This window comes from Rhinolophus sinicus, chromosome 2 (genome assembly GCF_057876585.1).
Source record: "Rhinolophus sinicus isolate RSI-liver-muscle chromosome 2, RSI-T2T, whole genome shotgun sequence".
In the NCBI taxonomy this organism is placed as follows: domain Eukaryota; kingdom Metazoa; phylum Chordata; class Mammalia; order Chiroptera; family Rhinolophidae; genus Rhinolophus; species Rhinolophus sinicus.
The window spans coordinates 127,938,546-128,010,634 of record NC_142502.1 but is presented as its reverse complement, the minus strand read 5'-3'; the positions used below and the strand labels follow the sequence as shown (position 1 = coordinate 128,010,634).

At 43.3% G+C, this 72,089-nt stretch overlaps 1 protein-coding gene and 1 pseudogene across 4 annotated transcripts; one reads left to right on the top strand and one right to left on the bottom strand.

Annotated features, from left to right (window-relative positions):
• Nucleotides 1–27,330: 27,330 nt before the first annotated feature.
• Nucleotides 27,331–70,922, bottom strand: ST3GAL5 (ST3 beta-galactoside alpha-2,3-sialyltransferase 5). Of its 4 annotated transcripts, XM_019749212.3 has the most exons (8): nucleotides 70,690–70,906; nucleotides 70,146–70,258; nucleotides 49,610–49,733; nucleotides 47,564–47,675; nucleotides 36,016–36,359; nucleotides 32,292–32,478; nucleotides 30,885–31,043; nucleotides 27,331–28,577 (listed from the first exon to the last, which is right to left on the bottom strand). In XM_019749212.3, the coding sequence occupies exons 3-8, from the start codon at nucleotides 49,729–49,731 to the stop codon at nucleotides 28,329–28,331; spliced, it is 1,173 nt and encodes a 390-aa protein (XP_019604771.1). In that variant the 5' UTR covers nucleotides 49,732–49,733; nucleotides 70,146–70,258; nucleotides 70,690–70,906; the 3' UTR covers nucleotides 27,331–28,328. The 4 variants fall into 4 exon arrangements, with proteins under 4 accessions (XP_019604771.1, XP_019604769.1, XP_074188380.1 ...); XM_019749210.3 differs by lacking the exon at nucleotides 70,146–70,258 and having other exon boundaries at nucleotides 70,690–70,922; XM_074332279.2 differs by lacking the exons at nucleotides 47,564–47,675; nucleotides 49,610–49,733; nucleotides 70,146–70,258; nucleotides 70,690–70,906 and adding an exon at nucleotides 39,854–40,003.
• Nucleotides 44,157–47,557, top strand: LOC148758911 (3-hydroxyisobutyrate dehydrogenase, mitochondrial pseudogene; annotated as a pseudogene).
• Nucleotides 70,923–72,089: the final 1,167 nt, after the last annotated feature.

Sequence of the window (72,089 nt, the reverse complement as noted above, 5' to 3'; positions counted from 1 at the left end):
TGCCAAATTTCTGCAGGCTTTTCCTGAGCCGAGCAGGAGGCCTGGGGACAGCTGCAGCTTGGAGTCTGGGGTTCTAGTATCAGAGAGGACTCACATGAAGCCATCTAAATGCCGCTGCTTGTCCCCTCTTCTGGCAAGTGATAGTGAGCCCTGAGGACTCTTGAGAACAGATGGGAAGATCCTGTGACAGTGCCGAGCATAGTGCACGGATCCTGGAGTGAGAGGACCTAGATTCTTCCAAAGTCCAGCTTGGTGATTGTATCAGTCAGGATAGGCTGGGACATGCTATGGTAACAAATGGCCTTATAAGTGTTAATAGCTTAAACACAGGTTTATTTCTTGTTCGTTCTAAATGTCCATCATGAGTCCACTTCTCCCCACTCTGGACCCAGGCTGATGGAGCGACTACCAGTTTGAACTTGCTGGTTGCCACAACAGAGTGAGAGAAGAGATCTGGAGCATCTTGCAACAGCATTTAAGTGCTCTGAGTTGGGAGAGACTTGTATAATTTCTGCTCACAACTCACTGGTGAAGACCCGTCACATGGTCCTGCCCAACCACCAGGGAGCCCAGAGGTGTGACCCTTCCACGTACCTGGCAGACAAGAGAGCAGGAAATGTTTATTGAGCAGCACTCATGATGACCACATCCACCTTGGGAAAGTCATGTCGTTTCTCCCGGCCTTCTTTACTTCATCTAAGAGTGGTGCTCCCAAAGCAAAAACGGGATATGGTCAAATGGCTCGTACAATCCCTTCAACCACTTGATATCCACAGGCAAAAAAAAACCTTGACGTAACCTCACACCTTACACAAAAATTAACTAAAATGGATTATGGATTTAAATGGACTTAAACACGAAATTATGAAACTTGAAAAAGCATCGTATGAGATCTTTGGGACCTAGGCCTAGATACGACCCACAAAAGGAAAAACTGATAAATTGAACCTCATTAAAATGAAAAACTTGGGGCCAGCCGGTGGCTCAGGCAGTTAGAGCTCCATGCTCCTAACTCCAAAGGCTGCCGGTTCAATTCCCACATGGGCCAGTGGGCTCTCAACCACAGGGTTGCCAGTTCAATTCCTCGAGTCCCGCAAGGGATGGTGGGCAGCGCCCCCTGCAACTAAAATTGAACACGGCACCTTGAGCTGAGCTGCCTCCCAGATGGCTCAGTTGGTTGGAGCGCGTCCTCTCAACCACAAGGTTGCCGGTTCGTCTCCCGCAAGGGATGGTGGGCTGAGCCCCCTGCAACTAGAAAAATGGCAACTGAGCTGGAGCTGAGCTGCGCCCCCCACAACTAAGACTGAAAGGACAACAACTTGAAGCTGAATGGCACCCTCCACAACTAAGATTGAAAGGACAACAACTTGACTTGGAAAAAAAGGCCTGGAAGTACACAGTGTTCCCCAATAAAGTCCTGTTCCCCTTCCCCAATTAAAAAAAAAAAAGAAAAACTTTTGCTCTAGGTAGAAGCCCCTGTTAAGAGCATCAAAGACAAATTTTATACAAGCTATAAATATGATAAAATGCAAAGAGATGCACAACACAAATAAGTGCATATATATCTGGTAAAATCTGAGTACATTCTAAAAATTGTACAGATGTCGGTTTCCTGGTTTTGATATTGCACTATGGAAATGAAAGATGTTGACATTGGGGGAGGCTGTGTGAAGACTGCATGGGACCTCCATGTTCATTTCTTTGCACCTTCCTGTGAATATATAATTATTTCAAAATGAAAACCTAAAAAAGAAAAATCTCTTCAATCACCCTGTAGGGGCCATATTGTCCGTTAGCATCCATTTATTTATTTATTAAAAGAATCTTTCAATAACAGCTGACATTCAATATTATATTAGTTTCAAGTGTACAGAGTAATGGTTAGACATTTATGTAACTTACAAAGTAATCCCCTAATAAGCCTAATGCCCACCTGACACCATACATGGTTATTAAAATATTATTGACTGTATTTCCTATGTTGTATTCCCGTGACTATGTTGTAACTGCCAATTTATACTTCTTAATCCATTCACCATTTTCATCTTGCCCTCAACCCTCCTCCTCCTACCTGGCAGTTTGTTCTTTGTATCCATGAGTTTGTTTCTGGTTGGTTGGTTGGTTTGTTTGTTTGTTTGTTTGTTTCTTTCTTTCTTTCTTTCTTTCTTTCTTTCTTTCTTTCTTTCTTTCTTTCTTTCTTTCTTTATTTTTACATTCAATGTAAGTGAAATAATATGGTATTTGTCTTTCACTTAACATGACACCCTTTAGGTCCATCCATGTTGTCACAAATGGCAAGATTTCGTTCTTTTTTATGGCTGAGTAATATTCCACTGGATATACGTGCCACTTCTTTTTTGTCCATTTGTCTGTCTACAGACACTTAGGTTGCTGCCATATCTTGGCTATTGTAAATGATACTGCAATGAACATAGGGGTGCTTATATCTTTTTGAATTAGTGCTTTGGATTTCTTTGGTTAAATACCCAGAAGTAGGATTGCTAGGTCATTATAGTAGTTCTATTTTTAATATTTTGAGGAACCTCCATATTGGTTTCCATAGTGGCTGTACCAAATTGCAATCCCACCAATAGTGCACGAGGGTTCCCTTTTCTCTACATCCTCACTAACACTTGTTTGTTGTTTTATTGATGACAGCCATTCTGACAGGTGTGAGGTGGTATCTCATTGTGGTTTTAATTTGTATTTCTCTGATGATTAGTGATGTTGAGCATCTTTTCATATGTCTATTGACCTTCCGTATGTTTTCTTTTGAGAAATGTCTATTCAGGTCTTCTGTCCATATTTTAATTTATTGGATTGCTTGTCTTTTTAGTGTTAAGTTGTATGAGTTCATTATGTATTTTGGGTATTAACTCCTTATGGAATGTATCATTGGCTAATATCTTCTCCCATTCAGTAGATTGTCTTTTCATTTTGTTGATGGTTTCCTTTGCTGTACAAAAACCTTTTAGTCTGATGTAATCCCATATGTTTATTTTTTCTTTTGTTTCCCTTGCCTGAGGAGACATATCAAATAAAATATTACTAAGAGCAACGTCAGAGAGTTTATTGCCTATGTTTTCTTCTAAGAGTTTTATGGGCCTTACATTTAATTCTTTAATCCATTTTGAGTTTATTCTTGTATATGGTGTCAGAAAGTGGTCTAGTTTCAATTTTTTTTTTGCATGTATCTGTCCAGTTTTCCCAACACCATTCATTGAAGAGACTGTCTTTATCCCATTGTATTTTCTTGCCTCTTTTGTCATAGATTAATTGTCCATATAGGCATGGGTTTATTTCTGGGCTTTCCATTCTGTTCCATTGATCTATGTGCCTATTTTTATACTAGCACCATGCTGTTTTGAGTGCTATAGCCTTGTAGTATAGTTCGTTATCAGGTAGTGTGATACTTCCAACTCTGTTCTTTCTGAAGATTGGTTTGGCTATTCAGGGTCTTTTGTGGTTCCATACAAATTTTAGGGTTATTTGTTCTAGTTCTGCCATTGGTGTTTTGATAGAGATTGCATCGAATATGTGGACTGTTTTGGGTAGTATGGAAGTTTTAGTGATGTTAATTCTTCCTGTCTATGAACAATGTATTATGCTCCCATTCATTTATATCTTCTTTAATTTCTCTCCTCAATATCTTACAATTTTTTGAGTATAGGGCTTTTACCTCCTTGGTTAAATTTATCCCTAGGTATTTTTTTTTATGCAATTGTAATTGGGATTATTTTCTTAATTTCTTTTTCTGATAATTCGTTATTGATATATAAAAAGGCAGCTAATTTCTGAATATTAATTTTGTATCCTGCTACTTTACTGAATTCATTTGTCAGTTCTAATAGTTTTTTGGTGGAATTTTAGGGTTTTCTGGATATAGTATCATGTCATCTGCAAATAATGACAGTTTTACTTCTTCCTTTCCAATTTGAATGCCTTTTATTTCTTTCTTTCTTTTCTTTTTTTTGTCTGATTACTGTGGTTAGGACTTCCTAGGTATCCATATATTTAAACACCAAAGTCACTCTTGCATCTACAAGATGCTCCCAATATGTTGGCCTCCAGGAACTGAGATAGGTGTGTCACAGTGTGGAATGTATCATAGGACCGCTTGAATCATTGCCACTGCCATTTCTCTCTGTTTTGTGATTTTCACTGATCCACAGTTTTTTTAATCTGAAACTCTTGGGGCCCAGAAATCTTTAAATTTTGTTTGTTTGTTTTTTAGGGGAGTTAGAAAAGTAATGTAATGCTATGGCGTTTATGATGTAGTGCCCTCCCCACAGTAGGGTGGCAGCAGTCTCCTGTAATCAAACACATTCATATTAATATCCATCAATGCAATGTATGAGTAGTCCCAGTAAATGGGATAAACAGACTAAGATTAAATGTCTGTTCAAGTCACCAAATGAGTTCTGTTCAGGTCAGATTTAGCCACAAACAAGACACACCTGCATGGGCACACACGTTTGGTCTTCAGGGATTTTGGAATTGCTGAGCAGCAATAGTGAAGCGCAGGTGGAATGTGGCTCCCAGGGCTTCACTGGGTGAGGCCCAGGCCCTGTGTGACCTGAGCTATGTCCACAGAGGCAGCTGTGCTCAGGGTGTGAATGACCCCTGGAAGGCCCTGACCAGCCCCCCAGAGTGAGGTTACCTTGGGTCTCTCTTACTGGCTCTGAAACACAGCCCTCCCCATTACTGACTGCTAATACAGGTTACAGCCCTTGGAGGAGATCCTGGCCTCCCTCCCTCAGAGAAAACCTTGCCTGCAGCCCAGGCTGCTCACAGCCTCCTCAGATAGTAGAGCTGGAGCTCAGGCTGAAGCCAGCAGGGGCTGAGATGGAGCCCCACCAGCCCCTTTGTACAGATGAGGAAACTGGGACCTAAAGAGGGTGAGTTGTGTAGACTCACACAGCTAGTCAAGGAACAGAGAGTGGGTGATTTCAGACAGGAGCGGAGGTGCTGGGGCATGTTTAAAAGCCGGGACTAGAAAAGCCTCCCTTCCCCGGGGGTCCAGGACTCGGAAAAGGCGTCTGGACCAGCCCGGCAGCCACGGGGAGCGCCCCACCCCACCGGATGAAGTGTGAGAGGTTTCCAGCCCACCCTGTCTTCCTCGGGGCCCAGGGGGAGGACCGGGGTCACGCAATCTCACCCACCCCCACCGTGAGCCTGGCCATAGAATGGGGGCGCCCCTGCCCTTAGCTTCCCTGCGGCGCCCGGCCCTGTGTGGGCTGCTCTGACTGCGCCGGAGCCGAGCTCAGGCAAACCACGTCTCACTGGACGCCATTCAAGCTTTTACAGGCCCTCAAATTGGGGCTGGAGCCGGAGAGGAAACACTAAAATCCTGTGTACACAACTTCTGTCTGTGCGCGGGGCGCCCGCCAGAGTCGGGAGAGGCGAGGGACACGTTTGTACTGTTACTGGCTCCACTCCTTTCACCCAGCTCTGTTTTTAACAGGCAGCATTGATGTGTCGCCTAAAACCAAGTCTCCTGGGTGTGGGTGCGGGGAGGAGAGTGAGGAAGGAGCCCAGCCCCACCCCCTCCCACCCAGTCCCAGGCACACAAAGCTGGGTCAGGGTCCCCATGCTCCGTGAAGCACACACTCTGCAGGCCCTGGTCCCTCCCCTCTCCCCCTCCCCCTCCCGCAAAAAGATGAAGCGAAGAGCCTGGATGGCTTAGAGGTCAGCAGAGCCAGGCTTTCCAAGTCAGGGGACTGGTGGGACCCGGCTCACTGTTTTGCAGTTCTGTGACTACGAGCATCTGTAAAATGGGTGTGATATTGGTAAGCCACCTTTGAGGTTCCTGTGAACATTAAAGAGATGATGTAGGCAGGGAAAATCCGAGTCTGGCATGCTGTCGGCGCTCACTAAATGGTAGATGTTATTATTTATATGAAGTATAGTAATAGCCCCATTTGAGCCAGGTATATGTTGCTGAGTGCTGCATACAGTTTAATTCATTTAATCCTTACAGTACTTTAATGACATTTTATGGGTGGAAAACTAAAATACCAAGGAACTGACTGACTTACCCAAGGTCAAACAGCTAGTGATTGGCTGGGACGGGATTTGAACCCAGGCAGTCTGTTTCAGGGTCTAGATGGTTTGATTTGCTGACAGCTGGTCCGCTGTATATGCCCATGGTGACCTCAGTCTGCCACAAAGCTCCTATACCTAGGCGCCAGCCCACCCTCTCAGTTTCATTCCTGTCAAGTGCTCCCAAGCGCCTCCCACTGGAACCCACAAGGCATCTCCCTACTTAGTTCTGTAGTTCTGCACCCATGCTCTCCCCTCCCACCTCCTGGCCTTGCTCAGTCTCTTCCCCTAGTGCAAAGCTCTGTCTGCTGACTATAAGGTTCACTCCCTCTCTGAGCTGCCCTTCCCCTTTGCCCCATCCATTTGAACTTGGGCCACCCTGGTCTGTGGATGTTTGTCTTCCTCATTTTGGTCTCTTGTCAAGACCCGTGAAGGTCTAGCCCAGTCTCCTGTGCAGAGCAGGGTCCCCCATTTGGGGGAAACGAATTTTCACTGATGGCAAATCTAGGGTGATGGGTGACATCCCTGTGAGGGAAGAAGAAGAGGGGCCCAGGCCAGCTTGCTTTAAAGAGGTGGGGACGAGGTGGGCATTAGCCACATGTTCCTGACACCTGCTGCCAGCACAGGAGACAGCATGACAGCAAAATGTGGTCTCTGCTCCCCTACTCACAGGTTTTTGTGAGGGCCTGCCACCCCTTTGCCTCCATCTCCCCCTTAATGGTCTTGTCATCAGGACCTCCCAGGAGCCCTGCTCAGTCTCACGGAAGGACAGACACCTCAAAGGGGTCTGAACTGTTTCTGGCGGAGCTGCCTCAAATCAGCAGCCTGCAAAGGGCATGTGTTCTCCAGGCTTGTCCATGCCTACATGGCACCATCCTCAGCTTCAGACATGCCAGCCTGTACCCACGTAGTGAATCTTCCAAGCCTCTGCTGGGCAGCTAGCAAGCCTATCCTGCTTCCTGCAAACAGCCAGAACCCCCAGTGCCCATACCCAAGAGATTTGACAGTGTTGTAGGAATCATATCGCCTTTGGGTGGGAGGTCTGGGTTTGAGTCTTCGCACTGCAGTTCCGTGAGGTCTTGGGCAAGTTACTTAACCTCTCCCGAACCTGTTTCCCCATGGTGGTGGTGCGGTCTGTTTCGTTTTCTCGAGATGAAGTGACATGAGAGGCCCTGGAACACTATCAGAGCTGAAACGTTGGTTTGTTTAGTGGGAGTCATACACTTGGGGTGACCTGGACCCTCAAAGTCATCTGGGAGCTGGCCTGAGGGGTGACACAGTGACCTGGCTCCAGCTGTGAGAAGGGAGGAATTGAGGATAGGAAGGCGGTGTCTCTGGTCTGGCCCCTGCAGGACTCACAGCTGAGTTCTCATTCCTCTCACAGAGAGCTGGGAGGGTGTTTTCTACCCTGATGGCTTCTCAGCTTTGACCCCTGGGGGAGGAGAAGCTGCTGTGAGTCTGGCTGCCACAGACACCATGCATAACACCCCAGATGCCTGGCAGAGCTGCAGTGGTGCTTTGTAGGAGAAGATAGGTTTGTCACCACATGGAAGCCCCCAGGGGGCTTCCAAATAGGACATAATGTTGAGGGGCCCAAGATCTGTGAGTGGGAGCCTCAGGGCCAGCGAACCTGGAGACATGTCACCTTATGCCTACAGGTTGGTGAGACCTGAGGGTCTAGGCGTCTGGACTGCTCCACTGAAAGGGGGATGAATGCTGGACCCCACATCCTGCTCCATACAGCCCTGAGATGTGGTGGCTTTGAATGGCCCATCCGGCAGGTTAAGCAGAAACAGTCTGCACGATGTGGTCGCGCCCTCTGCTGGCCAGCCTTGGCCAGCACAGGCTGCTGCTTGGAGGGTGACTCTAACCACCTCAACCGGGAGCACCTCCACGGCCCTCCACTCAGGCAGGTGAGCCACGCCCCGGTCTGGGAGGGACCCTGGTAGATGGAAAGCCAATTTCTTTTTTACAAATGAGAAAACTGAGAGCTGGAGAAATGAAGTAAATTGCTTGGGGTCCCGCAGTTATCGAATGGCTAAGCCGGACCCATCCAGCAATGCTCTTCCTCCTACTCCAGAAAGAATGATTTTATGCGAATATAACAGAACTCAGACATGCTGCACTCTTCTTTATTTCATTTAAATCAAATCAGATCTGATCGCACCTTTGCCAGGGCTGTAGAAAAATTCACTCGTGCTTGCTTTTGGCGGTGGGAGTGGGCTCTTCTTCCCTGGGCCTGTGCAAGAGCCCAGGAGTCTAACGTGACGTTAGAAAATGAGGGGGTGAAATCTTCAGTGTGCCATGTCCAAGCCTCGGGGTCTCTGCTGCTATCTTACCAAGATTGGCAGGCTTGGGCCTTGTCCACTCCCTCCCCTGGTGCCCACAGAGCCCAGCCCTGCCACCTGAGGTCCTGCCCCCTCCCTGGCGGGTACTGCTACTCCTGGCCACTGAGTTTGCCTCCAAACCACCTCTTTCTCCTCTTCCCAACACCCGCCCCCCACCCCCAGCCTAATCCCCTTAAATTGCTCAAGATCTTGAAAATAAAAGCAGGAAAGGTAGGTTGAATAAGGGGAGGAAAATCACGAACAAACAAATGATTATTTCCAGAAAAGTTCCTGGTCCTCTGCACCCTGTGCTGGGCAGCAACATGTGCCTGGGGTTTCGCTGCCCTTCCTGATGCGGCTGGAGCCAGCAAGACATACTTTAGACAGTGAGTAGGTTGGCTGAATCCGATTGAAGAATTCTGGGGGAAGGGGCTAGGCATGGGGGTGGGCATGCTAGCTCCCCAGCTAAACCAATCAATAAAAGTTGAAAAAGAAGTTATAGAAAGTTGGGTAAGGGGCCAAATGCCCCCAAGAGCCTGGGTTGCAAAGCCAGTCCTACCTGAAAGGAATGGACTTGGGGTTCACTGTTGTCATCCCAAGGATAAAAAGGATGGACCGGAGGGTTCAATTGCAGCCTTGTGGGTTTGGCAGCTCCTCCATCCGCAATCCTCAGTCTCGAAGCCCCAACCAAAAGATCACCTCGTTGGCCATGAACTCCCAGCAGTTCCCTGAGGGTGGCGTCCTCGGCCTACTAGACATGGTGCATCTGCTTCTTCAAGGGCCCTTTCCTAACCTGGGAAAGTTTAGGTTTAAACATAAAAGATGACAAAACAAATTGTGCCCTAAGGATCAAACTTTCATAAGTGTAGGGGTAACCTGAATATATTTGTATCTTTAAACTATTGTAATAGTCAAGAGACTCCAACATGTTAAAGACTACAGATTAGCCTGATGCTTCCAGTTTTGAACTATGTACTAGAATTTAGACGTGTGATTTTAAGTTAGAAGAAGAAAACCAATTTGAGTCCACTTTTGTGAATATTAATGGGATTTTAAAGAAAACCAGTGCTTTACTATGGCAATACATTTTATTCCTTAGGCTAATAAGAATTTATTACTTGGAGATATTGTTGTATCTTGTTAAAGTCATATGTTTGCTTTGTTAGGCAACTGAAGTGCTTACAAAGGAAATGTAATATATTAAATTTATAAACACAGTTCAAAGTGCTTAGGGGAATTTAATTAATTGAATTTACAAATCATTCTTAAAGGGATTTAGGGTCTTTAAGTGGAGTTAATAGAACATTAATCAAAGAAAACTGAAGGTCACTGTTCTCATTTTGCCATATTTATAAACAGACTAACAAGATTTGTAAACTGAACATAACAGCTTAAGGATAACTAGGTTATTTCTATTTTAATGAATGGAACATTAATTTAAGACCTAAGTAACTGTAAGTGGTCCTTTCTGGACTGTCCTCAGACATAAAAAAAATAATTCACAGTGACAGCTATTAATACTAATAGCTTACATTTATGGAGTGCCTTACACTGATTATCTCATTTACTCTTCTGCTACAGATGAGAGACACTGGGATAGGAGGTCAGGAACTTGCTCAAGTCCAAACCTCTAAGAAGTAGTACAAGTTGGACTTGAGTTGGCTTGTTAACTTCAGGGGCTACACTATTAATCACAGTGTTTGATGATCTTTGGGGCTCCGGTTTCTAGGGTCTGCACTTAGGCCCCTGGAGAATGGACTCACTTCCCTAATTTATACCAGTGAATGCTATCTTGTCAGCACCACCACCTGCCCAACAACTTTGGTTCTCAACAGAAATGATGGTGGGGGTGGGGGGCTCCTGAGTGCCTGGATCTAAACCCCAAAGTACCATTTGTACAACTGCCACACACGACTTTTGATATCAGCCAAGGCCTTGTGGCCAGTTACAGGTACGTATGTTTTCTTCCTTGTTGCATACATCAATCGTTTTCCCTCCTGTCTTTAATCATTTGCCTAAGAAATGTTGATGGGGTATAACACAACAACATAGTTTCTAGGTAACAGAAAATTCAGGTGGGTTTGGTGACTGAACTAGAAGAGGAATTAACATGTCCCAGAGACGGGGGCAGTGACCAGTTGGATTTATGTCTAATATTTTGTGGAGAGGGTGAGTGTATCCTCGTTTGTACGCGTGACGATGGCTTCCTGCTAGGCAGAAGCATGGGGCATAGTGATTGTTACCGTTTGGAAGTTTAAATATGGGTGGTAGAGGCTGAGGAGGTAAAGGGGTGGGCTGTGCTGGCTCATGTCTGTGTCTCCCTGTTGCCTGTCTATACCATCCTCTAGACTGTGGGGGTTCTACATCTGAAAACTATATTCGTTTCTTGCCTTTCTTCCTGTTAGGGTCTGCGAATGAGAGGAAATGGTGGGAGATTGGAAGGGGGAGATAGGAGAAATTTTGGGGTAGGTATCTGGAAGCAACTCTCCCCGTAGCAAAGGTAACAATGGTGGTAGCAGTGACAACAGCAGCAACAGCTGGTGAGGATGGGCTCTTGGTTACACTGCTTCCTTTGTGCTTCCTGCAGGTACAACACTGTAGGTAGCCTTACCTTCTGCTTTAGTTCCTACGGCAATTCCAACTCCTTTATCACTAATGCTCTGTGTTACATTCCCTCTGTTGAAATTGTTTATGGTGGTTTCCATTTGGCTGATGGGACACTGACTGACGCAGATCTCATTTTCTCGTTTGCTTTTTGTGCTCAGCTCTTTGATTGGAAGAGAGATCAATCTTGTAGCAGCTACACCAGGTTTGTCCCTTCTAACCACTGTATCGTACGTCAGGGGTGTGCAACAACCACATTGCACCTGTTGCCTCCCCCCAGGGTTGACAGCCAGACGTTGCTGCCCAACATGCTGTGATGAGTATTCTCATACACGGCCCCTTTTTAAACCTGTGTGAGGATTTCTCTGCAATAAAAATACATACTCAGGAGTGAAATTGCTTTGCCGTAGATCATATGTATGTCCACACTACATTTGACTAAGTACTGTAAGACTGTGTCCCTGAAAGCTGCATCTGCCCACATGTAATACTACATATACTATTTTGTAACTGGATTTCTCCCACTTTATGGAAGACAAAAACAGTTCCAACAGTTTAAAAATTAAGGTACCAACTGTAATCTACTCCCACTGACACAACTGAAGCAGTGTTCCGGACAACAGCTTCTAGAAGGAGACTGCAAAACCCAGCTCTACCACACACTAGCTGTGCGACCTTGGGGCAATTGATTTGCCTCCTCTTTTTACCCATTTTAAAATGGAGATAATAATAGTACCTACCTCATTAGGATGTTGTGAGAATTAAATGAGATAATGCATATAAAGTAGTCAGAATATTGCCTGGCATTTAGCAAGAACCCAAGGAACGTTGCCTATTATTATTGGACATTTAGGTAATTTCCAGTTTTTTTGCTATTTTTCAACAATGCCGCAATGAAGTTCAAGATTCTCTCATTATTATTATTATTATTAAAAAAAACCCATAACATTAAATTTGCTATCAAAGTTCGGGATTCTTCATAGACTGCCTGACTACTGGAGCTCTGACAGCACATGCCAGCCTGGGTCTAACAACCTTTTGGCTGGGGACACCTGGATCTCCATAGCAGTAGCAGGATCTCTCCAGACTGTCTGCCCCATTGCTGTGTGATCAATGCTTGTGTCTGGGAAAGCCCTTCCTGTGGTTTCCTGATTCCTGCAGAGCCATGGTCCTTCCCGGGGCCTGCCTGAGCCCCTGGGGTTGGTGAGACTCAGAGCTCCAACCTTGGGTCGGGCAGAGAGATGACCATCTGTGCAAGGTTTTAACATTGATTCAAATCCCAAGGCTTTGCCATCTGTGTGGTCTGCCAGTGAAGCCACCTCTCTGAGCCCCTGAGGCCTCACCTGTGAAGTGAATCCCGGCCTGCAGACTCATTGGCAGTATAGCTTGAGGGAGTCACCTTTCCCTCTTGGGGACTTAGCTTTCTTACCTGTGAAGGGAGGGGTACCATGCGCCTTTATAGGTTTATCGTAAGATTAGCGACAACATTTGCAAAGTGCTTGGCACAGTGCCTGGTAGAGATTTTTATGGCTGGTAGGCAGTTTCAGCGCTGAGTATTCTGTCTGCCTGAGCCTATAAAACCACTGGAGGGCCTTGTGAATTCTGACTGGTTGGCATCCAACCTGCATACTGAACATAAGGCCCCAGAACTCTTCACACTTACGCTCCAGGGTCTCTCTGAGTTTGTAAATCCTCTTTCTGAATGCCCTGTGGGAACCCCAGGCTGCCCTCTGTCCTTGGTACTGAGGCCATAGACTCAAGAGCCCCTTAGAAACTTCTTTCTCCTTCTCTGTCCCTATTTCCATCCCATCTTTATTTGCTACACTCCAAAGTCCACCCTTTCCCTCTCCAACATACATGGATGCAGACTTGCACCCTCCAAGGCACTGGGAGGGGCTGTCTACACTTCCCCACCTCCTATTTGTAACTCCCTCTGGTTCAAAAAAAAAAAAAAAAAAAAAAAAAAGCAAAGCAGAGGATTTCAGCTCAACAAGTAAAGAGCTTAGAAGTTGTGGGTCCCATGCTGACAACAAGAAAAAGCTGAGCAAACCGACAGATCCCGAGGGCAGAAAATGAGTAATTACAGAGCTGAACTGAACAGCACCAGTGATGGTCTGGATCTAATTGACATCTATGGACTATTTCATCCATCAAGGCAGAACACACATTCTACTCAAACTCACACAGAACACCAAGTGTCTGTGTTCCCCCAAAATTCCTATGTGGAAACCCTAACCCTCAGTGTGGCTGTATTAAGATATGGGGTCTCTAAGGAAGTAACTAGAGTTGGATGAGGTCCTAATGGTAGAGCCCGGATCTGATACAAGTAGTGTCCTTATAAGACGCGACAGCATGTGAGCACACAATGAAGAGAGAGCCATTTGCAGGCCCAGGGGAGAGCCCACGCAGACACCTATCCTGCTGGCATTTTGATCTTGGACTTTCAGTCTCCAGAACTGTGAGAAAATAAATTTCTGTTGTTTAAGCTGTTGGTAAGTCTATGGTGCTTTGGTGGCCAGACTGACACCAAGAGAGACCACATTCTGGGCAATAAAACACACCTTAACAAATTAAAAGAAAATAGGAATCGTGCAAAGTATAGTTTCAGACTACAGCGGAATTGGAAAGAGCCAGTAAAAGTGAGGGCCTGGAGCTTAAGCTCCACTGACTTCAGGTAAATCTGTTTGTGCTGGAGACCCCGCTTCAGGCCAGAATGGTTGACCTCTCTGTGCATGTCTATCCTTCGCTAACAAGCCTCTCTCTCTCTCTCTCTCCCTTCCCCACCCTCCATTGGGACTGGGTCATGTGGAGGAAATTCTGTAGCTATGGAGATCCAGTGAGGCAGATGACCCAGCCTCCAGGGCCCAGCCAAGGCTATGGCCTGGTAACAGAGATTTCTGTAGCCAGGAATGAGGGGAAATGGAAATGTGCATCCTGGGTAGTCCTGGGAAGACATCAGAGTCTTTCCTCTGGCTTTGGGGGCCCCATGCAGGCAGGTACATGGAGTCATTTCTTGGGTTATGGAGATGATGTAAACTCCACTGACCTTTAGGGCTTCTTTGAGCCTGCAGGTGAGTGTCCTCTCAGCCTGAGTGAACGACAATATCAGACCAGGTTGGAGGACATTCCCAGTGTCTCCCATTGGCAGCTGTACTGTGGCAGCAGCAGGATTAGCTGTAGGCAATCTTTGAGGTTCCAGGATACTTTTTAGAAGTAGAGTCTGGTCCAGGGAGCAGAAAGGACAACTGGATCCATCCTTGAGATGAGGTGGGGTGCGAGGCTGGGAGGTTGGCTACAGCTGGATGCAAAGGGGGCTGAGTATCATGATGTTTGACCTGCAGCATCTAGATGGCCACGGAGGGATGTCCTGGGTTCCGAGGAGGCTACTGAGCCAACAGCTTTAGTGTCTTCAAAAGGATGAAGAAAACTTGAACAATATTTTTCAACAGCTTTGTTGATATATAATTCACATATTATATACTTCATCCATTTGGAGTGTACAATTCCATGGTTTTTAGTGTGTTCATAAAGTCGTGCGTCACAGTTAACTATAGATGTTTTCATTACTTAAAAACAAAACAAAACTCAGCACCCTTTAGCTATCACTCCCAACACCCCCATAATCTCCAGCCCTAGGCTAGCATTAATCTACTGTCTCTAGATTTGCCCATTCTAGACAGGTCGCTTAAATTGAATCATACAAAATATGGTCCTATTTGACTGGTTTCTTTTATTTAGCATAATGTTTTCAAGGCTTAGCTAATGTTGTACTAGTACTTCATTCCTTTTTATAGCTATATAATATCCCACTGTATGGATAGACCACATTTTATTTATCTGTTCATCGGTTGATAGAATTTGAGTTGTTTTCATGTTCTAGCTATTATGAGTAATGCTTCTATGACAATTCATGTACAAGTTTTTGTGTGGGCATATGTTTTCATTTATCTTGGATTGATCTGGAATTACTGGGTCATATGGTAACTTGCTGTTTAACCATTTGAGGACCTGCCAGACTGTTTTCTAAAGCAGTTACACCATTTTATATTCCCACCAGCAAAGTATGAGGGTGCCAATTTCTCCACATCCTTGCCAACACTTTTTATTATCTATTATCTATTATTATTATTATCATTACCATCCTTGTGGGTGTGAAGTGGTATCTCATTATGGTTTGGATTCACATTTCTTTGATAGCTAATGATATTTCTTCATGTGCTTATTGGCCATTTGCATATGTTCTTTAGAGAACTGTCTATTCAGATCCTTTGCCCATTGTTAAATTGAGCTATTTGTCTTTTCATTTTTGAGTTGCAATAGTTCTTTATATATTCTAGATACAAGTCTATTATCAAGTATATGATTTGCAAAAATTTTCTCCCATCCTGTGGGTTGTCTTCTCACTTTCTTGACGGTGTTCTTTGAAGCACAAAAGTTTTAAATTATGATGACATCTAGTTTATCCATTCTCTTGTTTTTGTTGTTTCTCCTGCTTTTGCTGTCATATCTAAGAAGCCAATGCCAAATCCAAGATCATGAAGATTTACCTTTATGCTTTCTTCTAAGAATTTTGTATAGTTTTAACTCTTATATTTAGGTCATTGATCCATTTTGAGTTAATTTTTGTATATAGTGTTAGGGATCCGGCTTTATTTATTTAGGGATCCGACTTTTGCATGTGGAAATCTAGTTGTCCCAGCACCATTTATTGAAAAGACTCTTCTTTCCCCATTGGATGGACTTGGAACAGTTGTTGAAAATCAGTTTGCCATGGATGTATGATTTTATTTCTGGACTTTCAGTTTTCTCCCATTGGTCTATATACCTATCCTCATGCCAGTACCACTGTTTTGATTACTGTCACTTTGTAATTCGTTTTGAAATTGGGAATTGGGAATCCTCCAACTTTGTTTAACTTTTTCAAAATTACTTTTTGGGTTTTCTTGCCCTTCCATATGAAGGTTAGGATCAGCTTACCCACTACTGCAAAACAGGCAGTTGAAATTTCGATAGGATTGCATTGAATCTGTAGATCAATTTGGGGGAGTATTGTCATCTCGATGATATTTTTAAAATCTATGAATGTCTTACCATTTATTTAGGGTTTCTTTATTTTTTTCAACAATGTTTTGTAGTGTTCAGAGTATGAGTTTTGCACTTCTTTTGTTAAAAGGACAGTTTTGTACTCATATTATTCTTTTTGATGCTATTGTAAATTGAATTGTTTTCTTAATTTTATTTTTGGTGTGCTCATAGCTACTATGTAGAAGTACCATTGATTTTTGTACATTGATCTTGTATCCTGCACACTTGCTGAACTCATTTATTAGTTTAATCATTTATAGTGGATTCCTCAGGATTTTTTTACATATAAGACCATGCAATTTGCAAATAGAAATTGTTGTGCTTGTTCCTTTCCAATCTGGATGATTTTTATTTCATTTTCTTGCCTAGCTGCCCTGGATAGAATCTCCAGTACACTGTTGAATGGAAATTGTGAGAGCAGAGATACTTGTCTTGTTCTTCATCTTTGGGGGAAAGCATTTAGTCTTTCACTATTAAGTGAAAATCCATTAGCTGGGATAAACCCCAGGTCATGGTGTATAATTCTTTTTATACATTGCAGGGTTCAATTTGATAGTATTTTTGATGATCTTTGCATCTATATTCATAAGAGATATTATTCAATAGTTTTCTTTTCTTGTGGTCTCTTTCCTGGTTTTGGTATCAGGGTAATACTGGCCTCATAGAATGAGTTGGGAAGTAGTCTCTTCTGTTTTGGAAGAGTTTGTGAGGACTTGGTATTAATTCTTTAAAGTTTTGGTAAAATAAAACCATCTGGTCCTGAACTATTCTTTGTGGAAAGTTTATTGAGTACTAATTCAATCTCTTTACTTGTTATAATTCTATTTATATTTTTAATTTTTCTTGAGATAGTTTGTATCCTTCTAAGGATACATACAGTTGGCATACAGTTGTTTATAGTAGCCCCTTATGATTCTTTTTTTATTTCTGTAAGGTCAGTAGTAATATCCCCTCTTTGATTTTTGAATTTAGTAATAGGAGTATTATTTTTTCTGATCAATGTAGCTAAAGATTTATTAGTTTTGTTGATCTTTTCAAAGAAATAACTTTTGGGTTTGTTGATTCTATTATTTTTCTATTCTCTGTTTTATTAATTTCTACTCTAATTCTTATAATTTCCCTCTACGTGCTTGCTTTTGGGTTTAGGTTGTTACTTTGAGATCTTCTTTTTTAATGTAGGCATTTACAGCTATAAATTTCTTTCTAAGCACTGCATTAGCTGCGCCCAACCCAGCAGGGCCGGGATGGAGGAAAGGAATCCCCAACCTCTTGGCCACACTCATCTCTTCAATTTGGAGTTGTGGGTGATGAGAGATGTTGGTAGCTTTTCACTACTGGTGAGATTCCACACAGTAACTCTCGTGTCTGCATTTTCATTCATTTCAAAGTATTTTCTAATTTTCCTTGATTTTTTTCTTTGACTATTTGGCTATTCAGTAGTGTGTTATTTAATTTCCACATCATTGTGAATTTCCCCAGTTTGTTTCTTTTATTAATTTCTAATTTTATTCCACTGTGGTTGGAGAACAGATTCTTTGCATCATTTCAATCCATTTAATTTCATTAAGGTTTGTTTTATGACCCAATATATGTTTTATCCTCGAGAATATTTCATGTGGACTTCAGAAGAATGTGTATTCTGCTGTTGTTGGGTGTGCTATAGAGGCCTCCTAGGCCAAGTTTGTGTAGAGTGTTGTTCAAGTCTTTTATTTCCCTGTTGATCTCCTGCCCAGTTGTTTTATCCAAGATTGAAAGTGGGTATTGAAGTCTCCAACTATTATTGTTTAACTGTTGATTTCTTCCCTCAATTCTGTCGGCCTGTCATGAAACCTCAGCATGGAATGAGTGAGCTGGGGTGAAGGCGATTGGCACCCCAGCATTCTTGGTGTACCAGGCCTAGGGTATAACCTCCATTCTGTGGGCAGGGCCTGGGTGGAGGAAAGGAATCCCCCACCTCTTGGCCACACTCATCTCTTCACTTTGGAGTTGGAGGGGATGAGAGATGCTCATAGCTTTTCACTGCTGGTGAGATACAGTAACTCTTAATCAGTTCCTGAGGGGAGAAGAAACTTATCTTGTCCACACTCACTTGGAATGAAGTTTTCATCAAGCTGAAATGGTTGGGGGGTGGGAGAGAGGGAGAGGATGGTGCTTCAAATACCACATCCTCTTTGATGTTCTTACCAAATTTTAGTAGATTTTTTTGAATACGTGTTTCTTCACTTGTTGTATGCCCTTAGGATAATCCCCACACACAATTCTTTGTCCATAGTTTTCATCAGCTTTGCTTATTTCACAGGGGAGGGGCTATGGAGCTCCTCATGCTTTCATCTTGAAAGTGGAACCAAAGAATGTATTTTTTAACATATAAAGTGTTCTTATAAAATTATTAGGAAAAAGATGAATACCCCTATAGAAAAGTGTGCAAAGTGCAATAGGCAATTTACTTTAGAAAAAATAGAAGTGATCAATTAACATAGAAAAATATTGAGTCTCTCAAAAATATTTGAGTTAAAGATATTCAACTCAAAAGAACATATCATTTTTCTATTATCAAACTGTCAAAAAAGAGAAGTAATAATACCCAGGATTGTCAAGACCATTTGTAAACAGATACTTTCCTACATGGTTGAGGGGAGTATAAATTACACCATTTTGGAGAGCAATTTGATAATATGTACCAAGATTAAAAAAAAAACCAAACGTATCCCTTTAACCTACCAATTCTATTACTAGGAATTTATCCTAAGAAAATTATCTAACAAGAATTCAAATGTACATTATTTATACTATTAAAATTTAAAACAATCTAATTATCTTTTCTTAGGGGATTGGCTTAATCAATTATGGTGTACCGACAACCATAAAAATGACTGGGTAGATCTCTATGAATTAACACATATATTAAAGGTGGGGAGTATGTAACAGAGAAGTATGGCCCATATGATTCCATTTGCAAAAGCTAATCTATCTGTAATCACTCTGTCTAAATTATATGTATGCACATGCATAGAAAAATACCCTTGGAGAATATATCTTAAAATCTTAATAGTGGGTACCTCTGGATGGGAATGTAGGTGATGTTAATTTTCTTATTTTTACCTTTCTGTATGTGTGTTTAAATGTATCTCAGTGACATGTATTATGTGAACCAAAAAGGAAAATCACAAGTAGTGTTTCTTTCTGATAGTGGGCCTAGGAGTTGGGGGCTGTGGGTGGGTACAGACCAGCAGGTCAAGGAAGTGTCAAGACAGAGCTGGGCTCTGTAAAGTCTGCAGGTGCCCCACTGCCTTCCGGGACTTCATTCTTTCAAACCATCCATTTCACAAGTGGCAAACTTGCGTGTAAAAGACATTGCAGAGGGAGAATCCACCTGACCTGCCAGCAGTTGGCCAGAACTGAGTCGTGGTGCCTCTGAGATGGTGGCTATCATGAGTGAGCCATTCAGTGGCAGAGCTGCGTCAGCTCCGGCGTGAGGCCGAGCATTTTCCACCTTTGGAGTCTGAGGTCCAGGCTAGTGGGTAGCAGGGGAGGAAGCAGTGTCCTGCAGAAGGTAGACATGCTTGGCTGGGGCTTTGGAGATTTGATGGGAGTCCCCACGGCAGACCTGGGTATGGGGATAAAAGGGGGCAGTAACAAAGTGGGTAGTTTGACCCACGGGAGTGGCCGTTCTCCCGGGAAGAGATTATAGCAAGAGGGGAGAAAGAAGAAAAAGAGGATCAAAGACAGAGGCATGGGAGGAGGAAGGGAGCCCAAGGAGAAGTGGTCAGAGAGTGGGGGGCACACACCTCCCGGACACTAGGCACCCTGTGGCCCACTCTTATGGCCACTTCTTTCAGCATCGGACAGTTTCTTTTTATTAAAGAGAAGTTGATGTGTGCTGGGGCCCTGCCCATGCCCCGGTTAACAGACAGGAAGTCCAGAGAGGGACTGTGACTTGCCCCAGAGCATCTATGGGTGTCATGACAGAGGTAGGCTGACCTCCTCGCCTCTGGGTTCCTGTCCCAGGTTCTCTCTCCAGCCCCCCACACCTCCCAGAGACAAATCTGGAAAAATGGCTGGTGGAATCCCAGGTCAGAAGGCAGCCTGGAGGGTTGTGAGACCCACCAGACCAAAATCTCCAGCACCACCTACTTTTCAGCCTTGCCCACAGTGAAATCACCTTCCTCGGTTTTCCCATCCTTTGTTTCCACTTCCCCACCCACCACATGCCTCATTCCCTTTCCACTTGCAGCCACTGATGTTTTTCAGTGCAAGTTGGATCAAATGAGTCCCTCATTAACACCTTTACCTGACGTTTATCTTAATCTGGCCTGTGGGGCCTTCATCCCTGAGCCTGTACTTGCCTTTTGGATTTGGTCTGATAAAGCTTGTCCTGCTGTGTCGCCTCAGCAAATCTCTTTACTCCGCCAGGAACTCTCCTCCCCACTCTGCCCCTCAACCTTTGGACCATCGCTTTGGCCTCAAGCTGGCATCCCTGACAGCCCCTTAGGCTCCACTGTGTGCTTTCCCTTTGCTCTAACACCTACTAGTGTCATGTTTCTTTTCCCCTCTAGACTGAACTTCAGGGTGGTAGGACAGGGTCCATTTTGTTTGCAGACATGGTCTCTGATGCTCTCGGGACTAAGAGCAGGAGAGAAGCTGGTGCGAGGCGGCACAGGCCAGTGTCTTTTAAGACAGCCCAGCTGAGGACTAAGACCCAGTCAAGTGTCTGCCTGGCACTGTGGGCAGAACATCAGCTGTTTTCAGCATTTGAACAAATGGTGTTCGGAACAGAATGTCTGCCAGAGCCACAGAAGTGAGTGTCCTGCACAAGGGCACCACTGTCAGCCTCACGAACATAGTCTAACACCTGGCATATTGTAGTGTTTGAAAATAAAGCAATTGCTGGGTTTGCTTTCAGTTCCATATGCTGTGTGGGTGCATCTGGAGCGGGTAGCTCTCAGCATGGCCTTTTTTCCTGACCTAGTCGGAGCTCTCCCAGAGTTGGGACCAAGAGACCCTTGGCCGACAATGAGAGCAACACGGAGGGACCCACAGAGCTGAGGCTGGACACGCACACCCACATGCCTTACCTGTGTGGGCTGTTGGCTCACAGGACCAACACTTAGAAACATTTCTCCCTGTCCTCTCTCTTACAACAAAGTTGTAAGTGGCTGTTAATAGAGGTTTTGTATTTTGCAGGGCTAAATACGAGTTTGTTACACAAAGGGCATATCTTCTCTTTATTCACAGAGACTTCAGAAAGGCTAAATGAACGAAAAATGATCTAAATAAGCGTTTCTTCTATTTCATATTTCAATATTAAATAGTATTTAAAATCTTAACATCTTTTTCCGGGAGTATTCAAAATTGGAGTCCTTAGTTTCTGAAGGAAGTTTTGACATCTGACAAATAGGAACAAGGTCATGGTCCTTGCCCCTTGTCACTGGCCAGAGTCTCCTCGATCACCAGCCCAATTCTGTCATCTTCCTGAAGAGGAAGAATACTTTCTGGAGGGAGGAAAGCTACATCAGTGTTCATGCTCACAGGATGGGAGCAGGGCTGGGGATGGCACAGAACGGAGAGGGGAAGAAAATCAGGACTAGCTCTTTATGAAGAGTGGTCTGGGGAAAATTTTGGAGACTTTGAAGTCACTGCAGGCAGAGATGGAAGTGGTCAGGAGAACCCCTACTAAGAGTGACTCCAAATGTATCGGGATCAATATTTTAAAAAGCACAAAATAAGTCACTGGAAATAAGGATATAAAGCAATGAGTATGGGGATTATACTGTCCAAAGTAACAATCAGGACACTTGACCTGCTGATTAGATGGGGTAATTGGAACTGAGACTGCGCACTCCTTCCAGACGAGGGTGCAGGCTCAGGTTTAGGAGCCCTAAAATGAAATGCTTGTCTGTGACGCACAAGAGGTTATACCAGGTGGTTCCTCCCTCTGTCAGTCTTCTGTGTGACTGACTAGTGGTGGCCAGGCTGGGACAGTAGGAGAGGTCAGCAAGAGGACAGAAGTTCTGTCCCTTCTGATCGCTCCTCCGCTCAGGCCCTGGGTTCGCAGTGCATCCATGTGCCTATTTTAGGTCAGGTTTGCAGAGAAAAGTGACATAGACGAGCCACAGGCAAAAGATGGGAAGGGAAAGCCACTGCTGTGATTTTCCACTCTGTCTTTCATTGGACAAGACTCTTGGTTTAGACTAGACTCTAGTTTTGCTTGTTGGGAGTGTGTGTGTGTATGTGTGTGCTTTGAATCTCACTCATTATTCATATTGCACGTCACACTGAAAGAGAAAGCAGCTCCAGAATAAAACCTGTCAGGTCTTTTGTCCACCATTATTTTAAAGATGGGGCTACGTAGTCCAAAATGATCAAATAGTTAGCCTTATCATCTTCTAAAAATAGTCTTTATTGAGTAAACTATGTATAGCCAAAAAAAAAAAAAAAAAAAAAAAGCAGACAAATATATAGATACAACAGAGGTATATTATCTTGGTTTCCAAATTCCATATAATAAATTCACTATGGCTGCCTTGAATACAAAACATGAAGCCTTTGACACAGGAGCTTCCCTGTTATAGTCTGAAACCCCTACCCATCCCTTGATGCACCTTGGCAGGCCTTTTGTGTTCTGAGCACCCGATTTTGATGAGTGTATTTGTGGGGTTCCCCACACCCCTGACAAGCAATGCTCAGACACCAGCAGGGTGTCAGGGCTCAATTCTGACACTATTTATACCTGGAGATAGCATCAGATTCCACAGGCTGAGGGCTCAGTCCTACAAGACTGCGCCATCCCTCGTTTCAGATGCCAATTGCAGGCTTATGCTTCTGACAAACTGGCTACAAACTGGAGGTTCCAACGGCCCCCTCCAACTCAGGGTGCCAGTCCCAAGTCCAGGCTGTCACCTGTACTTCTGACTGACTGGCTATAAATCGGAGGCTCCCAAGATTCCCAGCTTGGGTTTGATTAATTTGCTAGAGCAGCTCCCAGAACTCAGAGAAACCTGTTACTAGACCACTGTTTACTGTAAGAGGATGTAACTCAAGACGAGCCAGATGGAAGAGAAGCAGAGGACAAAGTATGAGAAAAGGGTGAGCTCCTTCCCTGTCCTCTCCGGATGCACCACTCTCCCTGAATTGCCCGGTGCTCACAAACCCAGAAGCTCTCTGAACCCAGTCCTTTTGGGTTTTTCTGGGGGCTTCATTACAGAGGCATGATAAAATCCTTGGCCACTGACGACTGATTCAACCTCCAGCCCCTCTCCTCTCCCCAGAGGTCAGGGGATGGGACTAAAAGTTCCAACCCTCTAATCAAGTGGTGGCTCTACTGGCAACCAGCCCCCATCCTTAGGTGCTTTCCAAAAGTCATCATTCACATAACAACACATACCTTTATCACTCGTTACTTAGGAAATTTCAAGGGTTTTGGGAGTTCTGTGCCAGAACAGGGAGGACGACCAAATACATATTTCTTATTAAAACTCACAATAACACAGCAGGTATTTGAAAAGACAAGGTACACACCTGTTTTGAGAACTTCAGCAATAAGCTGGTTTTCCAAAATGTATGGATATGTATACAGCTATTAAACAGGCCTATTCAGCTTTTGGCATATTCTTTTAAAATATTATTTAAGTCACTAGGATAAGTACATAGAGAAAAAGTGACTGTTCATTTATTGCTTTAGTTACCTGTATTCTGTTCCTCTTAGCATAAAAGACACTCTTCACCCAGCTTCTAGACCCAAGAGCTCTCCATTCCGTTTAATCTTAGACCATCAGCTGCCCATCTTTAAATTCCATTAAAGATATCAAATCAAAAACATACTTATTTAATGCCGACAATACTCGTAGTCAAGGCCTCGTTAATAAGTGCTATACTTGGAATAAAGTATAAAATTCTGTCACTTAGATACAGATGTAATCTCAAATTTTCATTTCTTTAGGGCTGATGGTCAATTTCTTCCCACCCCAAATGAGCTTGCCTGATAGGGTATCTAGATATGTTATGGGTAACTACTTTTGTATTTGACTATTGTTCTTAATTGCCCTTCATTGCACACGCTCTGTCCTTAGTCATCTGTCACAGTCATATTACTGTCTGGTAACTTAGAGTGGTCTTTCAAAGCAAGGATCTAACCAACATTTTAAATAAATTCATCATTTTTAATATCAATTTTTCTTAGAACTGATCTAATTTTCTTCGATAAGTCAAAAGACATAGGCCAGGTAACACAGCATACTGTGGAAATATACTGCTCTTTTAGAAGATACAAATTGTTAGTGTACAGTCATAGTATTGCTGCTATGAGTTATCTACTGAATAGTTAGCTTCTTTAATGTCTACATTTCCTGGAAATTCACTTTGTTACATTTCCAGCTGCACAAAGGCTGTAACTGCTATATATGCCAAATCTTGGAGGGCAGCCTGACACCAATGCAACACTTGACATTTCATTTCCTGTCTTCCTTCCTACATGCTTTGTTAAAGCAGCTCACCGGAAAAACCTGCTTTTAAAAAAGTTAGAACTAGTTTCATAGCATGTTATTTGCTCGTATTGCACCATAGCCTGCTAATATGGATGTTTTTCTTCTTGCTAAATAGGTTGAAATTTAATATTGGAAATTAGTCAAATCTAATCATTCTGATAATGAAAGTCAAACTACTAAGGCTGCAATATCCTTTTGGGGAACATTAATTTCTAGTCAATAAAATTTGAGTGTGCATGTTTAATGAATAGTTAGTTCTCCTTCCCAATTTACTCCAGTCTTATACTGAGTGTTGGTTGTAGGCAAATACAGATAAATACCATATTTTGAGAACACAAATCCATGCTGTCTAAAAAGATCTTGGGAAGTGCGAAAGGAGAGAATAGATGCATTAGGTTGGGCCAGTGTGTCTTGACCTCCAAGGAAAGGGCAGGGGGACCTGTTTTTGGGTGCACTCTGTGTCCTAGACCTGTCTATTCTGGTCTGAGAGCTGAGTGTGGGGTCATCTGGGATGCTTCATGGAGGGTCAGTGCCTGGGAAGAGGGCATGGGTCGCATGGGCAGCAAACACAGGGTCCTCTGTTTGAGGGCAATTTTGTTACCATGTGCATGAATAAAAGGCCCGGGTGTCACATGGTTCTTGCTTGCTACTCAAGCATACTAAAAGCTCACTTTATTCTGAGGCAAATTCTGCTCAATCACAGGTACTCTTCCTTTTCTTCCTTTTTAATAGGTTTAACTGAAGTGTCCGAAAGAAAAGATGAAAAAATAACTTATACTTGGACGCTGTAAACCTGCCAAGGGGGAGACTAAGTCACCATTTTTTAATCTTCCTACAACGCTGGTCTGAAAGGTTCTCTTGAGACAGTAATTAGGCAAAATTCCAGAGTCCCTTGCATATCAAGTCACAAAGCACGGGGGTTAGAAAGTAGCTAAAACAAAGTGGACCTTGTTTTTAGAAATCTAATGACTTGGGGAGACTAGAGTGTGACCGCTGCTTTTTCTTTTACAACTAAGCCCCTGCCACACAAACCGGACTGACAGCTGATGGCCAAGAGGTTCCACACAAGCAGTTTAGCCAAAAAGCTGGTTTGACGACTTATTTTAACCAGTGGGTCCAACAAATAATAAGACCCTCTCCTCCCACATCTGTGGAAACAGACATTGTCAGTGCCTTATTAACACATTCTTGGAAATGAAAAAAACAAAAAAACAGAGTGACACAAAAGGGGCAATGAAACACGAAAAGCAACACCTAGAATACATGAAATTGTCTAGATGCTAATTTAGCTTTGCCTAAAAACATGAGACATGTCTCCAGGAGGTAACCCTCCCAGCCCCAGAGCATTTTTCTAAGGCCAGCCTAGGTTTCTGGAGAGAATATGCTCTCTGAAGGAGATAAAAATAAAAATGAAAAAACCCCTAAAGTTCACTGCTACTTTCTGTGGCTCAAAGTTTCCATAAGAAGTATGTTAAAATACATAACACGTATAAGTCGTCCTAGGTTGCCTCAAAACCAACGATAATAACCACCTGAGAGGGACGTGTGGTGTGCCTACAAAGCTATAGAAAGTTGCAAGAGTGATGGCCAAAACCTCAGCTACTGGAGAGCAATCTCGTGACAGACTGAAGCACCCAAGGTCTATTTCCAGAAAAGCCAGTGTGTGCGTGGGGGTGTGTGTGTGTGTGAGGTGGGGGGGGTAAGGGAGGAGCAACTCTGAAGCAAAGAAGAAACTTCTAATAACCACCAAAGTGCTAAGGTTCTCGAAGGAGACTCTGATCAACTCCAACTGGCTGAGGGACTCCATAAAAGGTCTTTGAAAAAAATATGCCTTTTTATTCATTTAGGGGACTTACTGCCTGCTAGTAATGAAAAGTTGAGAATCGTGGGTAAAGCGATATAAGGATGCAAAAACGGACGTGCAGATGAGGAGGGGCGGGGATGGACGAGGCCTGACGTTTGCTGAAAGCTGACCAAGTGCTGGGCATGAGCTAGTGAGACATTTCTTAGCAGCCTTGCAAGGACATGAGTCCACTGGGAAAGTTGTCTGAGGAAGTTACAAACCCTGGCTTTAAAAAAGAAAAAAAAAAAATTCAGGCTTCCAGTAGCCCCTGGAGGATGAGCGACCAGAGATGCGTGGTGTGGGCCTGGCCCTACCTCAGTCACAGGACAGCTGTGGACCATCTTCCCAAGTCTCAATCTTTAACACTAAGTCATTTACCTGGGGAGAATTTTTAAAGCATTTTCTCTTAAACAGTAGCTTATAAAGTAGAAAGCACAATCCGTAGAAAATTTGAAGACACAAAACCAGAAAAATATTATTTTGTTACGTTGGCCACTCTGAGCTTGACCCCAGAGCCCTGGAGATCCAAGGGACTCTGGTTGAAATGCTATGACCTGGCTCCCTGACCTGCAGCATATGAGAGGAGACAGCGGCATGGAAGACAGAATGGGCTGGCCGTCAGAGCTGCACTGGGGCTGCAGAAGCAGTTAAGTGAAATGAGGAGTGAGGGAGGTGCAGCAGCAGGAGCTGGCAAAGTCGAGAGCAACTAAGAGACAGAAGCTAGAACAAGCCTGTTCACAGGGAAGAAGCCAGCAACACCCAACATGTCTCCAGAGAAGCTCACAGCTGTCTGGGAAGAAGCCCCTCACAAGACAAGGCAGCTTTCATTCTCAGTCCCTCACTCTGGCATCCACAGTGAGGTCTCCATCTAGCAGCGTCCAGGGACATTTCAGGTAGACTCATAAATTTATTTTCTTAAAAAAACAAAAAACACTCAAATTAACTATACTGTGAGAGCTCCTCAAAAAACTTTTATTCTGTTGATTTTTTTTTTTTTTTTTTTTTTTTTTTTACCAGCACACTGCCTGGTACACACTGCCAGGCAGCAATTCAAAAAAAAAAATTTTTTAAATACGTAATTTATGACACTGGGAAGATTTCATTTCAGTGTTTGAGAAAATGTGGTTATTCTTGGAAAGAGTTTATACTTTCACAACTCTGCATAACAGAGGCTTTGTCCTAAGTTTTATAAGTCCTCAGACAGACAGTAGAACACCTTAGATTAACATTTAAGTGCTTTGGAAGGGTAGTAAAAAACTCTCAAGAAATTCAAGAGTTGTAACTGCAGGGAAGACGGTGGCTTCTATAGCCCAGGGCAGATTCGCAGCACTGACAGGGCAGGGGAAATGTCTTCAGTGTCTCACCCAGACTGGGTACCTCCAGGACAGTTCCCCTGCTTGATTACTGCAAGAATTTGGGCAGGAGGCAGACCAACAGAGAGAGACTGTGAACTTCTCCAACCGGCTCAGGCCTCACACTGAAGCTTGGCTGAACCAGTACCCGCTGTTTAGCTACTGTGCACGTCATCCTGGAAGTGCCTCCGACATCTGTCCCACCACAGAGAAGACCAGAACCAGGATCGGGCATTCTGACCTCCCTTCTCCTTCCATGTAATTACCTGAAGTTCTATGTGTACTGGACATGGGCAGAGTTTTTACAAATTAAATAACTTTCTTAAAATACAATATAACATCATGACATACAATTCTCTTTGAAAAGTCTTTCCAATTAATTTACAAAATTTTGTGCAAAAACACTGACCTCAAATAAATAGGGAGAAAAAAGTGGGAAGAACTAAACTATTATTTTTGTGTTTTTTTTTTAAATTAAAACTTAAAAACACTAGCTGCACTTCAAAGTATTTGCAGGATGAAATGCATCAAGAAGGCCATGAAAAACAGCCCTCAGAGTCAGAGTTGCATTTTCAAGTGAGGTTTTCTGTGTTCAAAACTCACAATGGACGCCTCCGCTGAGGTCCTTCACCACGCCCTCTTTGACCAGCTTTACGAGCAACCTGGTCTCGGTTGTCACGTTATGCATGGTCTGAAAGTTCATGGCAGCCATGCAGAGATTGTCAAAGTAATGCAAAGGGGTTTTGGGTTGATTGAGGTCATATCCAAAGCCTGCCAAACTGACTTCATCACACAGATGTGTGGCTAAGATAACCGCAATGACACCAATTGTGGGGACGTTCTGAAAAAGAGAAAAGACAAAAGAGCCTAAGCACAAGTCATTGTTTCCTACGCAGCAAGCACTGCCATGCCACATAATAAAGGCTGCACTGGGGGCTGCAATTTTAAACATCACACCATTTTATATATCAGCGAATTCTAAAGTTTGACTTCCCATTCAATTCAGGATTCTAGACTCCAAAACATGGTCTGTGATGTGAATACTTTTAACACACCACCAAGAGGCAGCCTGGCAGTTCTTGCACCAAGCTAAAAGGTGTTTCTCCTTATACTTGGAGAGTATTTACTGCCATATATATGCTATATTTCCTCCCACTTATTTTGTGTTCTAACTTTTGTTTCTGATACCTTTTGCCATTCAGCAAGTTCATATTTTATATAATCAAGTTTGTCCAGTTTTTATTTTTATTTATTTATGAAAAATTTTTTTATTAGGAAACAGTGTGTTTTTCTAGGACTCATCAGCTCCAAGTCAACTCGTTGTCTTCAATCTAGTTGTGGAGGGCGCAGCTCACTTGCCTACGTGGGAATTAAACCCGTGACCTGGGTATTATGAACACTGTGCTCTAACCAACTGAGGCAACTGGCCGCCCACCGGCGGCTTAGCTCCAAGTCAAGCCATTGTTTTCACTCTAGTTGTGGAGCGCACAGCTCACTGGCCCATTTGGGAATCGAACCAGTGATGTTGGTGTTATGAGCACTGAGCTCTAGCCAACAAAGCCAACCAGCAGCCCCAAGTTAGTCCATTTTTTAAAGATTACTGTTTAAATAAAATCTACAGCTAAACAAATGAGCATTTGCCTATGCTTAAAAAAAACTATGAAATTTAATAAAGAAACAGTTTAAAATACACAGAAATCTAAAAATATTGAACAATACTTAACTATTAGGTTGGTGCAAAAGTAATTGTGGTTTAAAAGGTTAAACATTGCAAAAACTGCAATCAATTTGCACCAACCTAATATATTTACAGCAAAACATCTTTACAACTTAGTTTAAGTATCTTGCTAAAGTCTGTTTAAGTCTTGTTTTTTTAAACTGTTTTGTTAAAAGTGATGCTAACTGTTAAAGTTGTAAAGTCTTTGTTCAACGGGCAGGAATCACATGGCCTGTGGGCTTGCCATGGATGGAGAGGCAGGAAAGGACCAGAGGGGGCAGAACACCTGAGGAAAAGGGCGGCCTGCTAGGAGATGAGCTTCAACACTGTGAAACGTCTCAGGTAACTTGGGTCGTCAAGCCTGCGGCTGGAGCCAGAGCTCAATTTAGCTGTCCTTGATCATAGTAAAGAACTAGGTTTTGTTTTCAAGGAGCCTCGTAGGTGTTTGTTTCCCTCAATAACCACAGAATTCTTCCTTTAAAATTTACACAGTTGTTTGCAAGAATCTTTATACTTAGAATTTGATTCATAGGGCAAATAGAAGAACCTGCTAATCTGCCTATCGATTAACTACACCTAAGAGTCTAGCTCAGTGTTTGCAAACTGTGACCCTGACCAGCATCACCTCCTGCGAAATATCTCAGGCCCTCAGTGTGAGCTGCAGCCCCCACATTTCAAAATTACTCACTTTCCTTTACATGTAGAGGTTTCGCTCGAAGTTTTGTTTAAGAGTGATTTCTTGCTTAAAATAAAGCTTCAAGACACAGGTCTAGTTATTCAGATGATGAAGAAATAGGAACTAAAGGACTCTCCACCCCCTGGTGGCAGCACAGGCTAATTGCAGGTAAAGAATCAACTGCAGTGAACACCATGGAGCTGAGATTCTCAAATTAGGCTACAAAACAAAATCACCCCAGGAACTCTGAAAATCCCAACGTATAGACCACAGCACAGACCAGTTAAATCAGAATGTCTGGGTGGGACCCAGGCATCAACAGAAAAGCACTGCTCTGGGGGCTGATTTTATTGACCACTACTTATAAAGTGATGATAAATGTCAATTCTCACCTGAGTGGCCCACAGAGTTAAAAATGTAAAGAACTTTCCAGACCACTACAGTGCCTTTCAGGATCCTGCAATTAGTTAGATGGAGTCCCGGAGTAAGCATACCTTAAATAACATCTCAGTGACCTAAGTGTTAATGTGCTGACTACTCTAAAGAGATGAGTCGCCGGGGGGAGGGCCAACTAAACAGTGAGGCCCTGAGGTAAAGGTGCAAAGCGGTGAACACACATGGAGCATCCGATCACAGGGCAGGTTTCCCCACCGGAAGGTGCTTCTGGGTATACACTGAGCCTAACTGAGATCTGTACAGATGTCACCCCTCCAACGCAGAGAAGAATAGTTAACTTTCAGTAGCAACAAAAATACCTTATCTCGGCCCCAGAACCTTGACTGAGGCTCTGAATATTGCAGGATGTCAAAGGCAGTCTCTTTGATAATGACTGGATTCAAAATCCTGAAATGTTTTGGCTGTAATGGGATTTTCTCTGCCACCTGCTTCCAAAAGAAGAGTCGCACCCAAAATGGCTAAGGAAAGAAAGCAAACAGTCATGAGGGGTATTTAATAAAGTCATCCAATCAGTAGAGGGTGAGACTGCAACCCCTCATAATCAGGCCACACTGTGGCTGTCACCCCGTGGCTGTCACCCTGTGTGAGCATGCATTCTGCGGCAAAGTCACAGATCTTTGCAAATTCAGTACCTCAACTCAAAAGGGCAACTCTAAAGCATCTATTTATGAAGGTGGCATTGGACAAGAGGAGGAACTGCAGAAGCCACTCTTGTTTGTTTGGGGAAGAAATTCCTTAGAGAACTACCTGAGGTGGTAGCCTTTTTAGGGCGGAAAGCCACCATTGTGCCCAGGGAAGACTAAGCAAACAGCCAATTCAAGGGTATTCAGCGCTGTGAGTACCCTGGTCTGATCAGGCCCTCACCCAGTGTCCTCTCTCTCCACTCACTGTTTCCCAGTCCTGTGAAGTCTCTTGGTAACTGACTGTGAATCACTTCATATGTGCTTCATCTTCCAACTAGAACAACTTCCACGCAACAGAAAGTCCAGAAGACCATGACAACCTGTACAGAATAAGCTCTGGAGATACAAAGTCTCCATCCTACAAAGCTTGTGTGAAAAGTCTAATATGTCCTATCAATTTTGCAGACAGCCAGTTTGTGCAAGTGCATATAAGTGCACACGCACTCATGACAGTTGGCCTCTAAAACATAATGCGTGGGACTATATAGTAATGTGATCATAATTGTAAAATAAAAGGAATATGACCAGGTGGGGGCCATCTGCTCCACATCTGTCCCTCTAGAGGGCTGTGAATTTACTCCTACAAGAACACCACCAACTGAAGCATTTTTGGAGAATCTCTGAGAATATTCCTTAGAGATTTTATGTATATTCTTTTGAATATCCTCAATAATGGTTTATATTAATCCATGTAAACCTAAATTCTGGAACTAGCCAAAAGCCATGTAAGTTCAAGTCTGGTGAATAAGTTGAGTCATCAACCTTAGTAATAGTGACTCTGGTCCAAAACTTGATACTCCCATTAACTCACGATCACGATTTCTACATGTGACTCGATCAAGTTCTGAAAGCAATTTCCAGCAAGGAGTTCTGAAGGCTTTCTACAAAGGGAGTGGTCATTTGACAGACAACACAAAAGTATGCATTCCATTGTTTGTTTAAAAGTAAAAGTCTGTAATTACAACTAGACACCCCTTCACTTTTCACAAAGAGACATTCGATAGCTGAATTTCTAGTGCTTACCAGGGTTTCGTTTTTAACCATTGCTTGAAGCCAGTTGAAGTCCACACTCTTAAATAACACAGCAACAAACAAGTCATTAGAATAATATTCGAGGTCAGACAGTGGGGCACCCTCTGGATAAGTCATCCTTATAGTAGTTTTATTTCCAACATGCTCTGAATATCCCTCAACTGGTGCACTGTTTAATCTATTTAAATAAAAAGGACAAAATAAATTGACAAAGCAAGCCATCAACTATCTTATCACATAACCAAAGAAACCCCCCATCCTGTTCTCCACACTTTTTCAGGACTGGGAATGAGTCTGCGGTTGGGGGTGGGGTGTCCCTCCCATTAGCCTGGTCATCACGCCTCCTAGTTTCGCCCTCTCCAGGTGCTCGGTGAATACAGCCTTCAGTCAGGGAGGGACGCCCAAATCTAGTCTCTGAATGTCCAGCAGTTCTCTCTAGTCCTGCCACTTTTAAGCCAATCCGATCATTACATTTGGGGCTTTCTCTAGGCACTAGTAGTATTTCCTTGAAAGCCTCCCATCATGCTTAGATATTAGCTGCTCTTGCCAGAATTTCACAAAGGTAATCAGAAAGGAAAACCTAGAAACCCGACAAGGTAGACACATGCGGCAGTTACATGGACAGAGTTGGACCAAGGCAGGCAATGGGCTCAGGTGCAACCTGTTCTTAAAGCAAGGATTTGGGGCACTTGCAACTGTTAGATCAGTGAAGGCTTTACCAGGGTGGTGGTTTGGGGGAAAATTCTAAGAATTCTTCCCTAAGTAATACCGCTCACCAAGTCACACAGTTGTGTAGTCTGTTTGGTTCTTCACCTGTATTATGACACCTGTTCTTAACCTCCCTTTGCTATTTCACTGCCACTTCCTCATCTAGATCTCAGACACCTAACCCCTGGATTATTAAAAGATATTATCAGACATGACAACTAAATGCAAGGCACGATCCTGGAACGGTTATTCTTTTCTTTTTCTTTCTAGCCCCCTCCCCTTTTTTAAAAGAAAGGACATTAGTAGGATAACTTGTGAAATCTGAATAAAGACGGTAGATAAGCTCTACTGTATCAGTGTTGATTTCCTAATTCTAAATATTTTTTTGTGGTTCTATAATAGAATGTCCTGATTCTTAGGAAACACACACTGAAGTATTTAGGGGTAAAGGAGCTAGATATTTGCAACTAATTCTGAAAGCGTTCAGAAAATAATAGTGTGTGTGTGTGTGTGTGTGTGTGTGTGTGTGTGTGGAGAGAAAGAGAGAGAGAGAGAGAGAGAAAGTTACAAAGCAGTTATAAAATGATAAAGCATTATTAATTGGGGAATATGGAAAAAGGGTGAATGGGAGTTCTTCGTACTATTTTTGCAACTTTTCTGTTAAGTTTGGAATCACTTTAAGCCAGAAAGTTACTCAAAAAAAGCTTCGTAACTGATCTTCTCCCTCATCATGACACTCAATCACGCTTTCTCTGTCCCGTGTTCACTGGCCTCCCAGTGCCTAGGCATCAAGTCCACGCCCCCCCAGCCTGGCACCTGCCTGTACTGGGCACCTTCCCAGCCTTTCCTGCCCTCCCAGGACCCCGCCCTCCTTCTGCCAGATGAAGCTCCTCACCCAGATCTCCCCGCCCGCCCTCCTCCTCCCTGAAGAGCCAAATCCCAGTTGTGCTCAAGGCTGCCCTTTTCTTCCACATCTCTCCGGCCCAGAACGCGCACCATTGGCACCCGATTTCTCCCTTCTTCTCCTCCCATATCCCTGTCATGCACCATTAGATGGGCATGGGGTCCAGCCTGCCTCCCTCAGTGTTGTCTGTGCACAGAAGACCATTCAGCTGCTCACAGAAGGCCAGGGTTGAGGTTCTGGAAGCCTCAGAACCCCGCATTTATAATGCTGGGGTCTGGCCTGGGCCCTGGGCCCTATGGTATCCTCATCTATGACACTGGCCAATAGTGAAGACTTCACTGAGGAATGAGGACATCTAAAGCATATGACATGCAGTGACACAGAGACAGCCACCAGTGAAAGGCAGCAATTGTATGTCTTCACCCCAACCTTTATACTCCCTCTTCACATCATTCCTGCCTTCTGGTCACTGGGGACTATAGTACCCCTTTTGCCTTAAAACTCTGTTCTTAGCTGTTTCTTTGATCTCTTAGCCTTTACAAAAACCTGGTTCTTTCCTACAAACACCTTATATCTCCTGTGTTCTCCTCCTTAGCCCCCACCTTCCTACACATTCTCCAAATAGAGCTGCTAACATTTACTGAGCATTTACTACAAGCCTAACACTATTCTAACTGCTTTTAATCTGTTAACTCACCTTATTTTCACAGTCACTCTATAAGGCATGTGCTACTAGTATTGCCTCCAATTTCAGATGAAGAAATGGAGGCACAAGACAGTTAGGAAACTTGCCTGAGATCTCAGCTACTGGGGACAAAGGCATTATGTGAATATATCATCCCTTTTTAGTTCAAAATATCTGAAATGGATCTTGTCACCCTCCGCCACTAACCAGAGGTTTTCCTCAACTCCATTTCTGACAGCCGTTCTACTATTGTCTTAGACACACAGGCTAGAAATCTTGGTGCCCTCTGACATTAACTGGCAAACTATCAGAAAGCCCTGTAATCACACCTCTTATATTTGATCCTTAGCCTCATTTCTTCTTTCTGTCTCACACCAGGCCCAAACACTGCATGCCCTGATTGCAATCTCTAAACCCAGGCTCCCATCTGTATTTTCTCCTGCCATCAATCAAATCCATACCCTACTGCTGGACAATTTTAATTAAGACCCAACTTTCATCATGCTCCTGATTCTGCACACCCTTCAAGATAGGGACAATTTACCAAAATGTATCAAGAGCCTAAAAATTCTTGGTATTATTTCCAAGGAAATAATCAGAGATGTACATAAAGACGTATGTACAGTATGAGAATATGCAAAGCATTTTCACAATAACAAATAAACTGGGAACATTCTAAATGTCAGTAATAGGAGTGGCTAAATAATTTATGATACGCTCAAGTAAAGGAATAGTAAATTATTTAAAGTTAGCTTTCTAAAGAATATTTAATACCTTCAGAAATTGTTCCTAATGTTAAGTAAAAAAAAGCAAGACTTCATAAGAATATAAATGTATTCGTTAGTATGTGCATAGAACAAAAGTGAAAAAAATAAAACAAATTAATAGTAGTTGGTTATTTGTGCTATGAGAGTGGTATTTTCTTCCTTATATTTTCTGTATTTTTTTAATCTTCAAGAATGAACATAATTTACTTATAATCAGAAACACAATTTTCAGCTAGCTAAACTAAGAAGAATCTAGGCTGGCTGCCTTATGGCTGGCCTGTTGTGTGGTGTTCAGAGTCTCCTGTGTGCTTCCTGCACCCCAACCAATGTGCTCACCCCCCATAGCTCTGCCAGGCAGCCCCTCCTCCTCTTAGCCTGTCTGGCACAGATAAGCCCTCCGCTGGCTTATCTGAATCTATCCGTCCTTCTAAACCTTACCTCCTCTGAAAAAGCTTTGCCAAATTAGGGTCAACACAGCAGTTTGGGGCATCTCATCATTTCATGTTTTTGTTTCAACTTCTCCAACAGTGAAGCCCCCTGATGGCAGGGACATGCAGTGCTGCTTGTTTCCCTCAGTGTGCCTGGTGTCAAATTGAGCGACAGCAGTGCACTTAACTCTAGAAGAGAAAGGTTGGTTGAAAACCAATGTACCTGATCACAACATCGAACTGGTTCAGGGCGTGGCCCAGGGCTAGCCCGTGGAGTATTCCGCCACTTCCGATCACCACACAACGCCTACAGCTCTTTGCTTTCAAATGTTCAGGAAAGTCGTGCTCAGGCAACAGTTCCAAGAGGGTCTGGACTTTACTGGAGAACTTCCGGAATCCAAAAGGAGGGTCGTACTTGTACTCGGCCTCATTCACTTTCGGAGCTTTCTGCACGAAAGGCTGTAAGTCCATGCTGTACCTGTGCTCAAACAACTGTGCCATTGACTTCTGGGCGAACTTGGGTCGGCATTCCTTTCGCAAGACTTGCTGAGCATGTTTCTGAGCTCTCTGGAATGGAATCACACCAATCTGAGTTTAAAATGCTCTCAGGCATTAGAAATACACCCGTACAGATAGCACTCTGCCCTGTGATGTCCGATGCAGCTCCCCTTTCGATCACTGTCCTTTAACACAGAACGTCTGCTTTTAAGAGTTAATTTATGCTAGAAACTGGAAGGAAAAGAAAAAGAAAAAAACTAGGAGAATCACACTGACAAGGAGATAAACTCAACAAGAATATTTATTTCATTGCATAAGTAAAGCAGGAGGGACCCCAACCTACCTACGACCCTGAAGACTAACCTTGTTCAAATAAATGTGGGGGTAAAAAAACCCCAACTTAAGATTTGATGTGTTTAAGATTTCATGTTTTATATAAAATCCTCTCACATCCTAAAACACAGATGAACTTTGAGGACATTATACTACGTGAAATAAGTCAGTCACAAAAAGACAAATGCTGTATGATCCCGTTTATATAAGGTATCTACAGTAGTCAAATTAATAAAAATAGGAAGTAGAACGGTGGTTCACAGGGACTGGGGAAGGGGAAAACAGGGAGTTGTTTAATGGGTATAGTTTCAGTTTTGCGAGAAATTGAAAAGTTCTTGAAATCTGTTTCACAACAATGTGAATATACGAGGTAGGACAATTAAGTTCGCGAACTGATTCTAGAAAAAGTGCTACATACCTCATTGCAGAATATCACTACGGTCACCTTCGAAGTACTCCCCTTGGGAAGCTCTGCACTGATGCCAGCACCTAGTCCACCCTTCAAAGCAATTTTGGAACTCTTTTTCTGGGATGGCCATCAGAGCTGTTGGTGTATTACCCTTGATGTCCTGAATGTCATCAAAATGTCTTCTTTTCTTGGGTAAAGAAAGGAGTCATTGGAGGCCAGATCAGGTGAGTAGGGAGGGTGTTCCAATACAGTTATTTGTTCACTGGCTAAACACTCCCTCACAGACAGTGCCACGTGAGCTGGTGCATTGTTATGATGCAAGAGCCATGAATTGTTGGCGAAAAGTTCAGGTCGTCTAACTTTTTCATGCAGCCTTTTCAGCACTTCCACATAGTAAACTTGGTTAACTGTCCAGTTGGTACAAATTCATAATGAATAATCCCTCTGATACCAAAAAAAGGTTAGCAACATCATTGCAACAAGTTCACGAACTGAATTGTCAGACCTCGTACTTAGTCCTTAAAAGTGGTTAAGATGGCAAATTTTATGTTATGTGTTTTTTACCACAATTAAAACATTTTTCATATTTCAGGTGCCAGTCTAGCAGAATAAGAAACAGCCTTATTCCTCAGTTGGGGCAATGAGCTTCCTACAGTCTGGAATGCAAATGACTCTAACTGTAATCCGGGAACTATTTCATATCAACACAGAAGTTGCCTTAGTTTCATAAACAATTTTCCCTGTACATTAACATTTTGCATCAAGAAGGAACAACTACGAAATGCCAAATATACTAGCCCAAGTGAATACAGCAAGCCATGAGGAACATGGCACCAATGCCCACTGGCCCCACAGTCTCCCTCTTGGCTTCGTCTGGCTAAATACTGCCTCAGAACCAACCGCTGGGCAGGCAGTTCTCCCTCATCACTGTGCATTTTGGCCTCATCTCCACATTTAGCAGCCTGGGCTCTGCTTCCACCGCCTACCATCAAACTACCTTCACACACACACACATACATAGGTATTTTCAGGATTAAACATGTCTTCTGAACTGTGTCAGTACTACTATGAGGATTATTATTGTTGTATATAATTTTAAATGTTTAAGGCAACTGCATTTTTTTTCAAAGCCTTGTTAATTTTATTGTCTAATTTTTGTATAATAATTTTTTTTTGTATTTTTCAATTACAGTTGGCATAACATATTATATTGGTTTCAGGTATACAACATAATGACTAGATATTTATAGAACTTACAAATAGATCACCCCAATAAGTCTAGTACCCACCTGACACTATACATAGTTACTACAATATTATTGGCTACAGTCCCTACACTATATTTTATACTCCTGTGACTATTTTGTAACTGCCAATTTGTACTCTTAATCCCTTCACCTTGTTCACCAGCCCCCCAACTCTTCTCCTATCTGGCAACTATCAATTTGTTCTCTGTATCTATGAGTTTCTTTCTGTTTTGTTTGTTCATTTATTTTGTTATTTTGTTTTTTTATATTCCATGTAAGTGAAATAATATGGTATTTGTCTTTCCTTGACTTATTTCACTTAACACCTACTAGGTCCATCCACGTTGTCACAAATGGCAAGATTTCATTCTTTTTTATGGCCAAGTAATATTCCACTGAATATATGTGCCACTTCTTTTTTATCCATTTGTCTATCTAGAGACACTTAGGTTGCCGCCATATCGTGGCTGTTGAAAATAATGCTGCAATAAACATAGGGCTGCTTGTATCTTTTTGAATTAGTGCTTTGGATTTCTTTGGTTAAATACCCAGAAGTAGGATTGCTAGGTCATATAGTAGTTCTATTTTTAATATTTTGAGGAACCTCCACACTGGTTTCCATAGTGGCTGCACCAAATTACAATTCCACCAAAAGTGCACAAGGATTCCCTTCTCTCCACATCCTCACTAACACTTGTTTGTTGACTTCTTGACGATAGAAATTCTGACAGGAGTGAGGTGGTATCTCATTATGGTTTTAATTTGTATTTCTCTGATGATTAATGATGTTGAGCATCTTTTCATATGTCTATTGGCCATCTGTATGTCCTTTTTGGAGAAATGTCTATTCAGGTCCTCTGCCCATTTTTAAATTAGAGTGTTTGTTTCTTTGGTCTTAAGTTGTATGAGCTCCTTATATAATTTGGATATTAACCTTTTATCAAATGTATCATTGGCGAATATCTTCTTCCATTTAGTAGGTTCTCTTTTGTTTTGATGGTGTCCTTTGCTGTGCAAAAACTTTTCAGTTTGATGTAGTCCTATGTATTTATTTTTTCTTTTGTATCCTTTGCCCAAGGAGACAGTTCCAAAAAAATATTACTAAGAGCAATGTCAGAGTTTATGCCTACATTTTCTTCTAGGAGTCATATGGTTTCTGGTCTTACATTTAAGGCTTTAATTCAAAATATGCTTAACTTTAACAAATTGTTTTTTTACATCTTCCTCTCTGATTTTATTTTAATAATTCAAAGGTAATGGCAATTTAGAGATGTGAGATAATTAAAAAAAAAAATCAGAGGCAAATGGTTAGAATGTTAAATAATAAGAGATTCCACTACACTGTCCAAGATTTTACTGGATTCACTGGTAAACAAAACAAGCTAATTTTTAAAAAGCCAATTTTTAACCTTGATTAAGTGATTCTGTGGTCAAGATGAGTATTTTCAACCCAATACCTGTACATCTTGATTTAACTTCTGTATTACTAGCATCATCTGCTTCTTGGCAACTTCTTGGGCAATTTTTTCAGCTTTTCACTCCTCAGGGTGCCTGCTAGTCGGTATTCTCCTCACCTTAGATTTCCCGGTTCCAAGGGTGGCTGGGGAAGCCACCCCACCTTGAACAGGATCCTCCATGGCCAGCCGCCCACTGCGGCCCTGTGGCTTCGTGGCCCTGCAGCCCAGCCGCTGTCACCTCTGTACTTCTGTCTGCAGCTGCTATAGTAAATGTTTTGTAGAAACACATCTATCTTATTACCGCAGAATTCCCCCTGCCATCAACTTTAAAAAAAAAAAATGAGTTTCAAAAAGTTATTAGTACCTGGGAAGATCACACTGTCTACATCTCAGGACTCCAACCCCAGTTCTGACAAGGGGAACTTAACTGATATTCTTTGAGCCTCACATGATGCTGCAGACACTCTGCATAGTCAACGACACCTTGCAAGCCATCTCTAATATCGTCACTTTGTGGGCTCAAGGTGGCATAACCGGTGAGGGCTAAGCTGGCAAGCTAACCTGGGCTGATTACTTCCCAAACTCCAAAAATACCACAGCCTCTGCAGACAGAGAGCAGCACACAAACTCTGCCCCTGAGAACAAGAGTCTGAATATGAATTGGCATCTTCACGAGAAATCAGTGGGAAAGCCCCGGGTTCCTGCCAACCCGGTCATGACCTACAGCAGCCTCAGAACGGAGGGCTAGCCGCTGACTCGCCCTTCACACCTCGTTGCTGGGGGCAGGGCAAACAGAGAGGCTGGCGTACTATACACATTCATCTCTAGACTCTGGGCCTGAAGGTTAGGGACAGCAATTTTTAGAGAACAAAGGTCTCATTCTTCACCAAAGAATGACACCCCAAGCATCTGGTTTTACAAATCTCCCAGGACAGAAGGGAACATGTGAGAAGTGCCAAGAGAGACCTAGTGAAGCTCACTGACTGACTCACGACTGCAAAGAGAGGTCAGTGATCAGCTGGAAACCTGTGTACGACGCTGCTGGGTTGCCAAATTTTCTTTTTAGAAGTTTCATTTGGAAGGAGTGAAATTTCATTCCATTTCCATTTTGGCAATGAGTTCCATTGCAGGCTTCAAACTTAATTTTCTAGACTGGGCAGAGCACAAGGCTTAGGAGCGTCTTCAGTGACCCCTCCTGCACCTCATTTAGAGTGGGCGCAATCAATCAATCCCCAGCAAATAAATGTTCCAAATGCCACTATAAATGTTTAAAGTCACAACAATTCTTTTTCTTCTTTTGTTTCAACTCATTCAAAGACGTATAACAAACCCCGAGAGAGCCCCCAGGATAATTTCTTCTAACCAGAAACTTCCAGCTTCTCTCCTCCCTCTTCCATGCTTCAAAGCTCAGAAGAAAAACGCCTTGGGAGGAGCACCTCACCTTGCCGGGCTGTGAGAGGAAAACTTTCATCTTCTTTGCTGCAGACAGCTCCAAAGCTGGAAGCCAAAGCAGGCAAACGAGGAAGGACATGGGGGGTGGGTGAGGGTGTCTGGATAGCATTACCCAGGGTGAAGCCCCCTGGGAAGCAGAAAATGGGTGACTCTCAAAGATATAGGAACTCCCACTTCTTTCAAATCAAGGCATAGAAATGAGGGCTTCAGTTTTTAAAAGTCTTCCAGGCTAAGCTTGCTGGCTGCCCACAATTAAGAATAAACAGACATCTGGTAGTTCCAACTGTCAATGATGTGATTTGCCATGGAAAATCAGTGTGAAATTTCACCAAAGAGTATTTAAAAAAAAAATCAAAGTATGTTGCCTTTTGTTTTATATCCCACATATAAGTGAGATCATATGCATACAGTATTTGTCTTTCTCTCTTTGACTTGTTTCACTTGGCATAATACCCTTGAGTTTCATCCATGTTGTTGCAAATGGCAGGATCTCCTTCTTTTATATGGCTGAGTACTATTCCATTGTATATCTGTACCACTTCTTCTTTATCCAATCAAATTCATAGACACAGTAAACAGAAGGGTGGTTGCCAGAGGGAAAGGGGGATGGTGGGGGGATGAAGAGGGTAAGGGGTCAAATATATGGTGATGGAAGGACACTAGACTTCGGGTGGTGAGCACACAGTGCAATATACAGATGATATATTATAAAGTTGTACACCTGAAACTTATATAATGTTATTAACCAAGGTTACCCCAATACATTAAAAAAAAAAAAATCAAATGGTACACTTAAAAAAAAACCAAAATAATTTTCCTCAGGAAAATCTCCACTTTCATTTCCACTCCATAGGCAGCCCAAACCTAAATTGACATGAATGTGCCCTCATTGTCCCTCAAACATCTTGTAAGCGCAATTTCAATCTGAATCACACTTTCAAAGTATCCAAGCATCCCTGCAGAGACCACTGTTAGTGTTTTTTAAAAAGTGGCACATTAAGGGACATCTTTAAATAGAAAATACAAAACTCACAACGAATACTTCTGTCATATTACTACCGCAGGTCCAGTGCAACCTGAATAGTCTCAGAGCCCAACAGGGTCAGCAGGGTTCCACTAACACTACTAGTTGCTGAATGTCAACAACCAAGCTACCAGGGCTCCACCCTCATGGCTTTGAGACCCTCTTCAACTAAGATACATCCACAATAATTCAAGTTTGTCCAAAGGCTTTGGTGTTAAGGATCAATCTCCACAGGTAGCCCAGAGGCAGCATTTTCTCTGTAGAGCGCTCATACTGAAGATCATCTCACAGCCATTCAGAACATCATGACCACACCGGCCAGCTTCCTCTGCCTTTCCTCTACTCTGGGAACTTGACAGAGGCTTTCTGTTGTTTTAAGGATACACAACCAGATACCAAATTTAGGAGCTGCTTAGTGTGGCATTCAAAGCCTTGCACTCACTGGCCCTTTCTCATTTTCAGTCTCATTCTGCTATTCCCTACCTCAAATCCTCAGTGGTATCCAACTCTTGCTTTCCTCTAATTTGCAAAGCCTTCTTTAGGCACGTGCTTTTTGCACACACTCCTCCCTCTTCCTGGAATGAAGCTGGACAACCTGTGTGGACCACTGTGAAAAGTGGCATTTTGACAGGGTTAACAATGTTAAAAAAGCTACATTTTAAAAAAAGTCTCAAGTTATAGAATAAAAGACACCCCTAATTCCAACATGGATATAGCAGGTTTTCACTTTCCACTTTATTAATTTCTGAACTGACTGGAACTTTCACAAATATGTGTGACTTAAACAACTGCCCCTCTAGTCCACCCTCTTTCCCCACAAATTACAGGGGACTTTCTACTTTATTCATTTCTGTAGTCTTTAAATTTTTACAATGTTATTTTTATCATTGGAAAAAATAACAATCTTTTAGAAATCTTTTAGAACTGAGCTGATGTGGTGGTCACCATGGGCTGCCGCCTACTGGGTCTGAATTTCCCTCTCCTCTGCAGGTAACCGCAGTTTTACTCACCCCTCCTCCATTCAGGCAGTGGGCTTGCAAGGCTGACCCCACCCATCCCCTTTGTCAGTGATTGGTCAGGAATCCTCCCTGGAGCCAATCAGGGCAGGGTACTGGTGGCTGTCAGAGTCTGTTATTATTGGTCCAGCAGTGAACTGTACGTTTTAAAACTGGCCCCATAAGCCGAAGTGGAGGACTCAGATTCCACGGTTTAGTGCCAAGGTGATGGGGGAGTTTTCTGTCTACTGTCTACTGGTGGATATAGAGAGTTGAACAGTAGGTGTCTGCTATTCCTCAAAGGGATTTTAAACTTAATGTGTGTTACTGAAAGTACTCAAAGAATTGCCTGTTATTTAACTGTCGATTTTCTGTACAATTTGCAGTTCAAAGAGGAAGACACCACATTGTGGGTCAAGTCATCTCTCCCCGCTCTCTGGGGTTTAATACACGTAAGTATATATTCATTAATGTAAAATGTTAGCACACGCTCGCTAACTCCCAAAGGCTTGTTTGTTGCACAGTGAGGAAGACAAACATTAAAATACCACAGTGATAAGTGCTATGAATTAAGGCACGAATAAGGAAGGCTTCCAGAAGACAGAAAGAAGGATAAGCAGAGAGGATTTCTTAGAAAAGGTAAGCTCTGAGCTGAGATTTGATGTGAAAGGTGAGTAACAGAGAGGAAAAGAAAGGGAAGGGCTTCAGGCAGAGAAAAAAGAATGCAGCAAACACAGGGGAAAATCTTTTCAACAAATGGTCCTGGGGCGATTGGAGAGCCACTCGAAAAAGAATGAAGTTGGATCCGCTACCTCCCTCCATATATAAAAACTAACTCAAAAAAGGATCAAAGACAAACTATAAAGAGCTAAACTTTAGCATATAAAACTCTTAGAAGAAAACAGCATTAAGCAATGTTTTCTTAGGTATGACATGAAAAACACGAGAAACAAGAGGAAAAATAAACAAACTGAACTTCATCAAATTTAGAAACTTCTGTGCTGAAAAATCAGCATCAAGTGAGAAGAGATGCAGCACCTCTCCGTGCCATGCCCCTTCCCTCCCCGTGGCTGCCTGCCCCAAGTGGCAGAGCACGTGCGCTGGCAGCACAGCAGCCTCCTCACACGTGGGTAGAGCTACCTCCAGACTCCAGGACTGGAGACTCTGGCAGCAACTGGCAGGGGCCAACCTGGCAGCAGTGGGTTCTAGGTCAATGGCCTCTAAGACTCCATTTGGATTCACTGAACTAGGCAACACGCGGAATCCAATGGCAAAAGAATTTCACGAAACATGGCTACCCATTCATTATTTATGATGTGTTCCCTGATGCATGCAAAGAGTTTCAAGAACTCTTTGAAGGGGTAGTGTCTTCACTAGCAGATGTAGCTGAAAAAGCTGACAGAATTATTACAACGTTGCCCACCAGTATTATAGTAATAAAAGCTTATTCTGGAGCAAATAGAAATATAAAAAGTGTGAAGGAAGTGTCACTATTAACAGATTCAAGTACTATTGATCCTGTGGTTTCGACAGAATTGGCCAAAGACATTGAGAAAATGGGAGCAGTTTTCATGGCTGACCATGTTTCTAGTGGTGTGGGAGCTGCTGGGTCTGGGAACCTCACGTTTACGGTGGAAGGAATTGAAGATGAATTTGCTGCTGCCCAAGAGTTGCTGGGCCGGCAAGGGCTCAATGTGGAATACTGTGGGGCTGTTGGGACCCAGCAGGCTTGGCAAAGATCTGCAACAACCGGGTCTTATATTAATTTTTGCTCCAAAAGATGCATTCGAGCTGATGGTCTGGCTAGGTCTTATTTTTGGGGAAACATGGTATTTTTTATAAACACAGTCACAGTTCTCAAATAAATTATACTTTAGATGGGACAACAAAATGCTTACATAAATTATTATAATACCTGATTAAGTGTGGTAAATTTCAGAGGAGCTTCAAAGTACCGTTGAAGTCCAATTTGAAATTCACTGAGTTGGGGACTAGTGGTGCCCACAAGCCGCATTCAGAACGGGGAAAGCCCCAAGTTACGAAACCAGCCTAAGCTTTCCAGCCTGGTACCATCAAATTGCAGAGAACCACAGAATCTCAGGGCTAGAAAGGATCTGAAAGACCCCTGAGCCACCCACTGTCGAGGCCTGAATTCTACCTACAGACTCCCAAAATAGTTACCCTGGCTTTGCTGAAAGACCTCTAGCGTTGTGCCAGAAAGATGGGCCATGTCTTCCATCTTTGGATGTCTTGAACTGTCAAACCCTTCTCCTTTCAGCTTGGCTGCCACCCGCTGGTCCACATCTCTGCCATTAAGGCCACTGAGCAGGGTGACCCTTGGGCTAGGACTCTGGCGTATTGACAGCCGCTGCTATATGTCCTGCACCAGGTCTTCTCTCCTTCAGGCTATGCAGATGTTCCCATCCCTTCAAGGGGTCCTCAGGGACACGGTCTTGAGTCTCTTCTCTGGTCATTCTCAAAAGTCGCTCTGATTCCTTGGTGGGAACCTTAGAGAGTAATGGCCGTATTGTTCAGAGCACTTGTCTGAACACTGCAGAGACAAGCAGACCATCCCTAGTCTATTAATGCAGCTTAAGGAAAATGGCCGTAGGCAGCCACGGCACAGGCTGGCGGACATGGCTCTCGCTGCGTGCGCACTAAAAACTGCTAAGTTGACTTCACCCAGAGTGTTACGAAACCACATCTTCTTCATCTTGTACTTGTGAAATGGTGTAATCAAACCTGCACAGAGAGCTCACATTTTCCAGTTAACCCTGACTCTAGAGAAATGATCTTTGCAGCTGGTCAGGGGGCCAACAGTGTGCAAGAGGATGCACAGAGGATGCATGAAGAGTGCAGCAAATAAACTGAGGGAAGAGTCAACAGAGAGCAGTAAGGCCTATCAAGTGTCATTCTTCTGGGCCTTTCCCAGGAGACAAGAGACAAGATATCTAAAAACTTTATCCAAGAGAGCTGTGAATGGCCTTGGAATTGAAAGGGATCTGGGGATGTCTGCAAAGCCAGCCAGATCAGGAGAGGAAACGCCTGAGCAGAGGCTCCATCCAGCAAAGCAGATGTGCTGAAGAGATGAAATGAGTCAGCGAACGTCTGAGGGCAGACACAGCAAAGACAGGAAGGCTCTGCTATCAGCGACACCAAAAACACAACGGGTCTGCAGAGGCCGAGCAGTGTATTTAAAACTGAAGAGCTGTCTCTTCAGTTTGCATTGACTTGTTTATACCTGTCTTGAGACACTTAGGACAGACAAGATTAAGTCAGAAAACAATTTAGTAACTTGCCCAAGGTCTCAGTGTTACTAAGTGGAATTTACATTTGAATCTAGGTCCGGAACTTAAGCTCTCTCCATTCTGCATCACACTGCCTGCCTCTCCGGGCTTCTTTTCTGTGGCTATTCCAGACCCAGGCAAACAGCAGAGTCATCAGAGGCTCAAACTCAAACTACACTGTTGGGTCCAAGCCCTGACTCCAGCCCTTACTAAGGTAACCTGAGACACGTGAATTAATCTCCCTGCCCCTCCATTTCCTCAACTGAGAGCTGGGAATAATAATAGTACCAACATCCACAGGACTGTTCAGAGGATTAAAGAGCTTGTATTACTAAAGCACTTTCAGAACAATTACATTCTACACACTAAACTAGATTAACTAGATTAGTGAACTAAACTAGATGTGAACTTGGGCAAAGAGTAGAACTTGCCCAAGTAATCTAAAACCAAGTAATAGATCTCCCAGGCCACCCTCTCCAAAATGGAGAGAATACGAGGGTATCTCCTCGTCATGATGATAACTAAATGAGATAATACTTATAAAGCACCTACATATATATGTTTGGTTATCATTGTTACCAGGCTGCTTTACTTAAAATTGTCTGTTCTTTCATCCAGGGCTGAACATTATTGGATAATTTAACCACTCAATCAGTGAAATCAATATGTCAATTGATTTAGAAAGATAAATATAAATTGAAGGAAAAATCTTGAAATACAATGTGAAATTATTAAAAAGAAAAATGAAACACAGGAATGACTGGTGATACCAAAAGAAATTCTTCCCGTCTGTTTTAAGCAGTATCGCGGCATTTTAATGACATGACAAGTGTTCTAGAATGTGTTGACTGGTATTCACCCCCTACTTCATGGCTTCAGTGAATGGGGAAGAATACTTCGGGTTGGGTGGGTTATCCCTGATTCTGGTTTTGGAGTGCTAAGACTAAGTGATTTCTTCTCTGTTTATAACTCATGCACATTTTTTTATAATACTTTAGAGATGATATTACTGTTCAGGTGTATGCTTGGAAATGTTTTAAGTTTAAACCACACCAGTGGAATATCTCACCTTTACGCGGTCAGGGTCCACATAATGCACTTTTTTCATATCACATTCTTCAGTAGTATAGTTTAACTTGAGGATATAAAGGATCCATACTCCAAACACAAGCAATATACACCTAGAAAAAAAAAAAAAGGTATAATGATGCAGTCATGTGATAATCAAGAGAAATCATGTAAAATAAGTGAAAACCTAACCCAAGTTGAGTTTGCCTGCCATGCAGCATGACCTTAGTGGTCAACTTAAGGCACTACGTTTTATTTCCTGACAAGACAAACTAGTCATTTATGGCTGTCTTTGTTACAAGTAAATATAGAAAAAAACTTTCTTTCCACAAAGGCACCATGATAAAATCTGAATCAAAATGCAGATTAATTGGACTTAAAAAAGCCAAGTAATAGATTTTGAACTACAGAATCTCACCTTCAATTTTTTGCCACTTTAAAATACTGTCAACCCTTCAGATGCTGTATGATTCCACTCTATGAAATACGTAATATAGTCAAAATCACAGAGATAGAAGTAGAGTGGTGGTTGCCAGGGACCAGGAGAAGGGGAAATGGGGAATTCGTGTTTAATGGGTACAGTTTCACTTTTACAAGATGAAAAGAGTTGTGGAGATGGACGGGGTGATGGTTGCCCAACAATGTGAATGTACGTAATGTCGCTAAATTGTACACTTAGAAATGGTGAAGATGGTAAATTATATGTTATGTGTATTTTACCACAATAAAAGAAATTGGGGAAAAGATACTGTGAGTCCTAAAAAAAAAAAGAAAAGAAAACACACAATCTACTCATTATCCCTCTAAAGAATGCTACTCAGAAATGAGCTAAGGTGAGATAGTACCACCAGTCAGCCTTAAGATTGTCTACAAAAATAGCTTTTAAAGAGCTGATAAATTCACACTATTATATAGTTTAAAACACACACACACACACTCACACACAGGAGAGAAGAACTGAGTCTAGAAGCAGATGGGACACACACACACAATTTCTTACATACACAAGACTGGTAACATTGGTTATCTACACGTAAGTGAACAGGGGAATTATGGGGAGCAGGGATGAGAAGATGCTTCACTGAGTCCCTTTAACATCTATTGAACTTTGAGTCTTGTGAATGTAGTATTACCTATTCCTCTCACTAGCCCCAAGAAAAGATATTACATTCAGTACATGTAATAATTCCCTGATTTTGATTAAAAAAAAAAAAAAAAAAGGAAGGATAAAGGGGTTAGAAGCAGGCCGCTGTCCATAGCACTGACCCTGATGTACGGTAACTCCTGGTCTCGAGTCTGTCTTGCCCCCACACTGCACACATGGGGTGCAGGTCTATCCCATTTGCTGCCATGTGGCCAGCACCCAACACAATGCCAGGCACGTGTAGGCCTCAATAAACATTGGTTGATGACCAAAAGGAGATGGAAAATGATACGAATGCTTGTGAAGATACATTTTCCTTTCTCACATTTCCCTGTCTATACCTCCTGAACTAGTAAAGTGAGATGAAAACTAGATTTCAGGGTTCCATTTCTATCTTTAGACATGAAAAAGAAGTAATTTTCAACTTGGTTCAGTTGGTACCAAATAAAACTGACAAGTTCCTCCTTTAACAATTCTACCACTTGTTAGGATATAAGGGTGGCCTGGCTAAAAACACCTGTCATCCTTTTTAGTATTCAATATTTAATGTAATTCAAATGCCTTTGGGGGCCTTTAATTAACCATATTTTAGATTAACTTAAAATAGCTAAGGGGAAAAAAGCCCTTTTTTGGTTATATAATGGCAGGAAGAGCTGCCCTCTGTGGGCATCCACGCTCAGGTACTGCCTGAGCGGCCCCGGGGCTGGGCACGGTATTCTGACCAACTACATACACTGATGCGTAAAGCCAGGGCATCTGTGCACTGCATCTCTACTCAATGTGCCTTTAAATGGTCCTGTGACCAAGAATGAGAGCCATCGTTAGAGCTCTCAGTGAGTTTACTCCCAATTCTACAGTTGACCCATATCAGGGGAATCTTATGGTCCAAGGGCTCAGACTTACTTGAAGATATCTTTTAACAACAGGCTGGGTCTTCTCATCTTGTTTTGAGCTCGAGTGTACCATTGCAGGGAGGGTCTTGAGCAATCGCTTCTCAGTTTCACACAGCGATAGTCCCTTGGCATTGCTGTGAAGAGAGGGGAAGAGGACAAGAAGAGGAAAAAGAGGGATGAGTTAGGCGGATAATGTTTTTAAAGAGCCTTTTTGTGCTACATCCATACTATGGAATACTACTCAGTAATAAAGAGGAATGAACTAGCGATACATGCAACAACTTGAAAAAACCTAGAAAGAATTATGCTGCACCAAATACTAAAAGGTTACATATTTTCTGATTACATTTATAGAACATTCCTGAAATAACAAAATTATAGAAATGGAGATTAGTAGTTGTCAGGAGTTATATAGCAGGTGGTGGGGATAGCTATAAAAAGGCAACGTGAGGGATCCTTGCGGTGGTCCTGCGTCTTGCCTGTATCCATGTCGTTATCCCAGCTGTGATACTGTACTATGGTTTTGCAAGATGCTACCATTGGGGGAAACTGAGTAAAGATTACATGGGATCTCACTGTATTATTTCTTACAACTACAGGTGAACCTAAAGTTATCTCAAAATAAAAAGTCCTTTTTTTTAAAAGAGCCTTTACCTTTTAGAGATACATATGAAAATACTTACAGATTGAAGAGCAGAAATGAGATCTGCTTCAAAAAAAATCAGGAAGGAGATAAGTACATGGCAGAGGAATAGATGAGACAAGACTAGCTTTACACTGTTAACTGTTGAAGCTGGGTGATGGCTACATGGGGCTCACGATACAATTCTCAATACTCTCACACTTCTGTATGAAGTTATAATAAAAAAAAGTTTAAAAAGAAAGTGTAACATTAAAAACAGAAGTGTTACACTAAGAAAAAAAAGAAGATGGTAATTTTAAAAGTTTGAATTAATTTTATTCTCAATTTTTCCATTTCTAAATACTACTCTAAAAGGAACTGCAGGAGAAATTGACACATCTCCCACCCAAATCAGGTTCCCCCTTCCTCTCAACTTAATAGAACTCTGGATTTTTGACCTGGACACATGGTCTCCCAGAATAAAGACTACATTTCCTAGCTTCCCTTGGATGTAGGTATGGCCTCATGACTAAGTTCTGATCAATGGGATATGAGCAGAAGTGACTTGTACAACTTCCAGGGCACAACTTTCCTTGGCATACTCCCCTTTTTCCTTTATCCCCCTTCCTACTGGCTGAAATACTGACACATGATGAGCCACACTAGCCCACACAGACAGCACATCACCTAAGGGATGGTGGTGGAGCAACAACACAGAAGGGGCCTGGGTCCCTGGACAACCCTAAGGGCAGAGCCACCATTCCACCCGACTGCTTGCCTCTGGACTGTTACATGATGGAGCAATAAACTTCTGTCTTATTTAAGCAATTGTTAGTTAAATGCAAAGTCACATCTCAACTAATATAGGTACCTATTGCTATGATAATTTATATATTAAGAAATGTCTTTACTATACTTAGTCTTTCAGCCAGGAGGAAGTTACAATTCATTATTCACTTCATTTCTCCCATCAGGGTTGTGCCATTTTCTTTGAATTAAAAACAAACAAACAAAAAAAGCTTTTATCAAACTGACATTTGATTTAATTTAATTTATTAATAGTATTTTAAATTTTTTGCTACTGTAAACAATCTCTCCCTCAATGTCAATTCTAACTGTGTAGCACTAGAGTGTAAGAATTTTCAGATATGTATCATTCTATTTGAGTAGTTTCAAAAAATAATGCCAAGGACCTCCCTAGTAAACATTTGCTGAAGAATCTACTGAATTCTTAAATGAGAAATCAGAACAACTGAGACCCTGGTAGGTTTTCAAACACCACAACTTTGTGGTTACTTAAATAACATGGTCAGCCAAGTGGTGGAGACCAGTAGCCTACCTATAACCATTACATATATAAAATTGAAGTTTCTAAGATGTCTGTGTTTTTATGACCTGAGTGACACTCAATTCCCACCAAAGTGGACCTCCAGAGAACTGTGGTAGCAGAAAGAACCCGGTTTCCACCTCTGCCTATCATTAGTGATCTCTGCTCTACTCTGCCCCTCAGGCTGTACTCCTGTAACTGACATTTTCCAGAATCTCTCTTGCCAGCTGGCGTCCTGTTCGGTTGTGATTGTGTGACATCCGGGAGGAAGACTGGAAGACAGGAAGACAAGAGGAAAGAAGCAGCCCTTCCATTCCCGATTTGGCGGAGCTTCTGATGGGGGCAGCAACAGGAGCAGGTGATGGAGGGTGACAAAATGTGACTTCAGCAGCAGGGTTGGGCATTCAGCGTCCGTCCGAGGTTTCTACTTAATGGAAGTGAAGACACCTCCAGTAGCTTTGTGACAAGTAGAGCTTCAACCCAGGGTGACAGCAGTTTTTTGATCTCTGGCTAACACTTCTTTCTCACTTTGGCACCTTCCGGCCTGCCAATGTCTTTGTAATCAATCCGCTGCATGAAAGCCCTTAAGTCTCCATGTGGTTTCTGGTTTCCTCCTAGACGCTGACTGGTAATTAGGTGATCCTCTGCTGCACTTTCAGGAAAGTGGACTCAAGCAAGCAAAGGAGGGGCTCCGGGGGTGATAGGAGGGTCTACAGTCCTGAACACCTTCCTTTTCTTACCATCACTGCCACATAATGCTCACACAATCCATTCAAATGCTCAAAAAAAAAAAAAAAGTTGTGTTTTTTGCCTTCTGATCACACTGGAGAGGACCTCAGGAGAGATAGCAGGAGAGCACGGCAGCTGCAGCCTGACAACTGGGCTCAGCTCCTCCATCTACCCGCTGTAAAGCTCTGGGCAAGTTACTGTAACTCTTGTATTTACAGCTCAGATTCCTCATCTGTGAAATGGCTGTAATATTATTACCTACCACAGAAGATTAACATGGGGACCAATGGGTGCACATAACAAGCCCTACATAAGTGTTGATTGCCGCTACTGTTATTACACAGAAAGGGAAATTATAGGCGCCCAGCTTCGTTTTCGACAACTCATCTGATAGGGCTTTGAGCCCCTCAAAACATGTATTTCCTCAATATGCTTAAGATTAAAACTGAAATTGAATGTGAACAGAAATTGTAATAGCGAAGAATAAAGCATAAACTCTACTGAAACATTTAAAATGTCCAAAATCAGGATATTTGTTGTTAAATGAGGGGGTAAAGCACACCTGTGGAATACACTGCGGTCCTTAGAGCCTGGCTACATGAAGTGGAAGCTGTGAACACAGCCTCAGCACCACCTGGGAGCAGGTTAGAAATTCAGCTTCAGCCACCCCCAGACTTGCTGAATCAGGGGAATTCATATGAACATTAAAGTTTGAGAAGCGCTAGTTAAAATATTCAGTACATACATTTATTGAAACAGAAAGATATCGTAAACTTCTTTAAAAAAAATGTATGTACATATACATATAATCACGTTCTGGGATGTTGAAGGTGGGAGAATTTGACTTTCCACTGAGTTTCATCAAACCTTCCTCCGTGGGCTTAGAAGGTATTCTTCCTGATTTACAAGCGACCATTTGAATTCCATGGCCCTCAACATCACAAAAAGGCCCAACCTGACTTATCGTCACAGCTGTACAGCTGACACACAGCTAGGTGGCCTTAAGATGTTCCCTCAGACACCTGGGGTTTACCAGTTTATTGTCGTGTCACCTCTGCACCATTTGCACTGTTTTCATTCATTTCTTTTGTCTTCAATGTTCTGGTTGGTTGAGGATGGGTTGCAATTTAAAGGTTTAATTACATAAACACTGAATGAACCATGGACATTTTAGCTACTGAATAACTGCATACCATCAATCTCAAGGGTAATTACACTTTTTTTTTTTTAAAGATTTTTTTTATTGGGGAAGGGGAACAAGACTTTATTGGGGAACAGTGTGTACTTCCAGGATGTTTTTTTTTTTTCTTCCAAGTCAAGTTGTTGTCCTTTCAGTCTTAGTTGGGGGGGGGGGGGGGTGCAGCTCAGCTCCAAGTCCAGTTGTCGTTTTTCTAGTTGCAGGAGGCACAGCCCACCATCCCTTGTGGGAGTCGAACCGGCAACCTTGTGGTTGAGAGGACGCGCTCCAACCAACTGAGCCATCTGGGAGGCAGCTCAGCTCAAGGTGCCGTGTTCAATCTTAGTTGCAGGGGGCAGAGCCCACCATCCCTTGCGGGACTCGAGGAATTGAACTGGCAACCCTGTGGTTGAGAGCCCACTGGCCCATGTGGGAATCGAACCGGCAGCCTTCAGAGTTAGGAGCATGGAGCTCTAACCGCCTGAGCCACCGGGCTGGCCCCAGTAATTATACTTTTAACCAACAAAAATTATCATAATGCTGTTTATATGTCCATAGGTGTATACAGATATAAAGCTATCTGGAAGAAGGTACACATAAGTGTTATCAACAATGGTGGGGGTGGGGGGAGCAACTGTGGGTAAGTTAATTTCTCATTTTGCATTCCTTTTTAAACTACCTGAATTCTGTACATCACTACTTTCATTTCTGAAAAATTACAGATATTTTCAGCTGGTGGAGAAAGTCCTTTTGCTATGATGAAAAGACATTTGAAAACCACTCAAACAAAAAATATTGCTAGGAATTCTGAATCGTCTCTTTAGTGTGTTAAAGACAATAAATATCGCATAAGTCAAGCATTTAAAGGTGAAAAAGTAGAAACTAAGTTACTATATTTGGGGGAGGTCTGCAGAACTGGAAAAAATATATATTTATGCAGAAACAAAGTGAAGAACATTGGCACGGAGCAAGTTCAGCTTGCTCCAGGGCGCCCAGCTCTACTGATGCATCAGAGGCCTGGTGAATAAATCAATAGATGAATACAGGATGACAGAGGCCCCTTTGCATCAGGGGGCTTGCACTCACCTGATCTGGCCTGACACTGCTTCACTAGCTGGAGAAGCAGGATGTCACAAACATCTCCCCACACGAAAGCCACCCACCCCCACAGACCGCACTCATTTTAGTGATCTGGACACTCTACTCAATTGAATTAATTCACATAATGTGAAGAATGCTTAGAATAATAAAACTGCTATAGATCTCGCTTACCAAAACTGCTTATAGGATATTCCTTTTTGCACACTTTCTTTTGTCTTTATAACACTTATCATCATGAGACACATTCGTAATTTTTTTTTTTTTTAATATACATTTTTGTCTCTTGTCCCCTCCACCAGAATGTATTCCATGGAGGCAGGAGTCTACTTTGCTCACAATGCACTTATAGTGCCTAGGGTGGTACAAGGCACATAACAGGCATCTAGTACACATTCACTGAACAAATAGCTTCTCATGAGGGTTTCAAGGTGACGGTGGTTTCAGGCACTCCTCCAAGGATTTTTGTTGGCAGACTATCATCACGGGCTTGGCTGTCTTCTGTGCTGTGGCACCCTTCTGGTTTTCCTTCTCCACATCCTTCACAGGCAGCTCTTCTACTATCATCTCCTGCTAAGTGCTAGGGTCCCAGGGTACATACATTGGAGCCTCTTTTCACTCAGACTGCAGGGGGGAAAGCCTCCACATCATAGCTTCACTAACCATCGTTATGCAGAAAAGGGTAAGCGTTCAAAATTACGTATTTCTACTCACATACAAAAATGGAAGCATTTATGAAGCCCTTGAGGATTTTCTTCAGGAGGGGTTAGGAAACACGTGGAAGAAAATCACTGGGGAAGCAGCTGGGGCAGCAGAGGAGGGGGAAGACGAGTCTGAGATGGGAGGCTGGTGAGGAACTACTGCAGTTCTCTGACAGCACGTCCTGTCTGTTCCAGCAAAGATGGCGGAAGCCAGGTGGAGAGGAAGGGCTTCCAGTCGCAGAACTGACAAAGCTTGAGATAGATCAGATGTGGCGAGCAGGCAGGAGGGAAGATAATTCAAGTGACAGGGAGGACGATGGGGCCCTTTGTGGACAGCGGTCACAGGATGAGGGAAACCTGTGGAGATGGTAAATTCCCTACTTTCTAGAAACCCAAGGTCCAGGGAAATGATTAACAGGAATGTAATTACAAAAGTGTGGGGAAGGCTGTGAGAGAAGGAGACTATTGAGAAGTGTGGTGTCTGAAACCAGAACAGACACAGAGGCAATGTGGTCAGGGAGCTGACTCCCTAGGCCGTCTTGGCATGGCACTATGACAAACGCGGTGGGTGTGAGTGAACTTCTAAACTTTCTTCTGCCCCCACCCATCAAGGAGGGGAAGCTGGGCATGGGAAGACAATGGTTTAATTGTAAATGCACAAAAGTATACTGGTCCACTGTCCTACCTGTGTCATACAGAGCTCTTGATGACATGTTACTTACTTCTCTTACTGATTCCAGAAGTCGACCTGACCACCCAAGCAGACTACCATCCTCATATGATCTAGGTAATTTCAAACTAGTTTTAACTGTGGAACTCTTTTTTTTTAAGACAGTTTTTTTAAAACAGGACTTTTATTGGGGAACAGGTGTGTACTTCCACACCTTTTTTTTTTTTTTTCCAAGTCAAGTTGTTGTCCTTTCAGTCTTAGTTGTGGAGGGCGCAGCTCGGCTCCAGGTCCAGTTGCCGTTTTCTAGTTGCAGGGGGCAAAGCCCACCATCCCTTGCCGGAATCGAACCAGCAACCTTGTGGTTGAGAGCCCACTGGCCCATGTGGGAATTGAACCGGCAGCCTTCGGAGTTAGGAGCATGGAGCTCTAACCGCCTGAGCCACCTGGCCAGCCTTTTTTTTTTTTTTTTTTTAACTATGAAAGATCACTTAGAATTCTAACATGTACTAGAGATAAGAAACATTCAATTGCTTTCTTGCAGGGTTTCCTTACAATGCATTATTGACATTTTGGGTTGGGTAATTCTGTTGTAGGAGGCTGTCTTGCATATTACAGGATGTTTAGCAGCATCCCTGGCCTCTACCCACCTGTCTTCCCCCTCTCTACCAGTTGTGACAACTGAAAATATCTCCAGACATTGCCAAATGTCCCTGGGTTGGGGGCAGGGGGAAGGGTGGTAAAATCACCACAACTTTACCCTCCAGGACAAAGTCGTTACATATATTAAAATTACAACATTGCCGTATCTTTAAAGTATTAAAGGTATAAAAAATAACATAAACTGAGCCACTTTAAAATGGAGTTGGAGCTGCCATCGCCAGAGGAACAGCCTTGCATGTCTTACTTCTCAAACCACTGGAATGTTAAAAGTGGGCAAAACAACCTTTGGACTGGGCCTAAAGCAGTACTGTATTCCAAACAACTGTTTGTTATGACTATAGGACTGAAAATTAAAGATATTCTTTGGAACTAGCATCACTATCTTAGTTAATCCACATTTACAGAAATTCCTTCCTTCTATTTGTGTAATTATTCCCCTTTTCTTCCTCATACCCCTCGCCATCACCTCCTAATAGGAACACTATTTGGGTTTCTGCCTGAATCAGTGCTTCCTGAACAGATATTTTTTTGGGATATCAAATAAATGCTCATTGCCTCTAACTTTGGCCTTTCATTTTTAGGTTGACAATGGTTATTAAACTTCATGCAAAAACTGAAATAAAAGACTGTGGGTTAAAAATTGATAATACTTGAGCTTCAGTATCTAACTGGGAGCCAATAGACACACACAAGCCTGCATTCATATACCAGCCTGACAAGTTGGCCTTCACAGATGTGCACGGGGGTGGAAGGACAACACTCACTCCTGGATCCATCCAACCAAAGCAGAGCACCTTTAACCGTCTCATTCCACTCCCACTGTAACAGTGAAATGCCGGGTCTAACTCCATCTTGTTCAAGGCTGCGTAGTTCCCATGGCCTCCAGGTGAATAGCTCCTGCTTTGTCTTGCATATAGACATGCTAATCTGTACTTTCTTAAGATGGATTTGAGGAACCACCAGGGCTCCCATCTTTTCCGTCGGCAGTTGGCGCCTTCTCAATCAACAAACCTTTCTTAATTCCAAACTCTGACATTTTGAGTTTTGGCCTTTTGAAGCATTGGTGTGGGGACAGAGCCCCAGAAAGTAGTTTACAGGCTCTCGGCCTCACGTGGAAGGGTGCTGGCTCGGGTGGTGGATGGCCGTCAGCTGTGGCTGATTGGCTGGTCGGCTGTGGCCGGTTAGCTGATTGGCCGCTGGTATAACTGCTGCGGCTACGGAGGAGAGCCGAGGAGAGCCGAGGATTGCGGAGGAGCTGAGGAGAGCCAAGGAGAGCGGAAGAGAGGAGGAACAGAGTCGAGGAGAGTGGAGGAGAGTCGTTGGTCGGTTGGTGGAAAGGCGGACGGCAGGTCACACGTCAGGTGGGCCCAGCCTCCAGTGACACTATAGTGGTATGACTCCCCTACCTATGGCTCCGTGGGTGTTCCTTTTTGGCCTCACCATATCCTGCGTTCTTGTGTGAGGAGCGGGAGCAGAGACCCTGCAGGCCGCCCCGCCTGAAAAATGGCGCAGCGAGCAGGGTCTCCCGCACGACAATTGGGCACGCAGACTTTGGAAACCCCACTAAAGGGGGAGAAACCCCAACTATATGGTACTTTCCCTATTTCCACTGGGTAGGTAGTGTCTCTTTTATCTTTAAGGAATGTGAAATTTCACTTTGGCGATATCAAAACCGCCAAGAAAGTGCTGACAAGAGCACTGGTGCTGAGACCACACCTAAACATCTCTGATATCTTACAGTATTTATTCAATTTAATGTACCAGTGCCTCCACGGCTGTCTTGGCCAGTGCCTCTCCAGTCTGCTCATGAACAAGAATCACTGAACGAAGCCCAGATCTCACCTCTAGAACCTCTCACCCGATAAGACCAGGTAAGGACGTCAAATGTGCACTGTCAGCAAGTTTTCCTCTGAGTTATGTGGGTGCAGCTCTTTGAGAAACCCTGCTCCCCAGCAAGCTTCTCACAGCTGTAATTAACATATTTTAGCCTAAGGATTTTCAGATCCTTCAAACTGCGCAGTTATGAAGACCTGTCTCCTGCAATGAAAAATAGAAGTGTTGCTCTGTGAATGCACAGTCTACACTCCAGTGTCAACTTGGCAAAAAAACTCTCCAAAAAAACCCCAAGAGTGGTTTATTTGGGAAAACAAAAAACCCCCCAAAAACCGAGGTCACCCCAGCAGTGCCAATGCATACTTCCAACCTGCACTCCAACTGGCCACACACGTGGGAAAAGCCCCGAGTCAAAAATGGCTTGTCTATTTACTAGCATTCCTCCCACTCGAAGTTACACTGCAAAGTTTAACAGGAAGTCAGGACTAGAGAGTTAACAAGGGGGCCCAGCTCCACCCATAGTCTTCCCAGTTCTATGGTTAAGCATCTGAAGATGCCAGTTCGCTTTTATCACCACCAACCAAGATGCAATCACTTCAATGATTCTGAGATATGCTTTTTAATCTACTTCTAATTAACTGCTTTTCCTCTAATGTTGAGACTACATCATTACTATCATTCAATTGCCTGCTTTTTACATGTTTAAAAGTGTTACAATTAATCTGAGTCCTTGGATTACAGAAACATTCTTCCAAATAAAACCATACCCAGAAACTACAGATGGTATTTCTTCAAGATTTCACTGAAATGGCAAAGATGTTAAAAGGGCAGCAACTCTTGCAGGGTCAAAGCCAGAGCCCTCTCCCCTCTCCGCCTTTCTTACACTCTCTTTACTCCACTTCAGCCTAGCAAGCCTCCTGCTGTTCCTCACACCCCCATCCCGGTCTCAAGGTCTCCACTTGCAGTTCCCTCTGCCTCCTCCAGATGGCTCCCTCTCTCACCATCTTTATTCTGGTCTGTGTTCAAAAGTCACCTGCCTTGACTACCCCATTTCTTTGCAAAACAGCATTCCAATGCCCAAGCCACGTTATTCGCTTCCCTGCTTTACTTTCCTTCAGAGCACTCATTGCATACATATCAGCCTATTGTCTGCTCTCCCCACTAGAAGAGTCCTAGAGAAGGGACTCTGTTAATTTTGTTTACTGCTATAACCTTAGAACTTAAAATAGTGCCTAGCACATAAAAGGCACTTAACAATACTTGTTGAATGAACAAACCGATGAATGAATAGATGCACTGATCAGGGGACTATACCTAGATCCCCACAGAAAAGCTAACCCAAATTTAGCATGGTCCTAACAAGAAGACATGAAGACTGGACCCTTCCATGTGTTCATATATCACAACCACGGGGCATTAATGAGGTGTACACAGCACAGCTGGCACATGGAGACCAGGGATGGGAATCCTTTTTCAAACAAAAATTACTGTATGTTGAAGAAGGAGATAAAATCAAATGATGGTCCCACCCACCACCACCACGGAAAGAAAAGAACACCTGGACATGTTTTTTTGCTTGTTTTTTCTTCCTTTCTTTCTTCTTTTTCTTTTTTAAATTAGTTTCAGGTGTACAAAACAATGTAATAGTTAGACATTTACATCCCTCACAAAGTGGTAACCCCATTCCCCCAATCTACTACCCCTCTGACATCGTATATAGCTGTTAAAATTCCACTGACTCTGTTCCCTACGCTGTACTCCACATCCTGTGACTATATATATTAAATTATAGTTGACATTCAGGAACCCTCTTTCTTTTTTTTTAAAGAGAGGAAAGAGATAAAATATTCAATTGTTCACTGTTGGCTATTTGATTGTGGCCAAGTCACCTCTTTGAGTATGTTTGTCAATATGTAAAATGCAGGATTGGGTGAGAACTTTCCTACTGCTCCTCCCTCCATTAAAATTTTATGAATCTTACCCACTTTTCAAAGTAAGAACAGGAAACAAAACTTAGCTTATTCAACGGACGCTAATATGTTAACGGCCATTTAGGAGAGAGAGAGATAGAAACCTGGAATAAGTCGAAGACCGATTTTAAAAGATAAAAGGGGAAAGACAGAGGGGACACAAGAGTGGAGAAAATGGAGTAGGGGTGGAGGATAGGACATTCTGAGAAAGGAGAGCTGCAAGGGAAACACAGAAAGGAAAAACAGAAACTTTATTACCATTCGTACCATGTTCTGTTCCCTGCGGTTACAGTTTCAGAGGAACTCCCCTTTGCAAATAAGGAGACCTACCCACAAACCAACCTCGGGCCCCAGCTTAGAGCGCCCTTTCTGAATCCAAGAACTACCCCTGCCACCTCCACCCCACAGGAGAGATTGCAGGGCCTGGGCCTTATTTGCTGCCAAGGGCTCTACCAAAGCACTGTGGTGTGTTAGAAAAAAGGGGTTCTATGGAAAGTAACCTCACAGGGTGATCTGATCATAAATTCCTAACTGGATAGGTGATGGTGGATAGTCACACCCCAGGCCTATAACTTCTTTAGTGAAAGGTTTTAAGCCAGCCCTGTCCATTGTTCTTGTACATCTAGGTTAAGACACCTTTGAAGTGCCAGAAGTAACACCCCTCAAAGAAGACATTAAACTGCAAGAGAGCACTCACTATCCTTGCTTTTTCCAATCATCCTTACATCTCCTCCTTAATTTCAAATGTATAAAAGAAGCTGCAAAACTTATTCTCCAGAGTATTTGAGATCTTGCTCTCCAGCATATGTAGTCAGTTTGGCTCAAACGAACTTTTATAAAAATTCTCTCCAGGTTTGGATGTTTCTTACGTCAACATTGGTGAATTACACTGATTTCACGCACAAATACTCTGAACTGCATTTAAATACATTTTCAAAGTCACATCTTGCCTGGGAAGCTTCTTTCACAGGACAGCTGTAGGTCTAGTCTAAACCCGGTGAATGTGTGGGTCAGAGCTGGTTGACCAGACACCTGAGGATAAGCAGCAGGCGTGAAGTCTCTTGGCGCAGCAGCAGCAGCTGCCACCACAGGCAGCTGAAGAAAGAAACCTTCCTGTCAGTAGCCACAGGATTAGTAGTCAACCTCCACCTAGTGTTCTGCCGAGGCCAGAGAAAGCAAAACCAATTTTGAAAACAGCTCAGGGCTGTAGGAAATAATTTCAATAACAGCCACAGAAAGGGCCCTGAGAAGCCCCACCCGTGTTTAAACTTTATTTTTTGACATAACCTTGAACCTATGGAAAGATTGCAAGAATGGTACACAGAATTCTATATACCCTTCACCCCGACTCCCAATTGTTAACATTCAACACCTCTTCTCTGTTACCACATTTTGTTATACAATATGCATATTACTTCCTTAATTAACCATTTGAAAGTAGGTTGAAGACATGATGACATTTACCCCTAAATATTTTAGTATTTCCTAAAGACAAGGACAGACCCTTCCTTACACAACCATAGAATTATGATAAAAATCAGGAAATCACAGTTTCTACAATAGTGTTATCTAATCTAAAGACCTTATACACATGTGTCTAGTAGTCCCCAGAATGGCCTTAGAGCAAAAACTGGATCACATGTCCAGGATCACACGTGGCATTCAGCTGTCATGTCTTTTCAGCCTCCTTTCATCTAAAACAGTTCCTTTATCTTTCATGACTTTGGCATTTTTGGAAAAGTACAGGCCAATTACTTTCTGTGTAATTGAGATCTGTTCCTTCATGATTAGATTCAAGTTACCCGTTTTGGGCAGGAATATCACAGAAGTGATTCTGTGCCCTTCTTGATGCATTGTCCTGGAGACACATGACGTTGGTTTGTCCCAATACTGGTGGTATTAAATTTGATCAATCGGTTAAAGTGGTATAAGGCAGGTTTCTCCACTGTCCAGTTACAATTTCCCCCTTGTAATTAAAAAGTGACTTGCTGAGAGATACTTAGAGACTAAGCAAATATCCTGTTCCTCATCAAATCTGCTTGATTCAGCACTCACTAGTGGATTCTTGCCTGGATAAAGATAAAATTCTGTGTGAGGTCAAAGTCAAACTTGAGGGGAAGAAACTAGGGCTGTTAGCAGCAGTAGCTGATTAGCAAGAATGAGCACGTGAGGCTCCTCTATCAGATTTAATTCAAATAACCCCAGATTGTGTCCACCCTTCGCTATTTTAAGGAACAAAAACAACACCTCTAGATTTGCGTGTGAGTAGTCACGAGTATCCATGAGTATGCTGGCTTCTCTGAGCCATGCCTGCTGGGAACTCAGCCCTTCCGTTCACAAGGTGTCCAACGGCAGCAGAAAGAGACAGCCAGGTGCAGAAAGCTGAGAGCTAATCATCCTCACCCCAAGGCCCAAATCACCACAGGCAACGGTGAGGGGCTCAGCTCGGTGCTTCCTGGTCCGCTGCAGCAGTGCACAGGGAGCTATATTTAAAAACAAAAACTCCAGCACTCCACCGCCTTATACTGAGGTATAACTGGTTTGGGAACTCTGATTTCGCTTATTCAAGAAACGTTTTTTTTAAAACTCTGTTGTCACAAAGTGAGGAACCTCAGAAATTACATAAAAGCAGCGAGACCATTTTGAAATCACATACTGGTTGTTACACTCCAGCACACTGATACCCGCTATTCACACGGCGGTCTATATTCTATGTGTCTTTTCTCTTTGCCTACATATATTTTATCAGGATTGGGAGCATGCTGTCTATACCAGCCTTCTTCAAACTGGGTTGCATTGGAGAATTTAGCCCTACAGAAAAGGATACCAGTGTCTATGTTCTCAAATCTCCCAGGAGTGGTCTATACTTAAATTCATTCCAAAAGCACAGGAGAGCAGTTATTCATAACACACAATGGTTGCCTTAGAGTATTAGGGCTAAATTCTCTTGTAGAGCCCAGCTGAGGAGAGCTGGTCTGTACTGTTGTGTAATTTGTTTTGTTTGGGTAATATTTCTTTAAATAAGGATTTAATAAGCACCTTCCATACACCAGGCACTGGGAATATAAAGATAAATAAGACACGGCTCCTTTCCTCTTTAAGTGAATCATCCAGCCAGGGAAAGCAAAAGTACCTAAATACCCCAAATACGGAATAATGCTATGAGAAGAACGGCAGTGAACCTGGATTGCCGTAAGCAAGGAGCCACTAGCTCCCTCAGAGGAAATCGGAGAGGCTTTGCTGAGGAGATGATGTATAAATGGGTTCTTGAAGGATGGCAGACTGCAGAGAGAGAGGAGCAGATGGAAGGCAGGGCATGCCAAACGCCCGGAGAGGCGAGTTCAGGCCAGATTACAGGGGCCCTGAGGGAGATGCGGCTAAGAAAGAACCAGCCCTCTAAACCAGCCCCAAAGGAAGAGGCATCAAGCGAACCCAAGTGGTTCTTAAGCAGGGGGGTGGTGAGCTCACCTGGGATGAAGGTAACCAAGGGAGGGGGGGTCAAGGGGCCACTGAGATCATTGCAGCCAGAGGTGAGTGGGGAGCTGAGCCAGTGCAGGGATGGCAAGAAGGGAGCCAACCAAGAGATGTGCGGGAAGAAGATGCCACAGAACCTGGTGACACAGCTGGCAGGGGCTATTCTTACAGCACCAAGTCAGCCAGGACCGGCCTGCATAACAAATTCAGGCAGCTAAAGGAAAAAAAAAAAAAAGCATGCAAGAAGGCTCCACATGCTGCTGCCATTCTCTGCAGTGATTTAACAGCAGAGGTGGGGGTAACCCTCAAAAAGGAAGAGGCCTGAGGGAATAAGACATGACACTGGGGTAAAGTGAAGAAACTGCCCATAGAACTGTCCCTCCTCTTGGGGTCCCTCCAAGCTCTATCAAAAGGCCTTACATAACAGCTCTCTGTGGTGGGCTCCTGTGACAGCAAATTATACTATATGCAGAATATGCTACAAGAAAACAAGTCTATAGCAATCCCACGAATGCCACAAATAAAGCAAAATCTAGAAGCTACCTTTTTAATGAAAAATTTCCCTTAATTGAAGGGAAACACAAGTAGTTGGGCTGAATTACTAATGCTTAATAGGAGAAAGTGAAAGTCAGTAGAATTAACAGTAAACAAAAGCAACTCTGGGACCCAATATGAACAGGCTCCAACACAGGGACCTTCCCCCAAACTTGGGGATAATGGGAAACGCAGGGAATGAAATGATGGGAAAGTGTATATGCAAGTTCCATTATAAATAACCGAGACCCTACCGCCAAAAAGAAAGGGTAAGATTGTGGGTTCTTAAGGTTTGGGATTATGAAGGGCCATCACTAAAACAGGACCTAGTAATATTCCTCAGCCTGGCTGGGTGGATGGAGAAGGGAAGGTGGAGGATTTGCTAGGCAGTTGATGCACTCATCTTGTATTCAATAATCCCATTCGTCTTGTGGGCACAGAAGCACCAGATCAGTCACATAAAACCGCAAATCAGAAAGTGGTAATGACCCTCACAAAAACCACCTCACTGGAAACCACCTAGAGTTTGACAGGCCCTGGCAGTTTAGAGAAGGAGAGGGAACAGTAATACAGGAGACAAAGGAAAGTTTTGTTTGGACCACTTTAAACGCAGAACAAGTTAAACATGTTTGAATTCCTAAAACCAACAACATGTATTTAGAGCTGCAAGAAGCATAGCTGAAATATCCCATTTATTTTTATACCCCAATCATACATCCCTTTTGGGAAAAATTTAGGAAACCAGCATTTGGGCAAGCTCCACAAGAGGCATACTGCCATTCACATAACCAGTTTTTAATCAAGCATGGAGCATGTACCTGGGGATGTAGCAATAAGCAACACAGACAGTCTCTTCCTCAAACAACTTTCATAATCTCATTTTTAAAATCGGACAAGTAGATCTATCACCATTGTAATTATTTTCATAGTTTTTCTTGTTAACTTACTCTACATTGGCGATGAGGGCGGTGTTAGGCGTTTTAGATTTGGGGTGTGTGTGTGTGTATACATGTACGTCTGGGAGATGGCTCAGAAAAGGCGCCCCCCAGTCTGGGAGATGGCTCAGAAAAGGCGCCCCCCAGTCTGGGAGATGGCTCAGAAAAGGCGCCCCCCAGGAAGGAATGAGTAGGACTTGGTGAAGAGACCAAGGTGGGGCAGGTGCCACCTGAGCGGGAAGAGCAGGAACCAGGAGGAAAACTCCCAGTGAAGTGTCTGAAGGTCCAGCCCAGAAGGGAACAAGGTACCGAGAGAGGTTGTAAAAGGAAGCAGGCCGTGCCACGTGGGTTGGAATTTTATCCTAAAAGGAGCAACTGGTGGAGAGGGGTGGGGATTGAAACTGGAATTGGGTTTTGGAGAGGCCTCTCTTGAGACTGGACTGGAGATTGTGAACTGAAACCAGTCAGGAGGTGTGCCTGGAACGCACGACCTGGCCCAGGGAACAGAGTCATCCCAGCCACCTCAGCTCACCCTCCTAAGAATCTCCACAGCAGTCGTTCTGAGGGGTGGGGTGGGAGTGCACTATATGCTACAAAGACCGGGATGCACCTGCCTCACCTACCAGCTGCAGGCCAGACTGCCTGAATCTGAATCCTAGCTCTGTCCCCTAGAGTTTCTAAACTTCTTAACCTCTTTGAGTCTCAATATACTCATCTGTAAAATGGGATGATAATGGAATGGAATCAAACTCATGACTTTGTGAAAAAATGGGCTGACACATACCACATGTCTAGAACAGGGAGGCTCAAGTGAGTCAGTCAGTATAATATTTATCATTTTTTCTGTCCTACCTATGTTTTGTGGCATGTGCGTTTGTTGGGTGTGAGGATGTTTAGTATCAAGAATTTTATAAGAGCCCACTCTCGTTGCCAACTACAAAACACTGCTAGATTACCATGATCCTAGGTTCGCTTGGCAGATAACTGAATCCCACCACTGTTAGTTCTGACTGTTCCCTTTATCAAGATAAATCAGCTCAACGTTTACTGGCTAAGATTTAGGGCTGTGCTATCCAATACAGTTGCCACCTGCCACAGGTGGCTGTTAAACGTGGCCAGACCAAATTGAATGTGCTCTATGTAAGTGTAAGATACACACCAGGTGTTGAAGACTTAGTATGAACAGAAAAATGTAAAAGAGCTCATGAGCAATTTTTACAGATTTGATAATATATTGGACATATTAGGGTAACTAAATTATATTACTAAAATTAATTTCACCTGTTTTTTTAAAAAAATTCCTTCCTTCTCATTCAACAGAAGCTATGTTCCTAACTTCTTCTTAATTTAGTTGATTAGTTCATTAATTTTTGCCTTTTTTTCTTGCTCCTCTGAGCAATTAAGACTGAACATTTCCCTTTAAAGGCGGATTTAGTTGTATCCCACAAATTTTTTTAAAGTGTACAATTTATCCTATAAGCTTTGATGTATATTTTCATTATTCTTTATCTTTCAAATCTGAATACTTTCAAATTCAAATTTTAAAAAAAGTTTTAAAATTATCTTTTAAAATTGATACATCATTTAGTTGCATTGTATTTAGAGAACTTTGTATGCTGCCGATTATTTTAAAATATTATGACTTACTTTATGACATGGTGTATACTCGATTTTTGTAAGAGTATTATTTTCACTTGCTGGGATTATGTTTCTTTATATAATCAGATTGACCAAGCTTATTAATTGTGTTTTTTTGGAATAATTCCTTGTTGGCTTTTAGTCAGCTTGCTCTATCAGTTACTGAAAGAGGTATACCGAAATCTCTCACTATGATGGCAGATTTGTAAACTTTTTTTCCCCCTCATTCTGTCACATTTTAATTTATATAGTTTGGAGCTGTGTTATTAGGTATTTAGAAGTTGAAAAGTTTTTAATCTTCCTGGAAAATTAAAACTTTGATCCACTTTTTAAAAAAATTGTTTAAATGTAGCTACTTGAAATTTTTAAATTATATGTGTGGCTTGGGTTATATTTCCATTGGACAGTGCTGGTCCAGAGGAAGGATGAGCCTGCACCAGCCACCAAGTCCTGAATGACTAAGGATTTGATTGCAGAAAATGACAAGACAAGAGAAGAGAGTATTAGCGGCCTTGATGAAATACCCTGTTATCCTCCTCTCTCGCTGCTGCAGTCCGATAGGATATGAGAACAGCAAGAAAGAAAGAAAAAGAAAAGCAGCTGAGGAGAGAGGAAGGCCAGGGAAGAAGGAACTCTACATGTGAAATAGATGTGTAATAGATAAAACTGCTCCTGCTCTAAACATAAGACATACAAACCTTTAATTATGAAAATGACTCCTCGTCTTAAAAAAAGCCTTAACTTCCAAAAGACAGAACTATTTCATCAAAGCAGACTTTTAAATTTTAATTTGTTTTCACTTCCCCTCTTTGAATTAATCAAACCATATGATACTGAACTATTATGATTTAAAATATTAAAGACTTAAAGGGAAAGGGGGAAAATTCATGGGTAGAGGAGTTGGTGAAGCATCCCATCACTTAATCCTGTATATTTCTCCACGCCACGTAAGAGGAGAACAAAAAAGTCTTGTATGTCCTCAAAAGACCAAACAAAAGAAATGGGCTTTTCCTCTAGAGCCTGGGAATTCTTAAGAAAAAATCCAGAGGTGTAGGGAAGACAGGTCAAGGAAGCAGAAAAAAAGTATAGAAACGACAATGTTACCAAAGCGAAAGGAAGAGTGGTTCCCAGGAGCCTATGCAGTAAGAAGCAAAGGAGCTGAGACAAAGAAAAGCAGTTTGGCCAGAGAAATTCTTCCCTGAAGACAGAGTTCTTGAAGCTACAGGGTTCCTACTGTTCAGTCTGTCCTGCTGCCTGGCCCAGGGGAGACTGGGGCCTAGAGGTAACTACACTTGCCAAGAACATACGGGGCACAGCCAGGTAGAAACTGACTGTAACTCCTGGTCTGACTCCTGCCTTAGTCTCCTCGGTGAGAAGTGACAGTGAAAAGTGATGTTACACTCATCAGCTAGTAGCAAAGAACCACCAATATAGTTATTCCAAAAATTGGGATAAAATGTCTTTGTCTGTAGCTCCCAAAGCTGAGCATACATACCCAGGACCCAGCAATCACACCTCTTTGTATATATACCCTCATCAGGAACACATACATATCTATACCAAAGACCCGGAGGAGAATAATCACAACAGCATTATTTGCAGTAGCCAAATGCTGGAAACTGCCCAAATATCCATCAGTAATGCACAAATTAATATGTGGTTTATTATTCACCCCATGGCCAAATCAACAATGAGAGTGAACACACCACGAGAGGCAGCATCATGAGTGAATCACAGAAAACTAACTGTAAGGAAAGAAGACGGACACTGTAGGATTCCATTGATACAAGTGCAGGAAGTCAGGCAGCAGTTGCCCTCAAGGAAGCAGTGACTGGAAAGGAGTGTGAGGGCAGAAAAATCCTCCCTTCTTCCCCTCTAGGTTCTTTGGCTGGTCTAATAATTAAATTGCTGTAAGACAGGTTAACAGGAGAAAAATTTAATACGTACCTATAGGAGCCCCATAAAGACATGACGACTGAAAGGGCAGTCAGATAATTGTTATCATCCTCTTTTATTGTCCATTCACCTCCCAAGAGCCAATCTGCTAGATAAATGCCCCTCACTGCTACCAAATAGCCCAGCAAGGAAAGCAGGGCTGGAGGCAAATCAGAGAACAAAGGGTTTGTTCTTATTCTGCCTTGAACATATCCTTAAAATTCAATACCAATCCATTTTGATGACAGGGGACAATTCAGTAGTTTGCGCCAAAATTATAAGCATTTTCAAAATAGGCAGTCATAAATTCAAGTTTTTAGAATTTATGCCTGTCAGCCCTCTCTCTCTTCCATAAACCCCTTCATGCCTTCTTATCTCACCCATTTATTTTCTCGCCTAGAGGAAGAAACGGCTACTAATTATAAGCAAGGTACACTTCATCTCACAGAAACAGCAGCACTCCTAATGGACAGACATGTAAAAAGACCCATGACACCTGGTTACAATGCTCTTGCAGCTCATAGCAGCCTCTCCTTGCCCAAGCACTGGTTGGAATTTAGGTGATCCCAAGCTCTAGGAGAGATGTAAGACATTCTAAGCTGTCAGCTTTCAGGGCTACACAAGTGAAAAACCACAACCCTTCTTGTTTTGGAGCCTGTGCCCCTTCACCAGATACCGATTCCTCTTCCAGTTTTAGGATATGCATCTTTCTGTGGAAGAGAATTTGTAGTCATAAACCACGAGAAGGGTCAGCTAAACACCAGAGGACAGATGAGTCTCCTTCCTCTTTATAACCCTAATACCCAGCACCCTGCTTGGCACACGAAGAGCTGGCAGCCCAAGGGTGCTGGATTAAAGCACAGCACCATTTTCCCTTCTAAACGAATGATACCTAGTTAGGCAGAGGCCATACACATACACGAACTATAAAACGTGAGGACAGAAAATTAGTCTTTCAATTCAGCTAGTGCTTCTGTAGGACCCTCTTCCCTCCTAAACACATTTTGCTGTCCGAACCATTAAACCAGGGGCCTGGAAGGGGCCTCCGCCATAAGCAGGTCAAGCTTCCCAGTACAGACAGACCAAGAGACAGAGCCCCACGGGGCATCAGTGTCGGCCAAGGTCACCCAGCTGGTATGGGATAGGGGCAATATCCCACCTCTCCCTATTCGCCTGGCTCCTCAGAGACGCTCTCTGAAAACCTTGGTTACTTACACACTAAAGGCGCATAATGAATGCATACCCAGGTCAAGTCACTGCTTGCAATTCACAAAAAACCACAAGTCACCAAAACGTTTCTCTTCCGCAGGGCTGGACGCAGAGAGGGGGCAGCGAAGGTCACTGGCGAATTTCTACCTGCAGACATCACACTTTAAGCCTTCCCGATGGATGCAAAGGGCTTTTCGGGAGCTAGCCCCCAATCCCGTCCGGGGAAAATGAGTTAACTCGGCTCTGCTGGCTCAGAAGCTTCCAGCAATGAATTAAACGGAGCCGATACGGAAAGCTAGGGGAAAGGACCACTGCGGCTGGACTCGACACCGCGGCGGTTCACCCTGCGCCTCCACCTCGTCCACAGTTGCGCGGGCCGCAGCGCCCCACGCTCGTCCTCGCAGCCGGAGGCCACGACTCTCAGCCCGCGTTCCAGCGAGGCGCGTCTGGGGGCGCCGAACCCTGGACACTGCCCATGGGGGATGGGGCGGAGCCGCTAGGCCCAGCTAGACGGATCGCGGCCGCAGACCCCAGCTCGCGGGCCCCGCTCCGCCTAGGGAGGGGGCTGCGCCACGTACCTTGGCCGGCAGGTGCCGCCGCCGCTACCGCCGCCTTGGTTCGCGGCTGCAGGGGACGCAGCTCCGCGCCGCCCGCCGCCTTCGTCCGCATACTAGGGAGGGGGCGCTGGCCGGTAGCCAGCCCCCGGCCCGGAGCCCCTGCCTGTCCTGGGGGCCCGGCTCATGCCCATTCAGTCCCGGACCATCAGCTTCCAGCGCAGATGCGGAGGAGGGGTGTGGGGGCGGGACCGCCCATCACGAGGACACGGGAGACCAATCCGAGAGCGCGAGGGCTACAGCGGCGGCCCCACCCCCAGGACGAGCAGCCCCTCCACCCAGCTGGGTTGGGGGAGCCGGCGCCCTCAGCTGGACGCACCCAGCTGGGGGTTCAGAGCACTCACTGCTCTCTCGCTGAGTGCGGTTAGATGATGGAAAGTTGTATTCAGACTGGTCATAGGCTTTAACTGCATAGAGGACTCGTAGGTGCAGAGCTGGTGAATGAAGGACTTTACGTAGTCACGTGCTTTCTTTACTAGGCAGCACAGCTTCGCAGGCCAGCACGGTTCCGAGCTCCTGGGGCCCTAGAGACCATCACGAAGGCAGTCTGGGCGTGTCTGGAGACTTGCGGGACAGCTTCATGTTGTTCCACGTGTAGGATAAAAGAGTGAGAGCGCTGATTACCCACCTGTTTTACAGATGGGTAATTGAAGCCCAGAGAGCAGAAGTGAGTCACCCTAAGTCATTGCGGAATATAGTGGAGGAGCCAGTATCAGAACTTGCGCTTGGAGCACCTACTTCCATACCTCCGAAGTCCCCTTGGATTCTGGAGAGGAATTGTGTCACAAGCGACTGCTAGGCTCACGGTCTGTGCTGCAGTCTCTTCCTGCAAGTCAGGGTGACTAACCCTGGAGAGACTCTCAGACCCCCCAGGATCTACCTGGCACTGACTGAGGCCTCCGTGTGGCACCAGCGAAGAACAGAGCACGCAAGATCTTAAATGCCTTTCAATATGCTCTTTACTCAAACATCAACCATCAACACACCACACAGTAAAGCACACAGAGAGATACAATAATTGGGTAAAATAGAGTAACGAACCAGGCCCAAAGTCAATCAGAGTCCTGGGGGAGCAAAGAAGGGTGGCTGGTTTGGGAGGTTGGTCCAACAGAGGTTTGGTCTGAGCAGAGAAGAGTGGAGGGTACTCGGAGCAGAGTGGCAGCGTGGTCACCTCTCAGTAGAGACCGGCTCTCTGAGCTACAAAATCCTCAGTTCTTAGATAGTTCTGAGTGCCTTCCTGATGTCACCTTATCAGGGCAGCAGCAAACCTTCTGATGTCCTTATAACTTCAGTAGCAGACCTTCGGGGGTGTAGCTGGTTACACCCAATTACCAGGGCAACCCAGCAGCTCCCTGGGCGTTGTC

Excerpts from the sequence above, each read along its gene's own strand:
- ST3GAL5 (XM_019749210.3), bottom strand. The coding sequence starts at position 70,780 with ATGCGGACGAAGGCGGCGGGCGGCGCGGAGCTGCGTCCCCTGCAGCCG. Across the intron at positions 49,734-70,689 it reads GGCGGCACCTGCCGGCCAAG|CAATGCCAAGGGACTATCGC; the intron begins GTACGTGGCGCA and ends CTCTCTTCACAG. Across the intron at positions 47,676-49,609 it reads TTGTTAAAAGATATCTTCAA|GTGTATATTGCTTGTGTTTG; the intron begins GTAAGTCTGAGC and ends TTTTTTTTCTAG.